Source organism: Ictidomys tridecemlineatus, chromosome 13 (assembly GCF_052094955.1).
Source record: "Ictidomys tridecemlineatus isolate mIctTri1 chromosome 13, mIctTri1.hap1, whole genome shotgun sequence".
Classification (NCBI taxonomy): Eukaryota; Metazoa; Chordata; class Mammalia; order Rodentia; family Sciuridae; genus Ictidomys; species Ictidomys tridecemlineatus.
Window position 1 is genome coordinate 85,863,203 of NC_135489.1, and position 72,089 is coordinate 85,935,291.

The following is a 72,089-nucleotide window of genomic DNA, read 5'->3' on the forward strand; positions in this document are numbered from 1 at the left end:
GGTGGTGGCCTTCTCAGATGCCACTCAACTGTCCCCTAGAGGTCTCTTGGGAGACATTCAGGAGAACCCAGAGGTCCCTGAGGCTACAGGGCCTTCAGCCAGGACAGTCTGCGAACCTCAGGTAGAAAAGATGGTGTCTCCCCTGGAGAGCTGGGGAAGGGGGCTCTTGGGGAGCCCAGGGGCAGATCTGACCCCGCCCTCCCGAGGTCAGAACCCAGAGCCACCAGGCATTCACGCCCCCAGGACACTCAAGTCCCTTCACCTGGTGAGTGTTCCATTGAGCAGCCCTGAGTGACCCGTGAGGAAGCCCACCCTCTTCACAACCGAGGTTCTGAAGGCTGGGGCTGTGGGCAGAGGCCACGTGACATCTTCCAAGTGTGTGTTTTATAAAACATGGGCCCAGAACCCAGCTCCCCGTGTCAAAGGAAGATGTCAATAGACGTGCACATCCTTGCTCTAATGATGCCTGTGGTTGATCCGGATCTCACAGAACCAAAGCTCCTCCATTATTCAGGAGACTCTCCAGACTTCCCAAGGGTTGGGAGTTTCCCTCTTTTCTCTTTTCCCCCTGTTTTCCACTCTCCTTTCATGCGGGCTGTCTGTCTGCCATGTCCCTGGTTGGTGACAGGCCCTCTGGGCGGGTGGGCAGGCTCATGGTCTGCAGACAGGCTCTGTGTCCCAGGAAAGGTCTCTCCTTCCTGGATGAGGGTGGCCTTGCTGTCCCCAGGCCGCTGCTTGGACGCCTCCTCTGCGTCCCTCCACTGGAGGTGCTGACCCGAGAGGCTGCCCCTGCCCCTGGCCCTGGCCCTGCCAGCAGAGACGGGCTCCAGGATTCCCAGACCCAGAGCCAGGATCCACCTTTGGGTGGTCTTACCCCAGGAGACACTCTCTGAGGCTGCCATGGGGGCGGTCAGGGTGCAACTGACGTCTGGCGGTGGAGACAGTAGCACTGCTGACCTCTAAGGAAGCCAGGAGCAACCCCATCGGGAATTCTTTGGCTCAAAATGTCAGCGGTGCCAAGGGGGAGGAGCCCTGCCCCAGTGGAGAGACTGAGAGGCGAGTAATGAAGCCCGTTGTTGCTGCGCTTGGTGGTGGCCATGGTCCCTTTCCTCTGGCGTGGGTGACTATACAGGGCTCCTATGAAGCTTGGGCATTCTGAGTGGGGCCGTCCCCAGGCCCTTTGCTAGGGTCTTCCTGTGCTCTCCCAGGGGGCAGATGCCATGGTTGTGCCTCAGATAAAAAAGTGGAAGACGTGAGTTCACCACGGGCCCAGGGCAGGCCCCACCCCTCTCCATGTCTGCTCCACTGTCCTTTAGTAACAGCCCCCAAGTGTTACAGCAGCAATGTGTCACGTTGCTCAGGGTTCCTTACAGCTCCAGTGGCCACGAGATAAAGTACCAGCCAATGAGCTGTCAGCAGGGCTGTGTCAGACCTCTAGGGTGGGCTGACTAAGCTGAGGAAGTGCCCTGGTGTTCTGGGCCTACCACAATTTTTTTTTTTTTTTTTTTTGCGGGGGAGTGCTGCCTGGAATGGGGAAATGATGGCTAGAACTCAAGTAGCCTCCTTGCTGTGCGAGGTAGCCAAAATAGTAGAAACCATGGAGAGTGTAGGATGAAAGATGAAAGAGACAGGGGTCAGTTGCCTGTGGGTTGCTGGGCCAGCCTGAACCACCTGCTATATCTTCTCACAAGATAATGAGACACTTAGGTCTTGTTTAACTCACTCTTACGGAGGCCTCTCTACCTTTGTAGCCAAATCTAGTCACTCTGACATATGACATATCCAGTGCCTCTCAACCCGTAAGCATCACCACCCAGACCGCCCCCCCCCTGCCCCGACTCTGAGCCCGACCTTTGAACCACTCTACTGTAAAATAGTGGACCCGCCCTCCTCCTGCCACCCACTGGAGGAGGAGATCAGAAAATCAAGTCTTAATGGAACAGAAAAGGTCTTCCTCTCTTCCTTCACCTTAGAGCTCTTTAGAGAACACTTTCCGAGGCCTCCTTGTCTTAGATGTGTAATTAGATCAGAAACACACTCGGAGCCTCGTGGTGGAAACATCTCAGCACAGCTATCTTGGTTCCCTCCACCCTGACCACCCGAGATGCCCCAGGGGTGCTCACCACCGTGTGGCTGCTTCTGTGTCACTGTGCTGGCCTCGTGTACCCTTGCAGAGGCTGGAGAGGGAGGGGGAGGGTCCTGTGGCTGCTAAGAGGGCAGCGGAAGGCTGCAGAGAGCATTATTGTTCTCTGAACAGCGATGCAGCTACAAAGGCATCAGAAGGACGTACCTGCCAGGTAGGTCATCAGGGAGACCCCATGTCCCACAGGAGTAAAGCAGGTGAGGCCCAGCCTGTCTCCAAAAGTCCTGGCTTTCAGTTGTGTCTCCATGACCAGTTGTGAGGCCTTGAGGAACGTGTTCTCCTGCCCCCTGAGCGTTAGATGGCTCCTCTGTAAAATCAGGGTGACAGAAAGGCCCCCAGGAGATGGCCAGAGCCTGGAAGGAGAGCACGTCAAGCTAGCACCATGCCTGACAAAGTCCACGTGAGCCACGAGTGGTGGAGCTACCAGCCACTAACTGCACCGACTGTTTTCAATGGTAATGGACTCTGGAGGGTCTCATGCTGTCCTCTGGCCACTTGCCAGGTCAGAAAAGCCCTGGGACCTTGGAAGCTGACTCAGTCCTCTCCTCTCTTCCACCAGCTGTGTCCACCTGTGCCTTTTCCTGGTACTGAGTGGGTGGGGAGCCTCCGTGGGAGCCTCCATGGGAGTTGGGATGATACAGAGTGGAAACGATGCCACAGAGCAATATTACTGAAGCCTCATTTGTGCAAAAATTTAGGGATGATATGTTTTAAGCACTTGTCAAAAATGACATTGCAAAGTGGCTGGCAGGGCACACCTGTGTGCACACTTCAGCCACTCGCTCTTCTTATTTATGCTTTAAAGAGATATTCACACACTGGGCCACTTACCACTGAATTTGTTTCAATGTATGATTCATAGCTCTCGGTGTATTCACAGAATTGTGCAACAGCACCACAGTCGATTCCAGAATCTTCCTATCATGCCAGAACACAGCCCTGCAGCCTTAGCAATTAGTCCTTGCTTCCCCGTCCTCGCAGGTCCTGCCACACCATAAGTCCACTTCCTGTCGCTGGCATTTCGTGCATCACACGAGAGGTGGCCTTCTGTGTCAGGCTTCCTTCGCTTGGTGGAATGTTCCGGGTTTTTCCTTCCTATGTAACACACCTGAACTTCACCCTTCTCTTTCCAGAGTCAAGGTTCATTTCTACACCAATCTCACCCTGGAGGAGGTGCCGGTGTGCCGGCGTGGTCAGGAGCAGCCGTGCTCGGTGCCAGTTGGGATGATGGGGCTGTGAGACCCCGTGCACAGAGGGCACCTGCGCCAGGCCCTGCTGCCAGGAGGGGAGCCACTGCTTGCTGGAGAGGCGGAACTGAGTGTCTCTGAGATGATGTTTGATAAAACCCTTTTCCACACAAGGGCAGCCCTGGGAAGGCCGCTGAGGCTCAGGGCAGCCCTCCGCAATCCCCACCAGGCCACTTACCCTAAGGTGCAGAGGCCTGGGCCTCGCTCTGCACCAGCCATTTCTGCTGCGGCAGTGAGGGTCAGCACCCGGGCCTCAGGACAGGACGCAGCTGAGGCTCCCGGCCAAGCTCTCACCTGCTTTCTGCGGGAAGCGAGGAGGGAAAGGCAGAGGCTTCCCCACCAGGTCTCTGCACCAAGGAGCCATGTCACACAGATGTCTCTGCAACCTCAACAGCCATCAGGCTGGCCTCAGGGTGAGAGACCCCAAGATGGGCACTTCCCAACCTGCCACCATCCCCTCCTGCCAGCTCTGCTTTTGGTTTCAGGACAAGGAAACACAGACAGTCAGAAGGGGGCGCCAGAGTCTGGGGCCCTGACCTCCTGCCCCATTTCCTTCCCCAACCCTGCACTCCCTCTGTCTGGGCATACCCGCCATCCCCCAGGGTAGGCCTCAGTGTTTCATTGCTGGGGAAGGTGCACAGGACAGTGGCAGGCCAAGCCAGCTCCAGGGTAGGCCTGTGCAGGGGGCTCCTCCTGGCCAGGACGGTCAACCACATTGGTCCTGAGTGCAGCTCAGAGGGCAAGGTCAAGCTGCGTGTTAAGAAGGGCAAACGTCACGGAAGAGAACATGCTAGAGCTAGGGAGACGTGACCAGGGCCTGGAGACTGAGCGTGCCTACGAAGCTTCCCTCCCACTGGAGTGCTGCTTCTGTGGCAGGTCACGGCCTGAGCCTGGGTGACCCCGGGGGTCCCTGTATGTCCAGCTCCGGGTGGGTGGGTGGGTGGAAGCTCACTCAACCCTCCTGCTCTACACGGGCCTTTGACTGATTGGACGAGGCCCACCCACATTAAGGAGTGGAATTTGCTTTATTCCACATAGATCAATTGTTAATATCACCCAGGAATGCCCCCAGCAACACACCCCAAATAGCATTGCTGAATATCTAGGCTCCTCGGAGCCCAGTCAAGTTGGTGTGTGAAGCTGATCACACTGTTGTGGACACGATCCTGGCCCCGTGATCTCCCTTCCCTACTATTACCCCTGTGGTAGGTCACCTCACATGGCAAGAGAGACTGCCAATGTAATTAAGGCCATTCATCACATCCTGAATATTCCTCACCAATGCCTCGTGATTCTCAACATACAAGTCTTGCCTGTTATATTCCTAAGTATTTTACTTTTTGATTCTATTATAAATTGAATCATTCCTAGTTTCATTTTATATCATTCATTGTCATTAAATAGAGATACAATTGATATTGTGTATTGATCTGGTACTCTGCAAACTCGTGGAAATGCTCTTTTAATATGGACCTTACTATGCTTATTTTATAAGCTCAGCAATTAGTCTCATCACAATGGCCTGAGCCTCAAGTGTCCTGTTTCCTGCACCCAAATAATTCCACATGCGCGTGTGAGACAAATATGAAGTGGATGTGTTGTGTGTTTAATGTATTATTGTCCCAAATCCTCATTCTGTTAGTTTTCCTTTCCTGCATGGTAACTAACTGTGGAGAAAATCAGATTGCTTGTTATAAGCCAAAATTCAGGATGTGTCTTCACTCCTCAGCTCTTTTATCTGAGCCACCTCAAACATTTCCAATTGTCTTTTTTCTTAAACATTTAAAAATTGACTCTCTTTCTGATGGTGGTGTATCTTCCCAGTAAAAAGGCCGCTGTGCCTTCCTGAATGTACCTTCCACTATACACAACAGGTCCAGATCTGCCTCCCCTTTCAGCGTGACCAGATCCCTGCTCATCTTGATGCCTCTCCTGTCCATCACAGACACCTTGTCTAAGGTCACTTTCTGTGACCCACACCAACATTCTTTCTCTAGAAACAATAGCCATTTGCCAAACTGTAACTCTTGGGTTTGTTTGTTGCACACACAAAATATCCGTCATGTAGCCAAAGTCAAGGTGAAACGTGAGCTCAACCACCGACTCCCCTAGACCCCTACCCTGCAGGTGTCCTTGAACTCCACTTTGATAAAGAGCCGAGACCCTCAGAAATGACTTCCCAGACCTAGCGCCCTCCTGTTCTCTGCATGCCCAGCCTCTCTTGCCTCTCCCCTACCTTGCTTTTAGAATTCCTGAATCATCAGCTCCATCCTCTCCATGTCGCCCATTAGCTGAGCCCGTAATTCTGCACCCCGACCCTCCGGGGCCCTTCTCTTTTAGCCATCACCCTCCTCTCCCTGCGTCTTTAGTTTCACCATCCACCGCTTCTTTCCCTCATCAGTGGTCCCTGTCCTCCCACCGCCCTCTTGTCCTCCCTTTGGCCTGCTGTGCCCCTTTGTCTCTCCTGACCTGGGAGCCTTATCTGCAAGAGCAGTCTCTTAACATAAGCCGCTTGTGTGCCTGCTGACATCAAAATCATCCAAGGTGGCCCAGCAATGACCTTTTGCTACTTTAATCTATTTATTTTGATAAATAACTAAGAAAGGCCTACAATATTCTTCCCATGATTATAACCACATCATTTCTTAGATCTAGGGTAGAGTTTTAAAGTCAATGTAAAATACACTGATAATAAATACACAGTGACACTGGACTTTCGTAGATTGCTGACATTCAGGCCAGAAAACAAAGTAGGCATAAGCAGGCATCTCCCAGCCCTGCTCGGCTCACTGCTGCAGTGCCCAGGAGGACTGGGAAGGCAGAAGGACCTGTCTGCAGTGGTCCAGACCCACCTGTGTGGGTGTCTAGGGCACCTTTGCTTGTGATGGTCGGATGCACCTTTGTTGCTGTGGGCTACACTGTGCGACAGTTTGCATACACACCGCTCACTCATTTCCACTTCTGCAACAGGCTTGGAAGGGAAGTTCAGTTCTTTATGAGTGTGGGCACTGAGTCTCAGGGCGGTGGGGTATTTACCCAGGGTCCCTTGACTAGGAGAGGGGAAGCTGAGATTCAAACCTCAGGAGTCTGGCCCCAGACTTGCTCCTTTCACCTGTGTGTCATATCAGACCAAGAAGTTCCAGATCTGTGCGTCAGGGTGCTTGGCACTGAACTCGAGCCCTGGGCCATATTTGCCCCAGATCCAGGGTAAAATTGGGGATGCAGATCTTTCATGGCTGGGTCTCCTCCCCTCGTTAGAGGACATGGAGAGACAATGCTGCTCTCTGTGAACCAACTTGCAGGTGGGTACACAGACAGGTCATGGCATTAACTGTGCTTGGGTGACAGCACAGAGCGCCCTCACTGCCCGTGAATGTGGGTCTAGGGAAGCCAAGCCGTAGACATTTTGTAGAACCAAATGGAATCTTTATGAAAATCTATATGATTTTAGAAATAAAGCACTAAGATTATTTCCCTAAATAGTTCATAGTCATATCGATAGAATCTATCTTCTTTATCACCAATTTTAAATTTAGCTCTGAAAACTTTTCCAAAGCCAGAGTGTGGAAGTGTTTGGTTATTTCCATGAGCAAATGTTTGACAAATGATATTGAGAACATTTTCTGTGTGTGTCAGCACCCCCCTAGGGACCAGATGGCATGGTTGGATTCGGGCAGTTGTAGGAGGGTCTGTTTACAAAGAGGAGCAAAGCATAGGCCCCTGTGTGGCCCAGGGCACAGGACAGGGTGCTGCTCAGGCTGTCAGGACAGAGCTGCTGCCATACCTGGTCCTGGGGAGGTCAGGGGAGGTTAAGGCCTGTGAGGAGAGGGTCACCTAGGCCCACTGGGGGAACTCGTCCCAGGTACGGCAGGACACAGTGCTCTGACCTCGGCCACCCCGTCCTCATCCCTAACCCCAACAGGGAGTCAAAGGGCCCAAATGCTCCTTCAGGCCAGCCTCCAGGAACAGAGGGAGCATGACTTGGCCTGCTGAGGGGCTAGCTAGTGACACACCCACACATTAGCCTGCAAGCTCTGCTGCTTTTTCCTAAAGCAAAGATGGGGTTCACATGATTCAAATGGAGGAAAAATAGACTGAGTCCAGCACTTTGACCCACAAATTCTGAAATTCTGGAAAAACCCACATTGCACCCCAGGCTTATTTAAATACACCTATATTGTATTCAAGGTGGAAGTGTTCTTGAATCCTTTTCACTACTGGGAGAAAAGAACTGTGTGACCTTCCAAAAGATTCCAAGCCATATTTCACTGGTTTCTAAGGTAGAAGAGGTGCTTGCTTATGGGAAAGTGGGGAGTGCATTTGTTCTTTATTCACGTCTCTAAAGAGGCCACATTTTCTTCTCTGACGAAGTTGGCCATTGGCGTACACACTGCAGGGCTCACTGACGTCTGACTTGGTGATGTAATATCCATGTCCAGAGCAGTCTCCAGACTGGGGTTCCCTGGGTTGTGCATTTGTCACTGTCAAGGTGTCAAGAACTTCAAGCTTGGACTCACAGCCCTTCAGGAGGCAGAGAGTACACCAGCGAGATGCGTGAAGGCAGAAGTCCATCAACAGGCTCTGGGCTCCTCTGCCTCTGAGGGCATCGGGCAGGTCTCACTCAGGAGTCCTGATAGCTGCCCACAAGGGGTGCACACTTGTGATCCCCACAGCCTGGAAGGCGAGGCTGAGCAACTAACCCAGGCCATGAGCAACTCCACAAGACCCTGTCTAAATAAAATGCAAAAACAGTGGGGATGTTCAGTGGTTAAGTGACTCTTAAATCCCCAGTACCAAAAAAAAAAATCAAATCTATGATACGTTGCCTCCTGTGTCCCTCAAGCTCCACCTTCTCCTAGTGCGAATTTGCTGCTTCCACGGGCACGTCTGCAAACCAGCCAGATCCTGTTCAGAACAGCCCCAGGCGGCCACATTGCCACATGAGCAGCATGTGTCTGTATGTATACATGGGGTCTGTGTGTGTGTATGCAGACATGCATGTGTGCCTGGGCTCGAAGAGCAAGAGCTTGAATCAACTCTTTCTCAGCTGTAGAGATTTGCATCTCCAGACATTCTGAAAGGCTGTAGTGATACAGGGTAGAGGGGACTTGATTGCTAGGTAGGGCTTGGGAGCTGATACACTCCCTCTCTGGTTCCTTTAATTCCACCCATGTAAGCCAGAGCCCAACCTCCCACCGTGGAGCTGCAGCCGGCTTCCAGGTCTTTCTCCCATGTGCATGATGAGCGGGGCAAAGCTGTTTAGTTACTTGGATCTGTTTACATTACATAGAAGTTTGGTTAATTAGAAATGAGCATGCTTCTTAATTAATGAACTAATTAATTTTTAAAGATGAGCTGAGCCCCCCCACTCCGGGTCCAGGCCATAGGGGGCTGGCACACAGCTGCGGTTGTCTCTGCAATTCTTGGCAAGGACAGTCAGAGTGTGGAGTGACACAACCACCAGCCTTGGTGAAACAGGATATGTGTGGATGGCAGATTGTCCTCATCCCACCGATGCCAGTGGAGTCTCTGTCGTGTGCAAGGAAATAAGTTGGGGGACCCTGGGACCTTGGAGGTGAGCAGACAGGCAGCTCTGGAACGGAACTCGGGGTGAATGGAGGAAGGGAGGTTTGTACGCTGTACACTCAGAAGAGTCCTCTGGGTGCTGAGAGTGGGGAGAGAGGTGAGTGAAATACCAAGATTTAGGGTGATCCTCTCTGGATAAGCAGGAAGTTTGCTGTGGGCAGAGGGAACATGGTACAAAGATGTGAAAGGTTAAGGCTTAATCTGAGAACACAGGAGAACGGCTGTGATGGGGACTAAAAAGGGGCTGGGAGGGCTCATGAGATCCAGGTGAGAGAGGCAAAATCAGGCACAGTGTTGTCAGGATTTCTTGGGAACCCAGCCTTAGTGAGTTAAGCAGGAAAAAGAATATAAGAACTCATTTATAATGCCAACATCAGCTTCAGGGATGGCTATATCTAGGTGCTCTTCCTGCATTGTCAAGAATCTTACCTCTATTCCTTTGCTCTATTTTCCTCTGCATTGGCTTTCCCCAGGTAGCAGACATAAAGGTCTTCCTGATATTTTCCTTAGCACCTTAGTGACCCCAGATATATATATATAATATAATATATTTAGTCCATTCATCTGTTGAAGGGTACCAAGGTTGGTTCCATAGTTTAGCTATATAAACATTGATGTGGCTGCATCACTGTTATATGCTGATTTTAAGTCCTTTGGGTATAAACCAAAAAGTGGGATAGCTGGGTCAAAAGGTGGTTCCATTCCAAGTTTTCTGAGGAATCTCCATACTGCTTTCCATAGTGGTTGCACCAATTAAAAGCAGATCAAAGACTTAGGCACTAGACCCTGTGCCTAATAGAAGAAAAAGTAGGTACAAATCTTCACTATGTTGGCCTAGGATCTGACTTCCTAACAAGAATCCTATAATGCAAGAAGTAAAATCAAGAATCAATAAATGAGACAAATTCAAACTAAAAAGCTTCTTCACAGCAAAGGAAACAATCAATAACATGAAGAGAGAGCCTACAGAATGGGAGAAAATCTTTACCACATGCACCTCAGATACTGCATTAATCTCCAGGATATAAAGAACTCAAAAAACTTAACACCAAAAAAACAAACAACCCAATCAATAAATGAGCCAAGGAACTGAACAGACCCTTCACAGAAGAAGAAATACAATCCATCAACAAATGTTTTAAAAAGCATTCAACATCTTTAGCAATTAGAGAAATGCAAATCAAAACTAAAATTCCCTCCTTGTCTTCCTCTTAACTCTTACACTTACAGGCAGCTCGCTGAATCTACCAAAGCATGAAGAGCTCTGTCTGATGTAGGAGGCAGCGATCACATCTCTCTCCAGTGTCAGCCAACACATGTTCCTCAGTTTCCAACTGTGTGTCAAGAGCTGTGCAGGTGCAGTGGACTCTGTGGGCCAGTGTCCACCATGGCTCTTGGTATCCAGGTGCTGGGAGACATTGGCTGGGTGGATGTTGACGTGAGTACAGTCACAGCTCTGCCACACCGTGAGACATCTCTGCCTAGAAACCCACTATGCAGGGGTGGGAGAAGTTGACCACCAGTTACAAGCCCCTGGGGGGCTGCTGGCCCAGCCCTCCTTCCCCAATGGCTGTACCACAAGATCCCAAGAGGATTTTTCAGATGCCTTTCTGAAATGACAAGACCACATATTTGCCATCTCCTGGCTTCTCAGTCTTCAGGAAGGATCATACGTGTACACAAGGTGACACTCATAGGTGGTCATTGCTGCATTGCTTAAAAAACGATAAATTAGAAGTTGCTTTGATGTGAGCTGGGAGAAAAATGGGCTAATGGAGTACAAAAAATCAACTATTAAAATATTAAAATTCAAAGAAATGAACCAAATATTTTGTTTATACATTAAGTCAGTTTATATAAATGTTGCAGAGAGAGTGCAAAAACTTTATATAATCATTATATATAATGTTTCTATATATAAGTAAAGTTAACAAAGAGCTCAAAAAGAGAAAGCCAAGTTTAAAGCATATTCCATGGGATATAATTAATTTTTAAAGTCATACATTGCACATATAAAAAACAATAAATACAATGTCCTTGGAAGTGAACATGCACCTCAGATGACATTAAACAGACGAAAACATGCACAGTGTGAAGGGATGGGACAGTGTGCGGTGGATAAAGGGACCAGGCTTGGTGTGCAATGTGTTATTTCTTTAATAAAATAACGACAGAGCAAGGTGGCCAGGCTAACAGCTGGTGATCCCAGATGGAGGGGCGCAGCCTCCCACTGTTGTTTTTTGTGCTTTCCTGTGTTTGTTTAAAATTCTCAAACAGCAGGAGGAGGAAGTTAACCCTCATGGGCCACCCTCCATCAGCCTGTCCCTTCTCCTCTTGTCCCCAGGTGTGTTTTAGGGTATGGGACATGACAGGTACAGTTGAAAGCCTCCCATCTACCTGCCTTAGGGTGAGGCTCAGCAGCATGGATCAGAAAACAATCTCAAATGACAGTGAGAAGTTCATTCTCTCACATGACAGACCCCAGAGCTTGTGATGTGGCACCTGCAGATGGCCACAGCCCCAAGGCTCAGCTGTCCTCAGCACACGCCCTCCACTGTCAGGGCTGCATGGCTGGAGGTGCCTGCTGGACCTCCAGCCTTCACATCTTTGCTTCAGACCTGCAGCACCTTCCCCTCCCAAGTGCACCTTAGCTTCAGCTCATTGGCCAGTATTCATTGTGTAGCCTCAGAGCAGCAAGACGGATGGTGAATGGAAAGTTTCATCAGGTGCATCACCCAAGGCCCGCCCTGTCCTTCTAGAGAGAGAGAGGAGAGAACTGTCCACTGGGAGGCAGCTACCAGCTGGAGCACAGAACTTCCCCCCCCCCCAGGCAGACACTCCATGGGGGGCTATATAACCCGCTGTCCGTGGTCCTCGTGTGAGATGACCACGTTCAGATTGATTAAGAATACCTAGTTTTGGTGTTAAAGTTTCCCTGGGTTCTTAGCTGCAGCCTCCTGTCCCTAGCTACACACTAAATCCATTTGTCCTTGGCAGATAGTAGAACTCCTGATTAGGTTTTCACTGAACACTGAGGCCAATGCGCCCTTCTCTGCTTTCTGAAGATCACGTCTCCTCTGTGGCATCCAGACCCAGCACGTCCCTCCAGCCTCTACTGGCTCCTCACTGCTGGATGCCCAGGGTGCGGGCCCTCCCCTTTCTGCTGCCCCACGCCCATCTTTCTGGACTCATGACACTGGGTGGCACCTGCCTGCCTCTGGGTGTTCCCAGGCCTCTCTGACTACAGCCGGCCGTGACCTGGAGAGTTGCACTCCTTCCCTTCACTTCTGCAGTTCTTTGAGCCAAGATCATATGAGCAAGACCCCTCCAAACCCTGCCATGCTGCTCTTCTAGATTTCGGGTCTTGAACCCTATAAGCTGTAAGCTCTTTACAGATTCTCCCTCTCCCCAGTCACCAGGCAGCCACCACCCTGCACATCACCCCGTCCCACGTCACCTCCGTAACTCCAACACTCACAGGAGCTCGCTTGTGTCCCTGATGGTCTATCTGGGCCAAATAACTCTGGGTAAAGGCTGCCCAGGTCTGGACCCAGGAAAAGGGAATAAGGCGGGAGAAGACGAGCTCCTCCCTCATGAGGTCACCCCACCTGTCTGTGGCTTCTACAGGCTAGAGGTGCTGCCAAGGAGTTTCTTACATTTGAATTCACAAGTGTGGAATGACAGAGACACCCGTGTGTCGGGCTGATTCGTGGCAACCCGGCTCCTGCATGCATATGGGCGCACGCGCGCGCGCACACACACACACATACACACACACACACACACACACACACACACACACACACGGAGTGGCTGCTTCATCCCGGGCCCTGTGTGGACAACAGAGGCTAAAACTTGCTCCTGCAACCTAATGACTTGGAATGCAGCCCAGGGACCTGTACACAGGGCTTCAACCCCACTGGGCAGGTCCTCACCGTGTGGCCATGCGTAAGTGGCTTGCCTTCTTAGAACCTCTGCTTCCTCCTCCCTGGGAGAATAGCAACTGCCCCACCCAGGGACACTGGAGAAGGAAGTGAATCCATGACCCAGTCCCATCTCACTCCACAGCTGACAGGCACCAGCTTCTCCCTTCTCCACCGTCCCCAACAACTAGCAGAGAGAGTCCTCAAGGCTGATGGTGTCGGGTACATTGGTGAAAGCAGGGTATTTTGAGATGATTTCAAATTTAGAGCAAAGTCTCAAGAACAGAACAAAGCACCCCCAGTGCCTGGCTCTCGATATCCACCTCAGCCTTGTGGACCATATGGAACTTGGAGAGGCCCCTCCCACTCAGGTCTCCACTGAGTATTCCCTGAAGAAGGACACTCTCCCACATCACCGCCATGCAAACCGGCAAGTCAGGCCGCTCCAAACTACAGGCCCAGGTCAAGCCACCCAGCCGTCCCAGCAATGTCCCTTTCCCATTCTGCTCCAGATACAGCAGTGGTTCTCAACTGGGGCTGATTCTGGCCGTGCCCCCTCCCCCTCCGAGGTCCAGGGTCCATTTGGTAATGTCTGTAGAGGGCTCTTATTGTCATAACTGGGGACTGCTATTGGCAACTAGAGCTTAGGGGCTGAGTTCCTGCCAAACATCCCCCATATGCAAGTCATCCCCCTGAGCCCTCCAACCCAGCACCTTGGCAGGCTGTTTTTCTATTTATTCTATAGTAGCCCCATGGGCAGGGTCGCTGTCTTAGTTACCATGGTATGGCCGCCCTGTAGGAAAGAGTCTGTCACATAGTATATGCTCAGTAAGTACTTTAATGAACCAATGTTTATTTTTATCCCCAATAAGCTCTTCAGGTTCATTGTTAAACCCAGGCAGCTGGCAAACACCATCCAACTCCCAGTGCAGCAGCCCCACTGCCTCCACACTGGTGTGGAGAGTGTAATGGGTCATGAAATTACATCCGTTAGCATGCACATGCTTATACATCTGTTTTGCAAACATTTCACCCTATGAAAATATCTAACGAAAGTACAAAATTCTTAAGAGACAGCAGCTGGAAGTATTAGTTGAAATTAGAGAGGATCATTGTCTCCATTAAGTAGTGCCAAATTTTGCAACACAAGTAACATCTTCTTGTTAATGCTCAGAAGTTGTCCGCCTCATTAGGCAGATAAGACACCCTGTGATTTGGATGCAGAGTGGCCCCAGTGATAAATGAAACCCTATTATGACAGCTTCCAGTCTGGAATCCCTACTTTTTCTTGATTGCTCCACATGAGGTAGCCTGAGCACCTCTCAGGATAAGCTCAGCTATGCCACAGTAACAAACAAACCCAGCCTCTGTACCTTCATGAGACAAAATGATTCCTTGATGATGTCTGATATGGCAGGACTGCCCCCCTCGATCTGGCAGCTAATGCCTACGGAACATGCGGTCTCTCTGGTCACTCATGCATGGGAAGAGGGATCAGAATGACTTCTGCTCTTACCTTGCTCAGCCCAGGAATGAAACGTGTCACATCTGTTCTCAGCCCCATAGCCAGGACTAGTCATGTGGCCTCACCTGACTGCAGAGAGGCTGGGGACAATGGGGCACACATGGAGCCTTGGTACCTAGCCATGGTTGCCGTTCCTAGCTGGCCCACCTTCACCTACGGGCTGAAGGAAGGAGAGGGGACTGGTAGACGTTATATGCCTCTCTCTAACGTGGACCCCTCCCACTTTGAGCGCCTTTAGGTGGTTATCAAGATGTAGCTTATCATAATCCTGTAGAACCTGACCTTCAGCTTCAGGCAACCCAGATTGTAGACCCAGCCTCTCTATGTGCAGCTGTGGATGCTTCGAAGTCACTGTGGTTTTCTCAACCAGTCACTCATCTGCATTTACAGTGGCGCCCACCTCCCAGTTTGGGAGGGCAAGCTAGTTGGAAACACGTACGTGTTGAGAAAATATCAGCTGTGCCGGGTTTGAAGTGGAGCTGGACTCAGGGTCCCAGATCCTTCACTGACAAGCCCTGATTAGCCTAGAGCAGCAGCAAGGGTCTCTTAATCAAATCCAAAAGCAACCACCCAATAAAACAAGCATCAGGACTTGGCCACAGAGGAGTGGGGTTCCCAGGGTACTGGACTGTTGGAGGCAGAGATACCTGATCAGGGACCTCAATGTCTTCCCACTTTTAAATGGGACTTGCTAGTGACGACTCCCTTAAGTGAAAGCAAATATATCTCTGGGTCAGTTCTCTGGGTGTGATACTGACACTCGGGCAACAGAGAGATACCTAGAAGCCACAGGAATAGGATTCTCAGAGCCATCTGCCCCATCCAGAGAGAGTTACCATAAAGCCCTCCATTGGGGATGCAGGCTCTACTGTGAAGTAGGGCCCCCTTGCTCTATGTGGTCACGTGCTTCTAGGAAAGAGTTTGTATTCTTATCTAATTTTATGAGGAGTTATATATTTCATGATGGTGTTTGGCTACAAGTAATGAAAATTCTGACCACGGTGGCGTAAATGATTTGGGAGTCATTTGAGGGCTGCAGATGTTGACGGATGACATCAGGGTGGCCTCGCTGCCACCCTCCTAAATGGGAAGAAGCATTGCCTGCTCCTTCATGGTCATTGAGCCTGGGAAGCCCAGGTCCCCTCTACTGTAAGAGACTTGGGCCGCACTGCACTTGGCCAGGGTTGAATCCCACGCCCACTCCTAGTTGCAAGGAAGGATGGGAAGACTAAGTCCCCATGTTCTTCAACTGTATCACAGGTCAGAAGAGGAGGGTCAGACACTGGCGGTTGGTCAGGCTCTCGTGTCCACAGCAGAAACTCACCCAGGTGAACCACAGCAGCTGTCCCTGGCTCACCTGTGACACTGTGGGCATCCTCGTTAGCTGTGTGATTCCTGAGGCTGAGAGCTGAGGCCCCTGCAGGAAGAGGCCCCCCAGGGTGGGCTGAGGTTTTCCACTGAGAGCTAATTACCTGTGGCAAGTGTCGGCACTCCCCGCCGGTCCCTGTTTCCCAAGTCGCTGTGACTCTGGAAGGTTGGGCCTTGGGGAGCTCTAGATGGATAATAGCTCTTGGGTGCATTTTCCTGTTTTAGCACAGGAGTGGCATGGTCCTGCGGGGGACTGTCACCCTGGTCAGTTAGAAACCTGAAGTAAATGAACAGAGCAGGCCTCCCCCCGAACAGTGCTCAGAAATCTGAGAGGTGAGCAATCAGAGAGGTGAGCAATGTAAACAGGATTCATGAGTCAGCTTGCCTGTGGAGCTTCCATAGGTTTTTCTTGCAAATCTCAAGAACTTTGACTCAGGGCAAGTCTCAGACGTGGTTGAGAATGTCCACCTGAGAGATGGTTAGTGGACAGAAGCTAAAGGGAAGAGGTGTCCAATACCTGGCCCTCTAAGGACACCCGCCGGCCCCTGCGATAGTCCCCCACCCTTCCCTCTGCGGTCCCCCTTCTCTGCCTTGAAACACAGAGTCTACCCAGCATGTCCAAGTACCAACTGGAGTTAATTCTCATCGTCTTCACTGTAATTCAAAGGAGTTTTCACAAATCTCTGTCATGTAGGCTTTTTGCTTTCAATGTCAGCAAGAGTGATTTTGGTTAAACCCCATCTTGGAGCTCACCTACTCTCAGTGAGATGGAGGGCACTTTCCTGGCCTGAGGCCTGGCTGGCAGGTTTATTTTGTTTGAACTGTGCCATGTTTTCAAAATGAGATTTCATTTAAGACTCTCAGCACTCAGCAGCAGCTGCCTATCTGGCTCAGGGCTGCTACAGTCCCCACCAGGCCCTATTGCCTTGCACTCTGCCTTTTCACAGTCTTTGGGAGGCTGTTGTGGACCCTTGCTTTGGTGTCCCTTGTCCAGATGTCTCCAGGGCAGCCCTGTTGAAAGGGCACGGCAGGCGTTTCTCTGGGAAGGCTCCAGGTGTCTTCCTGTCTGCCCACCACCTTGGCTCCCTAGTGTGGCAGGGGCAGCAGCGTACTGTCACTTGGGGATTATTAGGATTTGAGAATCAGGGGCTTGTCTCAAGGCCTGCCCAGGGGAACCCCATGATGTGACCTAGACCCCCAGAGCTGGACTAAGGGAGAGGTTCTCAACCTGGCTGCTGAGGAAGGACCCAGGTCCATCCGAAAGCCCCCCTCCCACACAGTCCCTGAGAAGTCCCTGGGACCCTGAGAAGCCAGGCTCGTGGGTGCCCCAGGTGATCCCACTTCCCCAGGAAGTTAAGAAACTGCTAGAAGGCTTACTTCTCACCCAGACTGGTCTTTGTTTTATTAATTTAAAAAATTTATTATTATGAAACATCACATGCGTTTGGTAGGAATTTAGATAAGTCATATAAGCAAAAGTAAAAACTTGGAGACCAGCAGTCTTAATGTGGTCCCTCCAGCTTCTTAGCAGAGTGTGTACGTGTGTGTATGCACATGTGTAAGCGTGTGTGTTATATATCTTTGAACAAAGTGAAAAGGCATCATGCATGCTATTTTCAAAACTGCTTTCCTTAGTTAAGTCTCTAGGACTGAGGACGTGGCTTGGTGGTGGAGTATTTGCCTGGTGTACACAGGCCCTGGTTCCATCCCCAGCACCGCGTGCGCGTGCGCGCACACACACACACACACACACACACACACATACTCACACACACACATGGATTGCTTTTTTCTATAGGAAAATAATTTGTTTCTTTCTATAAGAAAATCAGCTCAGTTGGCCCACAGGTATCCCTTACAATTAGTTGTTCCTTTAAAGCTAAAGACGCCCAGGCCCTAACCGGGCCTGTGCTAACTCCACCCATCCCCATAAACTCTGTGGCCTGAGCAAACCAGTGCCATAGCCCCCCTTCCCCCCCTCTGTCTCATCCTTTAATTTTTCATCCTTTACTTTTACATGAATCTGGATTGCTGGGGTCAGATCATTTATTTTGCTTAAGTTCCTACTTTCTGGACTTCTTATCTGGTCACTTCCTCATGGTGTAACTTAGCTTATCGCTGTATCCTAGTGAGAGATCTTTATCCACTGCAAATTCTAGAGTGCCCCTCAAACCCAGTGAATTAAAGTCTTCAGAAACTATGGCCTGGGAATCTTCAGTCCTTGCACTTCCTTGGGTACATCTGAGTTTGAGAACTAAGGTGTCCTGGCTCCTTCAGCTGAGAAAAATGAGTGGCCTTTTACTGTACAGAGAACATTGCCTTGTAGGTCTGCATTCAGATGGTGTTCGGTTACCTCAGAGCTTGGCATCCCTCTCCAATGCTGCACTAATGGGGCCCAGGCCCTGCCATTGGTTTACATTCATTCTGTGATTAGAGTCTCCCCTGGGCTGGAAGGAGCTTCCATCTGCAGCCAGCAGCTGGGGCTTTTGCTAGGGGCTGTGCTTGCAATTTTCCCAGCAAAATGCACGCTCTGAGTCCTGGCGGTGGGGTCTGGCCAGGTGTGGCTAAGTGGGGATAGGAAAAGCGTGGAATATTCCAGAAAGCCTCAGACACTGGTGTGAAGCTGAGACTCAGAAGTGCTCAGTCCTACTCTAGCCCCTTCCTGCCACATGGAGCAGGTTCATGAGAGGCCTGTGGCACTGCAGGACAGGGCAGGGCAGAGGCTGCTGGGAGCTCAGGCTCAGGGCTGATGCTTTTCTCCAGGGAACCAGAGGTAGTGCTTCAAATGCTGCTTCTCAAACTGGGGCACACATCTGGAATACGTAATCGCTCTTTATTTGTTTAATCAAAGAAAAATATCATCACACATATATTACCTAGGCACTGTAGAAGTTTAGGAAAGTCGGTATGGCAAAACCAAGAACCTAAAATTGCCCTGAGATTCCCACTCCTGATGCTACTGTGTATCCTTGCAGATGCTTTCTAGGCAGGCATGCATGCACCTTATGTGTCGACACATGTGTACGCATCTGCAGACAGGCCTCTTGCTTGGAGTTTCTTCTTGGTAGAGGTTTGGGTCTGTCTCAGTGAAGCACTCTCTGTCGAGGGGCTCCAGCCCTGGACGATCCCTCCAGGGTCTGGATAAACTGTTGGAAAGGTCAGGTTGATTCTGGTTCTTTGGAGCAGTGCCAAGCACACTCTAGCTAGTAGCTGGCCTCGGCAGCTCCTTCCGTGATCAACACGGTCCCCAAATTCAAGGGCATCTCACTCTCTATGCATGTGTTCTCTCCGATGCCTTCTGCCTGGGGTTTTTCCTCATCTCAATATTTCAGTGCCTGAAACAAACGAGGCAGTGAGGTTTGTCATGGTAGGACTGCCCACACCATCCTTCTTGGGCAGGCAGAGATTAGAGAGTCAGGAGCAAAGCTGTGCTCAGTGTCCAGCGTCCCCAGCCCAGGTGACCATCTCTCATGGTCCTCAGTTTCCAGGGAGTATCCCAACCAAGCTATGCCAACATTCACTTTGCTAATCTTAAGTAAACAAAGCCAGGGCACCAGTCCTTCTAGGGTCTGCCCCTGAGTGACAGCTGATTCATCCACTCTCCCCTCTCAGGGTCCCAGGGCTCTGAGCTCTGCTGCTTCCTGCTGGCTTCTCAAACTCTCAGAACATAGGGAATTTCAAAGATTGCATGGTATTAATCTAGTCATTTTTAAAGGATGAAGTTGGAGGCACTGTGGGTTTCCATTCATTCAGGAACCATTAAATGGTGAGAAAGATCATTTCAATGAAAGCTCTGGAGAACTCTCACAAACAAGGCTTCCCAAAGAGTGGCCAAAACGTCACAAGAAACCAGGCCCACTGAGGTCTACAATGTGAGGTCCTTGTGTGTTTTGACTCTCAACTATGGCTGCCAGGTCTTTAAGAATAAAATCATGTGATATCCTGGCTGAGATTACCAGTGTTCTGTGGAAAGTCACCCTGGGCTTTGATCTCAGTTTTCAACGGTGAATCTCATGCGTGGCCTCAGAAAATCCCAACACAATTCATGGCAATACTTCTCTGAAGTCAGTTCCAGTACTCAGTCTCGAAGGGGAATCACACCAGAGTTCAAGCCCAGGCGGACCCAGTCATGTCTTCCACAGCCACACAAATGACCACAATTCAAACCAAAACACTGCCAAAAGGCCCTCATCTTCTTCCATATAGACAATACTCATAACCTCTAGCTGGAGGTTTCCATGAGGGGCGCAGCCTAAGACAGTGTCCACAATAAGCTCCCTTGCCCCTCATTAGCCTAATATCAGGGTGGCCTGCACACCCTTCCTTTGAACCAGGAGTGATCAAATAGGCCTGCCTTTAATACTGCTCAGCTTCTCCACTTGGAGGCCTGCTGATGGTGGGGTATAGATTCTTTGTGTGAATTGGAGTCATGAGAAAACCCAAGCACATAATGGCTAGCCTCTGCAGGGCTTTGAAAAACTCATTTGACGCAAAGGATCCCTATTCTCACTTGATGGTGAAAGACCCCCAGATTCCCCAACCCGGAATGGACCACGCGAGACACTGGATGCAATCAGCAGGAGGATTTATTCTCACAGGCGCCCATGGGTGCACAGCAACACCTCAGCCGTAGGTTCGGTGGCTTGCACACCCGGGCTCGGGGGTACAGAGTTTTTATAGGCAGAGGGGGTCAGTTTTCAGCTTAGCACAGCAACAGCCATTCTATAGGTTCCTCGGAATTCAGTCCTGGGGTCACCTGGGGGGTAAACTTGTTTTTTTCCACTTTACATTCTCAAAAAAGAAACCCATAAATTACATCCCGTCCTTATTGTTCCCGTTTTTACCCTATTTCCTCAGGCTTGTCTTTCCCAGGATTATCTATATGGAACATCTGGCGGTGGTATTGTATAGCGTTTGGAGTGTTACATGCAGTCGGGGATTGCTACGTGCGGCTGGGGAGTGCTTGTGCATGGGGACTTTCTAGAGGGCGCCGGGGTCAGAATTCTTAACGTTGGGTCTGGGGCCCTGCAGTCGTTCATTCCTCTCTTTTCTATATCGTGGATATAATCTTATATCCATTGATCCTTCTGCTCAGATTCCAACACTAGCTCGGCTGACGGCTAAACATGTTGTTGGAGCAAATGGTATTGCTGCGTAAGGACCATAGTTTGGATTACGGACAGCCTTTCCTTTATAAACTGCATTAATCTGTTGAATATGCAGGGTCCAAATGTTAAAATCAACAGCAACACAATCAAGGGGCCGGCTATCGAGGATAGTATAGTAGTTAACCAAGGAGACTTATTAAACCAGCTTTCAAATCACCCTTGCTGGGCTTCAAAAATTTTTTTCCCTTGGCTAACTTCTCAGTAGTGGTCACATGGGGGCTTGCATTCAATAGGGGGAATAAAGAATACAAGGTAAAAAAAATCAACAGCGAGTGAGTCTTATCTTTAGCGGATTCTGGGTGCGTTGCAACTTCCATTCTGGATCCGGAGGGGTGTCTGCAGACTCCTGTGGATGTGCAGCCTTCACGTGGGAAGCGTGGATGCAAGTGGTGATGCCGTCCACCTTGATTGTAGTAGGAGTGGTCAGCAGAACAGAGTAGGGTCCTTTTCACCATGGTTCGAGGTTCTTGCTCTGGTGCCTGCGTACCTAGACGGTGTCTCCGACTTTGAAGGGATGTGGCAGTGATGGGGTTTTGAGTTCCTCTTTGTATGCTGCGGCTAGAGGCTTTCAGACCTCGTTCTGGACCAATTGCAAGGCACATAAATAAGTCTGCATAGATGGGGTGAGGGAGGTATAGGTTTCAGTTTCATAAAAGTTAATAGCGGGTGGTGGTGCACCGTACAGAATTTCAAATGGGGTTAGTCCCTGTGGGCCTGGGGTGTCCCTCCATTTTAGATTTCACTCAATATTAGACCCGATTTACCTAACTATATTAACTACCTAACTTTAAATTTGGCTTCATTTCCCCCTCTAATTTGGGAACTCCTTACTGCTGTAAGAAAAGGGGGCAAAGATCTTTTAGGCTTCTTCAGGCTGACAAAAAGAGGCAATGTTGGGGCAAGCAGTTTGGAGTCCCCTTTTTTTTTTAAAAAAAATCGGGTCTATCAAGTGGTCCATGATAGGCTGGAGGGCCATTTGAGTGATGGGTAGTCTATAAAAGAAACAAGAATTCATTAGTACTGGAACCATATTGACATAGCAATAAATGCCATAGTACAGGAATATGCCAATGAGTATGATGGCAAAGTCAAAGACAATGTTTTTCATCAGAAAGTTCCAAAAACCAGAAGCTAAGATATTGTTTCCATGATAAAGTTGCTGAGGACATGGCTTCTATCTGAGCATGTAAATCTTTAAGGATATTTGTCACATTGTCAGAAATGTCAGGGATGTCAACACAACAACTAACATTTAGGGTTACAGATGTCTTTTCCCTTAAGATATAGTCTAATAATTTAATGCCATCTGATCCTGCAAAATCCTATTACTGCCCTCTGTGTCTAATAGAGAAATCTTTAATTTTGCTACTCAGGGCTGGATAACAATACTGGCAAACATCAAGCCTACCTGCGTTGGTTAGAAATAAAGGCCTTAGACTAAAACTACTCTAACAGTCCCTTTGACAGTTATCAGGCATTTTTGTCTAAGAATCTCTTTTGTAGCCTCCAGTCTACTTAATTATGGAAGTTACATTTAACTATTATTATCATTTAAAATGTCCAGGAATAGCTATGTTTTGGCTTCGACCATCTTTGCTAAGTGTTTAAGATGAAGCAAGTCAAACTGACTTTGTTTCCATCTATTTATTAATAGTCAGTTGAATCTCCTGGGAGTCCTGGGGAACTTTATAGCAGCTTTTCAGTTCTGCTAGTGCCATTTGCGCTAGGATGGGTCCAGGCCTTGCTTGACCATGTGCCTTCCCTCGGAAGCATCAGGGATGTCTCCCTTCTCTGATGACCCTCCTCTTCACAGCAAATGCACTGATTGGCTTTCTGTCCTCCACTGGTCTCATTAATCTCCCTGATCAGGAGGTTATGTGGCCTAGAGTTGCAGAGCCCTTTGGAGAAGACCCTATCCCTGATTCAGACTGACTCAGAGGGCAAGAGCCAAATATTGGTTTTCTTGGCCCCTTTAATTTAACTTTAATTTTAAAACTTAATCTTAAACATCCAGCAAATAAACTTCAACAGCCTTATACTAAGTACTGGGCTTTAGTACCTATCTCTCTATTCTGTAGGTGATAACTCCTTATCTTAAGTTAAGCCAGGTTGTGAGTTCTTAAAGCAGTACCTCTTTAAAACATTAAAAGGCAATCCTTAGATCATCTAAAAGCAAACTACAAAACAAAACTAACTAGGATAAAAACATATTTAGTTTATGTAATAGCTACCTTGAATTCTGGCAGAGTTATACATTATAATCCCATTTGAGATCCTGGCAATCGTGACAAAAACCAACTTTTGGACACAACCTTAAATGCACTGAAATCTGACCTACTTCTTTCATAGTCACTTTCACATACAGTGAGATGGGACATAGAGCCTTATCTCAAGGTGGGGCTCTTCATGCAGTCTCTTTTGGCAGATACAGACACACTTGACAGAAACAGTCTTAAATACTATAGTTCTGAAGCTGATCTTTGCTTTTTAGACATCATTTTACAAAGCCTACATAAATTGTTGTGAACTTGAGCAAACACAACATAATATCACATCTAAAACAAGAATTAAAGAAAGGCCGAAAGCTTTTAACCTTTTGTAGAAAAGTAGCAAAGTACTTCTGTGTTTTACAATAAAACCTTTACCCAGATTAGGCTCTCATTAACTTAAAAATACATTTAAATTGTGTTTTAGTATAGAAAGCAACATAGAACTTTATATATCTTACTGATAACAAGTTCAGTTATAGAAGACAAATGATATAATTGAATCTCCAACATGTTTTTTTTTTCTTTCTTTGAACCTAAAATTACCATACAACTTTAGAACACCAGTTTGTAAAGCTTCTACTTTACAGACTTGTATACCTGGAAGGTATGAACATATTAGTAACATCACAATTGCATTGATGATTTTATGCTAACCAAGTTTGGCTTTTAAAGAAATAACATAGCACAATTTTCTAAAACAACAGCACTTGTTTAATCAGCTGTTTAATTTCTTAAAGATTACCTGTTCAAAAACTTACACTTGTAACCAACTTACACAGACTTTTTTATCACTTACTTAAACCCTCTTATTTACTTAAACTCTTATCCAGAAACACATTTTTCCTCTATTAAATCCATACCTAGAACCTTCTAGTTTCTCTTTTTCATCTGTTAACCTCCTTCTGTTCACATCTTGAAACAATACTTGTAAACTTTTGAATTTAAGCAGAGTTAACATTTTATTAGGGCCTTTTTGAACACCTAGAGGAACTTATAAGTTTAATCTTAAAGACATCTTTTCTTTTATCTGTTTACCCAATCTAAATTGAACCATTCGAATCACATGAATCAAAGATATTTGGATCCATTTTTAATTTTTCATGAGCGCTCCTCATCTGTCAATTGTTATATCACTGCAGGATATATGGACATACACACATACAGACATACCGACATACAACACATAACAGGAGTGTGCACACATAACAATGATAAAGGCCTCATAGTTTTTCGCAGATGAAATCTCCATTGCAATGTTCCAAAAAAAAAAAAAAAAACTCTACTGATCAGAAAAATATTAACCTAGGTCTGTAGAATCAGAATCACAAGCTCAAAAGAAATACAGAACTAAGAAAAAAAACAAGAATCCTAAAAAAAGATGACTGGCCAGTAGTTAGTAAATACCATACAATTTACTTCTTGGTTTGGTCTAGTTTGAGATCAGGTAAAAAGACACTTTTACTCCTTTTTTTTTTTTTTTTTCCCTTGGGCCTGAACTCCAAGCCGCTTCTGTTTGCATACCGGCTTAAGCCCTGGCTAAGATCTGGAAGGAGCAGGGAAAAACTGCTATTTTGAGCAGACACTTTAGGCCTAAGGCATTTTAACCTTAAGTTATATTTACAAATTTAAGAAGCAATTTTTAAAATTTTATATCCTTTTATACTAGAAAAACTTGTTCACATAAAACTAGAAATAGGATCTCTACCATCAGAAGAAATTTCTTTAGGACCTCTAAGCCACTTTGCTTTTTCTGAAGTTTTTAAAGTAGCATTAAGTTACATTAAATTTGCCCACACACTACCATATATATCTGAAATTAAGCTTTGAAAATTTCTAAGACTGTTGGTATTTAATTATCTAATGTTATTGTAATAAGCCAGACTAACGTTGTAATTTAACATCTTTTTTTTTCCTGAATCTTACACAATGAGGGGGACAGATATCATATCACAATTTACTATTTTTATCCCAGTTAATGCACTGGTACACCTTAGTGAAATCTTTTCAGGCTACCCCGTTCAAAATTGAAACCCTTTAATTTTTTTTTTTAATCCCAAGTATTTAAGTTTTTTTTAGCATGAACTTTCTGAAATCAAACTAAACAATTGCTTAAACCCAACTTTTAACTGCAAGATAGTGCAATGCCTTAGAAACCCATTCAGATGCCAGATTGTTACAATAAAAATTAATTTTTAGACACACATTTAACCTAGATTATCCCTAAGAAACAATCAGACAACCAGATAAGAAAATATCTCTCCAGGTTTTGAACTTTCATTTAATTATGACTCCCATCAGTGGCACCTTAGATTTTCCATGAGTGGACCAGATATTTTCACATAGAGGCAATTCTCAGTGTGACTGACTTACTGCATTTAGGTGGAGTAATCCTTACAGTGCAGGAAAAAATGAGGAAATTTCCCCAAAGCAAAAAAGGCTCTGGCAGCTGCTGGGAATTCCTCAGTTTTTCTCTTTCACTTGCAAGATTAGCTCTCCTCCAGTTTGGTTTGACCTTAGGCACTAGGCACATTTTTTCTTTTTTTTTTTCTTTTTTTTAACCAGCTCCCAAAAAGCTTATCCTCTGCTTGCAGTTGTTTCGAGTGCTAGGTTTAAAAACCCCTCCGGAGTGTCAAAATTTGTGACTGAAAATTTGGTTTCCATCCCCCAAAGCCAATTAACACCAATTTAATAATGAGGACCGGGTTTTGAGAAAAGTTAAAGGGAGATATCAAAGTTCTTAGATCCCCAGCAGGCATTTCTTAACAGCAGCGGGTGTACTCAGGCCAACTATGGGAAGAAAAGAAAACACTGCTTCCCTAATCTCGTTTACAATTTAGGTTAAAATCTAGCTAAAGTTATCTCCACACCTCTAAGGCAGATTAGAATTTGGGACGCTGCATCGGTTCAAAGTAAAACAATGCCATCACATTTAACAGAGACACAGACAAAAAGACACACAGAGACACACACAAAGACATAGATTCCCTTTTCAGATTGTCAAAAAAAAGGAAAATGGGTGCTGGCCCGAAGCTGACTGGGGTCTTCCCTTCAGACAAACGGATTGGGAGAGCATCCCCCTCAGATTGGGTCTGACAACCCCAGATTGGGAGATAGAATACAGAGATGGAAACAATAACACAATAATCACAATAACACTACAATCAGACCGAATAGAAAGAGCACTGCCCAACTTCAGATCAGATGGCTTAGGTGGAGCAGAAGCCCCACCATTGCCTACAAATACAGATGGCTTAGATGGAGCGGAAGCTCCACCGCCGCCTACAAAAATCCCTGGGACGTCTCCCGGGGTGGCAGGGGAGAAGTCCGAGTTCCTCAACTCCTTCTCAAGCTGCCCAGAATACTAGGTGACTACGCATAGTCTCAAAGACCTTACAGACGCTGCACAAGACATTAAACACAAGACAAGACAAAGAGCTCAAGCTGGCCGGCTTACCTCCCAGTGATGTCCAGTGTCCTCCGGATTTGGGACTGGGCTGAACTGGTGATCCTGGACGAGCCCCCAAATGAAAGACCCCCAGATTCCCCAACCCGGAATGGACCACGCGAGACACTGGATGCAATCAGCAGAAGGATTTATTCTCACAGGCGCCCATGGGTGCATAGCAACACCTCGGCCATAGCTTCGGTGGCTTGCACACCCGGGCTCGGGGGTACAGAGTTTTTATAGGCAGAGGGGGTCAGTTTTCAGCTTAGCACAGCAACAGCCATTCTATAGGTTCCTCGGAATTCAGTCCTGGGGTCACCTGGGGGGTAAACTTGTTTTTTTCCACTTTACATTCTCAAAAAAGAAACCCATAAATTACATCCCGTCCTTATTGTTCCCGTTTTTACCCTATTTCCTCAGGCTTGTCTTTCCCAGGATTATCTATATGGAACATCTGGCAGTGAAATTGTATAGCGTTTGGAGTGTTACATGCAGTCCGGGAGTGCTACATGCAGCTGGAGAGTGCTTGTGCATGGGGACTTTCTAGAGGGCGCAGGGGTTAGAATTCTTAACGTTGGGTCTGGGGCCCTGCAGTCTTTCAATGGAGGTCAGGAACCTTACAGAGGAAGGCAAGAAACTTCATCCACAATGACTGCTTTTTTGCCATATTGGCTTTGGATGCACATATAGGATCTTTCTTGAGATCCATCAGGGGCTGACTATCTAAGCCACAGCCTCACACAGGGCCAAGAGGCTGATTCAGACATATCCCTTTGTAAAGCAATTAAGCAAAGAGCCACAGGTGATGCCCATTCGTTTGCATTTGAAAACTGTTTTCTTCAGGCTTCACAAAAAGATGGCCTGAGGCAAAGACCTTGCTGACATCCAGAGAAACAGAACAATAGGTAAGCAAAAGGCCCAAAGCAGGGTTTCTCCACTGAGACTTTACTGGGCCCACTAATATCTGAGTTTTCTGAGATGCTGGCCATTCCTTTCAGCTATCCAGTACATGGCCATGTCACCAAGTTTGGAGATGGTACATATCTTGGACACAAAACCATGAGCCTATTCTGGAGAGTGGCCAGAATTCAGGAAAAAAAAAGAAATTAGGAAGATAGTAGGTGTTGCCCATGGATAAGGCAAGCCACAGTTTATTCATAAATTGGGCAGGATGAATGCTGGAAGCTTTCTACTAGACAGGACACATCCATTGATGAATTATCTTTTCTAATGTCTACAACCACGGACACAGTGCTATACACAGACATAGCAACACTTACCTGGTCAAAAGTCTTGCTAGAAACATTCCACTCCAAACCAAACAAACCACCTTTCCTAGCTCTTCTCAGAACATGAGACAAAATCACAAACAAACACCCACACCCACAAAGCCACCTCCTTTCCCCAAGGAGGTCTGTGACTACCGGCAGTGCCCTCTGACTTGTGGGCCATACTATGTTCCCCCAAAATGGCCTGTCCTGTCTCAGATCTGGCCTCCTTGGCCAATTCTGTGAAGTTGTCAGGAGCCAGGGGTGAGCCACTACCTGCTTTCTCAGGAAAGACCCCCTTCAGAGCTTTCCTGGCAATTGGCCATCCTCACATCTTTAGGTACCAAGAAAGACTGACTCTGTCCTTGGTAAATCAAAACAAGTGAGCCCACTGGGACTGGCACTGGGACTGCCTCTGGGTGCCTGGCTTCCTGGATCCCAAGTTCAGAGAGTTCCATCACCAAGGAAGTGTGGTGAGGTCACTTCCTTCAGGAACTGAATGAGGTCACTGCCTTGGAAACCACTGTGTCCTAACTGTTGCTTCCAAGGGTCCCATGAGATGGAGGCTGCCCCTGCTTCCTCTGACACTTAAAAAAATTAGAATGGTATATCAACCATAGGCACCCAGGAAAAGCTCTCCACACAGGCCTGGTTTGGTCCATCTTGTCTACATTAAGAAGAGAGAGGCTCATTCAGACACATCCCTAGATATTGACCACGTAGTTTGCCACAGAAGATGACCTTTCTCTCTCAGGTCCTTCCTAGCTGCCTACATCTTCTCCAGAAATGATTTCTGCATGGACCTTTGAGGTTCTCAGCAGGTGGAAGATGCCCTACATTCCTGTATTGTAAGACCAACTCTGTCCCTGCTCTTCTGTAACGTTAGATTGAGGGAATAGTGTATGCTTGGGGTTAAGAACATGTTCGATTTGGGTTAGGAATCATTCTGCTGAATGAAGAATGGTATTGGGAACCTGTGATATTTATAATAATATAGAGGTGAAATATATGTCTGAAATCTAAATAAGATTTGAAGGCCAGAAGGGCATTGGGCCCTTGATTGAAATACTTAGCTTTGAATTACATTGTGTACATATATCTCCCATAAATCCATATACAATGGCAAATGATCTTGTACCTTGGATGATTGAATGTAGAAGAGAAAATCCAGTCAAAAAGGGATAGTAGGTAGGATTAGGAAGGTAGTCAGTAGGTTTAGGAAGAAGAGTGAGTATAATATTTGGACCAAAAGTTCTTTAGCAATAGGGTGTCTGTTAAAGATTGAATGTAAATGTGAGCACATGTGAAGGGTCAGTCACAATTAAGAACTTGGGAAAATATGATGAAAGCAGATATGAATATAGACATTAGGAAATCAGACAAAGTATAAAGTGAGTGATAGGATTAGACATTTTCAACAGGGTTGAGATTGAATATATAATCTTAGGCAGAAACAAATGTGTAGTCACCAATAGGATTGACATTTGAGAGCATTAGGCAACCTGGACAAGGATGGTTTTAGTAATCCATACTCACATTCCAATTAGGCTTTGGTACAATCATAAGTGTGACCTTTGCATTTTGTGTCCAGAATATCACTGTGATAAAATGTATATGTAGATCAGGTGACATGAGTATTTCTTCCACCATTTTTTGGAGCAGTATGTTGAAGATGTATAAATTAGCATTCGGGGGTACAAATTGGTGTACCCTGAGTCTATGAGTATAGAGATAATGTATGAATAGACCATATTGTGAATAAAGGATATAAATGGTTCCAATATAAATAATACATTGAATTGTTATCTGAAAATATATAGGAAATCTTATACTGATACAGGATCATTCATTCCAACCAGTTATATATCTAATGGTAATATTGGGGTTATGATTAACACTGAATGGTGTGTGAGTTTTGCTTCAAAAGTTATTATGGAAATCCAAAATAATGTGTTTGAAAGGAGTCTCATGAAGAGACCATTCAAGAAACATGGAGGAATACATGTGTTCTGAAGCAGGATTTGATTGAAAGTGAACCAAATGCCTAGAAAATTGTGAACTTGAGAATGAAATATATATGCTATGATGTGCATCAACTGAAGAAATAATAATGTACCAGTGTTGATTAAAAATGAATGTCAAAATACATATCATGTCCCATAGGAGTCAACTTGCATGGATGTTAAACAGGGTCAGTTACTGAAGAAATGTTAGGATTTCTACGCACCATTCACTGAAGTTAGTTTTCAGTACTAGGAAACAAATATGTATTTCAGGTGGATGAATATTTCTGAGAATAATCTTGTGAAAAGTTGATTATAAATCCACATACATGAACATGAATTTAGGGAGTGTAAAATAAGACACATATATTTTATATTTTGAAAAATCTGGCGAGTGTGTGTGTATATATATACATATATATATACACAAAATACACACACAGACATTAAAAATTAGAAATATATATGCCAATTAAAATTCATCATGAAATATATATCATCCAAAGATCCAAAAATATTTATTTTACTCAACATGGATTTATGTATCATGTTGTTCAAGTAGGAAGCTCACCCATAGGTTGATTTTCAGTTCCACCAGCATTTCGAAGGAGTGATCTCTCTCACAGTTTGTATCTGCCAAGTCAGCCACCTCACAAGGATGTAGCTGGGAAACCAGGTAGGATTCTATATGTGCATGTAAAAATACATGTGCTGAATAGGCTGCAGAGAAAGGGAGACAGGAATTCACATATTTGTTAAGTTTAAAAAAACATGGAGAACTATTACATTGGACTGGATTCATAACATCTACCCTTTAGAATGCAAAAGGCCTGTCCAACTACACACCACGCCTCCTCGGAACTGCTTGTATTTCTATTCTGTTTGGGTTATTTTTCTCTATCATATTAGGATTCGTAGTCAGAGTCTAGTAGGGTATGGGTTAGTGTCAAGGATTCAGTATTTGAAATGGAAAAGAGGAAAATGAATCCAAGGTGTATGCAAATATGTGCTACACAAAATCTTCCCACTATCATCCAGAAAAATGCCTTGACAATACCCTTGCCCCATGTAATACGCAATTCGAGGAGAAGAGTTAGAAAATCTTTGAATACATATGTGGAATGAAAAATGCTCAGGAGTTCACAACTTTGGAGGTGGTAGAGGAGTTTCCAGAAGTAAGGGACAGGATAAACACTCCACACTCATGGAGCTCTGCTGGCCTAAAGACTTCTTGAGAAACTGCCTCTGAGGTTTGGCTCTTGTAATATATGTTGTTGTCAGGAGCTTTAGCTTCCTTTGTAGTGAGACCATCAAAGCTGGGTCTGCATCTATGTGACCTGGAGGACATGGATTCTGATTTTCCAATGAACATGAGGCAGAAGTGCTGAATTCTTTCTTTGTAGGTAAACTGTGGCCACTTTGGGCTAAGTGTCTCCCAGTGGGGACTCTGAAGCCATTTGGTCTTCCTCCACTTTTTGTCGTGTTTCTTGCTGCTGCACTAGGAGTTTGGTATTTGCTTCACGAAATACAAGGACATCAACTGGGACACAGTGCTTGAGGGAGTTCGGGCACGTGTGGTGGGTCAGGGTCCTAGGAGAATGCACCAACCATGCTTCGATCCAACAGAGCTTGGCCCCTTGACCATAGCAACCTGATTCCGAACATTGTTCTGAAACCTCTCCATATAACAAGATGCCTTTACATATAAGGGTCTGCTGGCTGCACCATGTCAGTCACAAGACATTTGGAAGCCCATGGCAGATCCACATGGCCCCACCACAGATGTTTTATCACACACATGCACACCACTGCTCTAGGCCCACTACTCAGCAGGCCCCACCTTACTGGCATCTCTGTTCTTCATCATTTTCATGAAACCCGTCAATCAAGGCACCTGTCTGGTACACTCATGATCAGCAACAGGACATCCAAAGGTTCTCCAGTGCCACCTGGTCATGGGAATTTCAAAGATTGCATGGTATTTATCTAGCCGTTTTGAAAGGATGAAGTTGGAGGCACTGTGGGTTTCCATTCATTCAGGAACCATTAAATGGTGAGAAAGATCATTTCCATGAAATCTCTGGAGAACTCTAACAAACAAGGCTTCCCAAAGAGTGGCCAAAACGTCACCTGAAACCAGGCCCACTGAGGTGTACAATGTGAGGTCCATGTGTGTTTTGACTCTCAACTATGGCTGCCAGGTCTTTAAGAATAAAATCATGTGATATCCTGGCTGAGATTCCCAGTGTTCTGTGGAAAGTCACCCTGGGCTTCGATCTCAGTTTCCAGGGGGGGCTCTCATGAGTGGCCTCGGAAAATCCCAACTCAATTCATGGCAATACTTCTCTGAGTTCAGTTCCAGAACTCAGTCTCCAAGGGAATCACACCAGAGTTCAAGCCCAGGCAGACCCAGTCCTCTCTTCCACCGCCACACAAATGACCACAATTCAAACCAAAACACTGCCAAAAGGCCCTCATCTTCTTCCATATAGACAATACTCATAACCTCTGGCTGGAGGTTTCCATGAGGGGCGCAGCCTAAGACAGTGTCCACAATAAGCTCTCTTGCCCATCATTTGCCTAATGTCAGGGTGGCCTGGACATCCTTCCTTTGAACCAGGAGTGATCAAATAGGCCTGCCTTTAATACTGCTCAGCTTCTCCGCTTGGAGGCCTGCTGATCTTGGGGTATAGATTCTTTGTGTGAATTGGAGTCATGAGAAAACCCAAGCACATAATGGCTAGCCTCTGCAGGGCTTTGAAAAACTCATTTGACCCAAAGGATCCCTATTCTCACTTGATGGAGGACAGGAACCTTACAGAGGAAGGCAAGAGACTTCATCCACATTGACTGCTTTTTTGCCATATTGGCTATGGATGCACATAAGGGATCTTTCTTGAGATCCATCAGGTGCTGACAATCTAAGCCACAGCCTTACACAGGGCCAAGAGGCTGATTCAGACACATCCTTTTGCAAAGCAATTAAGCAAAGAGCCACAAGTGATGCCCGTTCATTTGCATTTGAAAACTGTTTTCTTCAGGCTTCACAAAGGGGTGTCCTGAGTCAAAGACCTTGCTGACATCCAGGGAAAAAGAACAATAGGTAAGCAAAAGGCCCAAAGCATGGTTTCTCCACTGAGACTTTAATGGGCCCACTGATATCTGAGTTTTCTGAGATGCTCACTATTCATTTCAGCTATCTAGTACATGGCAATGTCACCAAGCTTGGAGGTGGTACATATCTTGGACACAAAACCATGAGCCTATTCTGAAGAGTGGCCAGAATTCAGGAAAAAACCAGAAATTTAGGAAAATAGTAAGTTTTGCCCATGGATAAGGCAAGCCCCAGTCCATTCATAAATTGGGCAGGATGAATGCTGGAAGCTTTCTACTAGACAGGACACATCCATTGATGCATTCTCTTTTCTAATGTCTACAACCACAGACACAGTGCGATACACAGACATAGCAACACTCGCCTTGTCAAAAGACTTGCTAGAAAGAGTCCACTCCAAACCAAACAAACCACCTTTCCTAACTCTTCTCAGAACATGAGACCAAACCACAGACTCACACCCACACCCACAAAGCCACCTCCTTCCCCAAAGTAGGTCTGTGACTACCCGCAGTGTCCTCTGACTGGTGGACCATACTATGTTCCCCCGAAATGGCCTGTCCTGTCTCAGATCTGGACTCCTTGGCCAATTCTGTGAAGTTATCAGGAGCCAGGGGTGAGCCACTACCTGCTTTCTCAGGAAAGACCCCCTTCAGAGCTTTCTTGGCAATTGGCCATCCTCACATCTGTAGGTACCAAGAAAGACTGACTCTGTCCTTGGTAAATCCAAACAAGTGAGCCCACTGGGATTGGCACTGGGACTGCCTCTGGGTGCCTGGCTTCCTGGATCCCAAGTTCAGAGAGTTCCATCACCAAGGAAGTGTGGTGAGGTCACTTCCTTCAGGAAATGAATGAGGTCACTGCCTTGGAAACCACTCTGTCCTAACTGTTGCTTCCAAGGGTCCCATGAGATGGAGGCTGCCCCTGCTTCCTGTGACACTTTCACAAGTTAGAATGGTATATCAACCATAGGCACCCAGGAAAAGCTCTCCACACAGGCCTGGTTTGGTCCATCTTGTCTACATTAAGAAGAGAGAGGCTCATTCAGACACATATTTTCATCCTGACCAGGTTGTTTGCCACAGAAGATGACTTCTGCTCTCTCAGGTCCTTCCTGGCTGCCTACATCTTCTCAAGGGATCATTTCTGCATGGAACTTTGAGGTTCTCAGCAGGTGGAAGATCCCCTACATTCCTGTATTGTAAGACCAACACTGTCCCTGCTCTTCTGTAAAGTTAGATTGAGGGAAAAGTAAATGCTTGGGGTTAAGAACATGTTCGATTTGGGTTAGCAATCATTCTGCTGGATGAAGAATGGTATTGGGAACCTGTGATATTTATAATAATATAGAGGTGAAATATATGTATGAAAACAGAAATCTAAGTAAGATTTGAAGGCCAGAAGGGCATTGGGCCCTTGATTGAAATACTTAGCTTTGAATTACATTCTGTACAGATGTCTCTGACAAATCCATATACAATGCCATAGGACCTTGTACCTTAGATGATTGAATGTAGAAGAGAAGATCCAGTCAAAAAGGTATAGTAGGTAGGATTAGGAAGATAGTCAGTATGTTTAGGAAGAAGAGTGGGTATAATATTTGGACCAAAAGTTCTTTAGCAATAGGGTGTCTGTTAGAGAGTGAATGTAAATGTCAGCACATGTGAAGAGTCAGTCACAATGATGAACTGTGGAAGATATGTAGGAAAGCAGATATGAATATAGACATTAGGGGGGGGGCTCTCATGAGTGGCCTCGGAAAATCCCAACTCAATTCATGGCAATACTTCTCTGAGTTCAGTTCCAGAACTCAGTCTCCAAGGGAATCACACCAGAGTTCAAGCCCAGGCGGACCCAGTCCTCTCGTCCACCGCCACACAAATGACCACAATTCAAACCAAAACACTGCCAAAAGGCCCTCATCTTCTTCCATATAGACAATACTCATAACCTCTGGCTGGAGGTTTCCATGAGGGGCGCAGCCTAAGACAGTGTCCACAATAAGCTCCCTTGCCCATCATTTGCCTAATGTCAGGGTGGCCTGGACACCCTTCCTTTCAACCAGGAGTGATCAAATAGGCCTGCCTTTAATACTGCTCAGCTTCTCCGCTTGGAGGCCTGCTGATCTTGGGGTATAGATTCTTTGTGTGAATTGGAGTCATGAGAAAACCCAAGCACATAATGGCTAGCCTCTGCAGGGCTTTGAAAAACTCATTTGACCCAAAGGATCCCTATTCTCACTTGATGGAGGACAGGAACCTTACAGAGGAAGGCAAGAGACTTCATCCACATTGACTGCTTTTTTGCCATATTGGCTATGGATGCACATATGGGATCTTTCTTGAGATCCATCAGGTGCTGACAATCTAAGCCACAGCCTTACACAGGGCCAAGAGGCTGATTCAGACACATCCCTTTGCAAAGCAATTAAGCAAAGAGCCACAAGTGATGCCCGTTCGTTTGCATTTGAAAACTGTTTTCCTCAGACTTCACAAAGGGGTGTCCTGAGGCAAAGACCTTGCTGACATCCAGGGAAACAGAACAATAGGTAAGCAAAAGGCCCAAAGCAGGGTTTCTCCACTGAGACTTTAATGGGCCCACTGATATCTGAGTTTTCTAAGATGCTCACTATTCATTTCAGCTATCTAGTACATGGCAATGTCACCAAGCTTGGAGGTGGTACATATCTTGGACACAAAACCATGAGCCTATTCTGAAGAGTGGCCAGAATTAAGGAAAAAACCAGACATATAGGAAGATAGTAGGTTTTGCCCATGGATAAGGCAAGCCCCAGTCCATTCATAAATTGGGCAGGATGAATGCTGGAAGCTTTCTACTAGACAGGACACATCCATTGATGCATTCTCTTTTCTAATGTCTACAACCACGGACACAGTGCGATACACAGACATAGCAACACTCGCCTTGTCAAAAGACTTGCTAGAAAGAGTCCACTCCAAACCAAACAAACCGCCTTTCCTAGCTCTTCTCAGAACATGAGACCAAACCACAGACTCACACCCACACCCACAAAGCCACCTCCTTCCCCCAAGAAGGTCTGTGACTACCCGCAGTGTCCTCTGACTAGTGGGCCATACTATGTTCCCCCGAAATGGCCTGTCCTGTCTCAGATCTGGACTCCTTGGCCAATTCTGTGAAGTTATCAGGATCCAGGGGTGAGCCACTACCTGCTTTCTCAGGAAAGACCCCCTTCAGAGCTTTCTTGGCAATTGGCCATTCTCACATCTGTAGGTACCAAGAAAGACTGACTCTGTCCTTGGTAAATCCAAACAAGTGAGCCCACTGGGACTGGCACTGGGACTGCCTCTGGGTGCCTGGCTTCCTGGATCCCAAGTTCAGAGAGTTCCATCACCAAGGAAGTGTGGTGAGGTCACTTCCTTCAGGAACTGAATGAGGTCACTGCCTTGGAAACCACTCTGTCCTAACTGTTGCTTCCAAGGGTCCCATGAGATGGAGGCTGCCCCTGCTTCCTGTGACACTTTCACAAGTTAGAATGGTATATCAACCATAGGCACCCAGGAAAAGCTCTCCACACTGGCCTGGTTTGGTCCATCTTGTCTACATTAAGAAGAGATAGGCTCATTCAGACACATCTTTTCATCCTGACCAGGTTGTTTGCCACAGAAGATGACTTCTGCTCTCTCAGGTCCTTCCTGGCTGCCTACATCTTCTCCAGGGATCATTTCTGCATGGACCTTTGAGGTTCTCAGCAGGTGGAAGATCCCCTACATTCCTGTATTGTAAGACCAACTCTGTCCCTGCTCTTCTGTAAAGTTAGATTGAGGGAAAAGTAAATGCTTGGGATTAAGAACATGTACGATTTGGGTTGGAAATCATTCTGCTGGATGAAGAATGGTATTGGGAACCTGTGATATTTATAATAATATAGAGGTGAAATATATGTATGAAAACAGAAATCTAAGTAAGATTTGAAGGCCAGAAGGGCATTGGGCCCTTGATTGAAATACTTAGCTTTGAATTACATTCTGTACAGATGTCTCTGACAAATCCATATACAATGGCATAGGACCTTGTACCTTGGATGATTGAATGTAGAAGAGAAGATCCAGTCAAAAAGGGATAGGAGGTAGGATTAGGAAGATAGTCAGTAGGTTTAGGAAGAAGAGTGGGTATAATATTTGGACCAAAAGTTCTTTAGCAATAGGGTGTCTGTTAGAGAGTGAATGTAAATGTCAGCACATGTGAAGAGTCAGTCACAATGATGAACTGGGGAAGATATGTAGGAAAGCAGATATGAATATCGACATTAGGAAATCAGGAAAAGTATAAAGTGAGTGATAGGATTTGACATTTTCAACAGGGTTGAGGTTGAATATATAATCTAAGGCAGAAACAAATGTGTAGTCACCAATAGGATTGACATTTGAGAGCATTAGGCAACCTGGACAAGGATGGTTTTAGTAATCCATGCTAACTTTCCAATTAGGCTTTGGTACAATCATAAGTGTGACCTTTGCATTTTGTGTCCAGAATATCACTGTGATAAAATATATATGTAGATCAGGTGACATGAGTATTTCTTCAACTATTTTGGGGAGCAATGTATTGAAGACGTATAAATTAGCATTCGGGGGTAAAAATAGGTATACCCAGTGTCTATGAGTATAGAGATAATGCATGAATAGACCACACTGTGAATAAAGAATATAACTGGTTTCAATTTAAATAATGGATTGAATTGATATCTAAAAATATATAGGAAATCTTATATTGATACAGGATCATTCATTCCAACCAGTTATACATCTAATGGTAATATTAGGGTGATGGTTTACCATGAGGGGTGTGTGAGTTTTGGTTCCAAAATGATTATGGAAATCCAAAATAATATGCTTGGAAAGAAGTCTCATGAAAAGACCAGTCAAGAAACGTGGAGGAATACATGTGTTCTGAAGCAGGATTTGATGGAAAGTGAACCAAATGCCTAGAAATTTGTGAACATGAGGATGAAATATATATCCTATGATGTGCATCAACTGAAGAAATAGTAATGTGCCAGTGTTGAATAAAAATAAATGTCCAAATACACATCATGTCCCATAGGAGTCTACTTGCATTGATGTTAAACAGGGTCAGGTACTGAAGAAATGTTAGGATTTCTATTCACCATTCACTGAAGTTCGTTTTCAGTACTAGGAAACAAATACGTATTTCAGGTGGATGAATATTTCTGAGAATAATCTTGTGAAAAGTTGATTATAAATCCACATACATGAACATGAATTTAGGGAGTGTAAAATAAGACACATATATTTTATATTTTGAAAAATCTGGAGAGTGTGTGTGTGTGTATATATACATAGATATATATACACAAACACAAACACAGAGACATTCAGAAGTAAAAATATATATGCCAATGGAAATCCATCATGAAATATAGATCATCCAAAGATCCAAAAATATTTATTTTACTGAACATGGATGTATGTATCATGTTGTTCAAGTAGGAAGCTCACCCATAGGTTGATTTTCAGTTCAAACAGCATTTAGGAGGAGTGATTTCTTGTCACAGATTGTATCTGCCAAGTCAGCCACCTCAAAAGAATGTAGCTGGGAAACCAGGTAGGATTCTGTATGTGCATGTAAAAAGACATGTGCTGAATAGGCTGCAAAGAAAGGGAGACAGGAATTCACATATTTGTTAAGTTTAAAAACACATGGAGATCTATTACATTGGACTAGATTCATAACATGTACCCTTTATAATTCAAAAGGCCTGTCCAACTACGCATCATGCCTCCTCTGAACTGCTAGTATTTTTATTCTGTTTGGGTTATTTTTCTCTATCATATTATGATTCGTAGTCAGAGTCTAGTAGGGTATGGGTTAGTGTCAGGGATTCAGTTTTTGGAATGGAAAATAGGAAAATAAATCCAATGTTTATGGAAATGTGTTCTACACAAAATCTTCCCACAATCATCCAGAAAAATGCCTTGACAATACCCTTGCCCCATGTAAGACGCAATTCGAGAAGAAGAGTTAGAAAATCATTGAATACATATGTGGAATGAAAAATGCTCAGGAGTTCACAACTTTGGAGGTGGTAGAGGAGTTTCCAGAAGTAAGGGACAGGATAAACACTCCACAAACATGGAGCTCTGCTGGCCTAAAGACTTCTTGAGAAACTGCCTCTGAGAATGGGCTTTTGAAATATATGTTGTTGTCAGGAGCTTTAGCTTCTTTTGTAGTGAGACCATCAAAGCTGGGTCTTCATCTATGTGACCTGGAGGATATGGTTTCTGATTTTCCAATGAACATGAGGCAGAAGTGCTGAATTCTCTCTTGGTAGGTAAACTGTGGCCATTGGGGGCTAAGTGTCTCCCTGTGGGGACTCTGAAGCCATTTGTTCATCCTCCACTTTTCGTGGTGTTTCTTGCTGCTGCACTAGGAGTTTGGTATTTGCTTCACGAAATACAAGGAGTTTAACTGGGACACAGTGCTGGAGGGAGTTTTGTCACGTGTGGTGGGTCAGGGTCCTAGGAGAATGCACCAACCATGATTCTATCTTACAGAGCGTGGCCCCTTGACCATAGCAACCTGATTCTGAACATTGTTCTGAAACCTCTTCATATAACAAGATGCCTTTACATATAAGGGTCTGCTGGGTGCACCATGTCAGTCACAAGCCATTTGGAAGCCCATCGCAGATCCACATGGCCCCACCACAGATGTTTTATCACACACCTGCACACCACTGCTCTAGGCCCACTACTCAGCAGGCCCCACCATACTGGCATCTCTGTTCTTCATCATTTTCATGAAACCCGTCAATCAAGGCACCTGTCTGGTACACTCATGATCAGCAACAGGACATCCAAAGGTTCTCCAGTGCCACCTGGTCATGGGAATTTCAAAGATTGCATGGTATTTATCTAGCCGTTTTGAAAGGATGAAGTTGGAGGCACTGTGGGTTTCCATTCATTCAGGAACCATTAAATGGTGAGAAAGATCATTTCAATGAAATCTCTGGAGAACTCTAACAAACAAGGCTTCCCAAAGAGTGGCCAAAACCTCACATGAAACCAGGCCCACTGAGGTGTACAATGTGAGGTCCATGTGTGTTTTGACTCTCAACTATGGCTGCCAGGTCTTTAAGAATAAAATCATGTGATATCCTGGCTGAGATTCCCAGTGTTCTGTAGAAAGTCACCATGGGCTTCGATCTCAGTTTCCAGGGGGGGCTCTCATGAGTGGCCTCGGAAAATCCCAACTCAATTCATGGCAATACTTCTCTGAGTTCAGTTCCAGAACTCAGTCTCCAAGGGAATCACACCAGAGTTCAAGCCCAGGCGGACCCAGTCCTCTCTTCCACCGCCACACAAATGACCACAATTCAAACCAAAACACTGCCAAAAGGCCCTCATCTTCTTCCATATAGACAATACTCATAACCTCTGGCTGGAGGTTTCCATGAGGGGCGCAGCCTAAGACAGTGTCCACAATAAGCTCCCTTGCCCATCATTTGCCTAATGTCAGGGTGGCCTGGACACCCTTCCTTTGAACCAGGAGTGATCAAATAGGCCTGCCTTTAATACTGCTCAGCTTCTCCGCTTGGAGGCCTGCTGATCTTGGGGTATAGATTCTTTGTGTGAATTGGAGTCATGAGAAAACCCAAGCACATAATGGCTAGCCTCTGCAGGGCTTTGAAAAACTCATTTGACCCAAAGGATCCCTATTCTCACTTGATGGAGGACAGGAACCTTACAGAGGAAGGCAAGAGACTTCATCCACATTGACTGCTTTTTTGCCATATTGGCTAGGGATGCACATATGGGATCTTTCTTGAGATCCATCAGGTGCTGACAATCTAAGCCACAGCCTTACACAGGGCCAAGAGGCTGATTCAGACACATCCCTTTGCAAAGCAATTAAGCAAAGAGCCACAAGTGTTGCCCGTTCGTTTGCATTTGAAAACTGTTTTCTTCAGGCTTCACAAAGGGGTGTCCTGAGGCAAAGACCTTGCTGACATCCAGGGAAACAGAACAATAGGTAAGCAAAAGGCCCAAAGCAGGGTTTCTCCACTGAGACTTTAATGGGCCCACTGATATCTGAGTTTTCTAAGATGCTCACTATTCATTTCAGCTATCTAGTACATGGCAATGTCACCAAGCTTGGAGGTGGTACATATCTTGGACACAAAACCATGAGCCTATTCTGAAGAGTGGCCAGAATTCAGGAAAAAACCAGAAATTTAGGAAGATAGTAGGTTTTGCCCATGGATAAGGCAAGCCCCAGTCCATTCATAAATTGGGCAGGATGAATGCTGGAAGCTTTCTACTAGACAGGACACATCCATTGATGCATTCTCTTTTCTAATGTCTACAACCACGGACACAGTGTGATACACAGACATAGCAACACTCGCCTTGTCAAAAGACTTGCTAGAAAGAGTCCACTCCAATCCAAACAAACCGCCTTTCCTAGCTCTTTTCAGAACATGAGACCAAACCACAGACTCACACCCACACCCACAAAGCCACCTCTTTCCCCCAAGTAGGTCTGTGACTACCCGCAGTGTCCTCTGACTGGTGGGCCATACTATGTTCCCCCGAAATGGCCTGTCCTGTCTCAGATCTGGACTCCTTGGCCAATTCTGTGAAGTGATCAGGAGCCAGGGGTGAGCCACTACCTGCTTTCTCAGGAAATACCCCCTTCAGAGCTTTCTTGGCAATTGGCCATCCTCACATCTGTAGGTACCAAGAAAGACTGACTCTGTCCTTGGTAAATCCAAACAAGTGAGCCCACTGGGACTGGCACTGGGACTGCCTCTGGGTGCCTGGCTTCCTGCATCCCAAGTTCAGAGAGTTCCATCACCAAGGAAGTGTGGTGAGGTCACTTCCTTCAGGAACTGAATGAGGTCACTGCCTTGGAAACCACTCTGTCCTAACTGTTGCTTCCAAGGGTCCCATGAGATGGAGGCTGCTCCTGCTTCCTATGACACTTTCACAAGTTAGAATGGTATATCAACCATAGGCACCCAGGAAAAGCTCTCCACACAGGCCTGGTTTGGTCCATCTTGTCTACATTAAGAAGAGAGAGGCTCATTCAGACACATCTTTTCATCCTGACCAGGTTGTTTGCCACAGAAGATGACTTCTGCTCTCTCAGGTCCTTACTGGCTGCCTACATCGTCTCCAGGGAACATTTCTGCATGGACCTTTGAGGTTCTCAGCAGGTGGAAGATCCCCTACATTCCTGTATTGTAAGACCAACTCTGTCCCTGCTCTTCTGTAAAGTTAGATTGAGGGAAAAATAAATGCTTGGGGTTAAGAACATGTTCGATTTGGGTTAGAAATCATTCTGCTGGATGAAGAATGGTATTGGGAACCTGTGATATTTATAATAATATAGAGGTGAAATATATGTATGAAAACAGAAATCTAAGTAAGATTTGAAGGCCAGAAGGGCATTGGGCCCTTGATTGAAATACTTAGCTTTGAATTACATTCTGTACAGATGTCTCTGACAAATCCATATACAATGGCATAGGACCTTGTACCTTGGATGATTGAATGTAGAAGAGAAGATCCAGTCAAAAAGGGATAGGAGGTAGGATTAGGAAGATAGTCAGTAGGTTTAGGAAGAAGAGTGGGTATAATATTTGGACCAAAAGTTCTTTAGCAATAGGGTGTCTGTTAGAGAGTGAATGTAAATGTCAGCACATGTGAAGAGTCAGTCACAATGATGAACTGGGGAAGATATGTAGGAAAGCAGATATGAATATAGACATTAGGAAATCAGGAAAAGTATAAAGTGAGTGATAGGATGTGACATTTTCAACAGGGTTGAGGTTGAATATATAATCTAAGGCAGAAACAAATGTGTAGTCACCAATAGGATTGACATTTGAGAGCATTAGGCAACCTGGACAAGGATGGTTTTAGTAATCCATGCTAACTTTCCAATTAGGCTTTGGTACAATCATAAGTGTGACCTTTGCATTTTGTGTCCAGAATATCACTGTGATAAAATATATATGTAGATCAGGTGACATGAGTATTTCTTCAACTATTTTTGGGAGCAATGTATTGAAGACGTATAAATTAGCATTCGGGGGTACAAATAGGTATACCCAGGGTCTATGAGTATAGAGATAATGCATGAATAGACCACACTGTGAATAAAGAATATAACTGGTTCCAATTTAAATAATGGATTGAATTGATATCTGAAAATATATAGGAAATCTTATATTGATACAGGATCATTCATTCCAACCAGTTATACATCTAATGGTAATATTAGGGTGATGGTTTACCATGAGGGGTGTGTGAGTTTTGGTTCCAAAGTGATTATGGAAATCCAAAATAATATGCTTGGAAAGAAGTCTCATGAAAAGACCAGTCAAGAAACATGGAGGAATACATGTGTTCTGAAGCAGGATTTGATGGAAAGTGAACCAGATGCCTAGAAATTTGTGAACATGAGGATGAAATATATATCCTATGATGTGCATCAACGGAAGAAATAGTAATGTGCCAGTGTTGAATAAAAATAAATGTCCAAATACACATCATTTCCCATAGGAGTCTACTTGCATTGATGTTAAACAGGGTCAGTTACTGAAGAAATGTTAGGATTTCTATTCACCATTCACTGAAGTTAGTTTTCAGTACTAGGAAACAAATACGTATTTCAGGTGGATGAATATTTCTGAGAATAATCTTGTGAAAACTTGATTTTAAATCCACAAACATGAACATGAATTTAGGGAGTGTAAAATAAGACACATATATTTTATATTTTGAAAAATCTGGAGAGTGTGTGTGTGTATATATACATAGATATATATACACAAACACAAACACAGAGACATTGAGAAGTAAAAATATATATGCCAATTGAAATTCATCATGAAATATAGATCATCCAAAGATCCAAAAATATTTATTTTACTGAACATGGATGTATGTATCATGTTGTTCAAGTAGGAAGCTCACCCATAGGTTGATTTTCAGTTCAAACAGCATTTAGGAGGAGTGATTTCTTGTCACAGATTGTATCTGCCAAGTCAGCCACCTCAAAAGAATGTAGCTGGGAAACCAGGTAGGATTCTGTATGTGCATGTAAAAAGACATGTGCTGAATAGGCTGCAAAGAAAGGGAGACAGGAATTCACATATTTGTTAAGTTTAAAAACACATGGAGATCTATTACATTGGACTAGATTCATAACATGTACCCTTTATAATTCAAAAGGCCTGTCCAACTACGCATCATGCCTCCTCTGAACTGCTAGTATTTTTATTCTGTTTGGGTTATTTTTCTCTATCATATTATGATTCGTAGTCAGAGTCTAGTAGGGTATGGGTTAGTGTCAGGGATTCAGTTTTTGGAATGGAAAATAGGAAAATAAATCCAATGTTTATGGAAATGTGTTCTACACAAAATCTTCCCACAATCATCCAGAAAAATGCCTTGACAATACCCTTGCCCCATGTAAGACGCAATTCGAGAAGAAGAGTTAGAAAATCATTGAATACATATGTGGAATGAAAAATGCTCAGGAGTTCACAACTTTGGAGGTGGTAGAGGAGTTTCCAGAAGTAAGGGACAGGATAAACACTCCACAAACATGGAGCTCTGCTGGCCTAAAGACTTCTTGAGAAACTGCCTCTGAGAATGGGCTTTTGAAATATATGTTGTTGTCAGGAGCTTTAGCTTCTTTTGTAGTGAGACCATCAAAGCTGGGTCTTCATCTATGTGACCTGGAGGATATGGTTTCTGATTTTCCAATGAACATGAGGCAGAAGTGCTGAATTCTCTCTTGGTAGGTAAACTGTGGCCATTGGGGGCTAAGTGTCTCCCCGTGGGGACTCTGAAGCCATTTGGTCATCCTCCACTTTTCGTGGTGTTTCTTGCTGCTGCACTAGGAGTTTGGTATTTGCTTCACGAAATACAAGGAGTTTAACTGGGACACAGTGCTGGAGGGAGTTCTGTCACGTGTGGTGGGTCAGGGTCCTAGGAGAATGCACCAACCATGATTCTATCTTACAGAGCGTGGCCCCTTGACCATAGCAACCTGATTCTGAACATTGTTCTGAAACCTCTTCATATAACAAGATGCCTTTACATATAAGGGTCTGCTGGGTGCACCATGTCAGTCACAAGCCATTTGGAAGCCCATCGCAGATCCACATGGCCCCACCACAGATGTTTTATCACACACCTGCACACCACTGCTCTAGGCCCACTACTCAGCAGGCCCCACCATACTGGCATCTCTGTTCTTCATCATTTTCATGAAACCCGTCAATCAAGGCACCTGTCTGGTACACTCATGATCAGCAACAGGACATCCAAAGGTTCTCCAGTGCCACCTGGTCATGGGAATTTCAAAGATTGCATGGTATTTATCTAGCCGTTTTTAAAGGATGAAGTTGGAGGCACTGTGGGTTTCCATTCATTCAGGAACCATTAAATGGTGAGAAAGATCATTTCAATGAAATCTCTGGAGAACTCTAACAAACAAGGCTTCCCAAAGAGTGGCCAAAACGTCACATGAAACCAGGCCCACTGAGGTGTACAATGTGAGGTCCATGTGTGTTTTGACTCTCAACTATGGCTGCCAGGTCTTTAAGAATAAAATCATGTGATATCCTGGCTGAGATTCCCAGTGTTCTGTGGAAAGTCACCCTGGGCTTCGATCTCAGTTTCCAGGGGGGGCTCTCATGAGTGGCCTCGGAAAATCCCAACTCAATTCATGGCAATACTTCTCTGAGTTCAGTTCCAGAACTCAGTCTCCAAGGGAATCACACCAGAGTTCAAGCCCAGGCGGACCCAGTCCTCTCTTCCACCGCCACACAAATGACCACAATTCAAACCAAAACACTGCCAAAAGGCCCTCATCTTCTTCCATATAGACAATACTCATAACCTCTGGCTGGAGGTTTCCATGAGGGGCGCAGCCTAAGACAGTGTCCACAATAAGCTCCCTTGCCCATCATTTGCCTAATGTCAGGGTGGCCTGGACACCCTTCCTTTGAACCAGGAGTGATCAAATAGGCCTGCCTTTAATACTGCTCAGCTTCTCCGCTTGGAGGCCTGCTGATCTTGGGGTATAGATTCTTTGTGTGAATTGGAGTCATGAGAAAACCCAAGCACATAATGGCTAGCCTCTGCAGGGCTTTGAAAAACTCATTTCACCCAAAGGATCCCTATTCTCACTTGATGGAGGACAGGAACCTTACAGAGGAAGGCAAGAGACTTCATCCACATTGACTGCTTTTTTGCCATATTGGCTATGGATGCACATATGGGATCTTTCTTGAGATCCATCAGGTGCTGACAATCTAAGCCACAGCCTTACACAGGGCCAAGAGGCTGATTCAGACACATCCCTTTGCAAAGCAATTAAGCAAAGAGCCACAAGTGATGCCCCTTCGTTTGCATTTGAAAACTGTTTTCTTCAGACTTCACAAAGGGGTGTCCTGAGGCAAAGACCTTGCTGACATCCAGGGAAACAGAACAATAGGTAAGCAAAAGGCCCAAAGCAGGGTTTCTCCACTGAGACTTTAATGGGCCCACTGATATCTGAGTTTTCTAAGATGCTCACTATTCATTTCAGCTATCTAGTACATGGCAATGTCACCAAGCTTGGAGGTGGTACATATCTTGGACACAAAACCATGAGCCTATTCTGAAGAGTGGCCAGAATTCAGGAAAAAACCAGAAATTTAGGAAGATAGTAGGTTTTGCCCATGGATAAGGCAAGCCCCAGTCCATTCATAAATTGGGCAGGATGAATGCTGGAAGCTTTCTACTAGACAGGACAAATCCATTGTGCATTCTCTTTTCTAATGTCTACAACCACGGACACAGTGCGATACACAGACATAGCAACACTCGCCTTGTCAAAAGACTTGCTAGAAACAGTCGACTCCAAACCAAACAAACCGCCTTTCCTAGCTCTTCTCAGAACATCAGACCAAACCACAGACTCACACCCACACCCACAAAGCCACCTCCTTCCCCCAAGTAGGTCTGTGACTACCCGCAGTGTCCTCTGACTGGTGGGCCATACTATGTTCCCCCTAAATGGCCTGTCTTGTCTCAGATCTGGACTCCTTGGCCAATTCTGTGAAGTTATCAGGAGCCAGGGGTGAGCCACTACCTGCTTTCTCAGGAAAGACCCCCTTCAGATCTTTCTTGGCAATTGGCCATCCTCACATCTGTAGGTACCAAGAAAGACTGACTCTGTCCTTGGTAAATCCAAACAAGTGAGCCCACTGGGACTGGCACTGGGACTGCCTCTGGGTGCCTGGCTTCCTGGATCCCAAGTTCAGAGAGTTCCATCACCAAGGAAGTGTGGTGAGGTCACTTCCTTCAGGAACTGAATGAGGTCACTGCCTTGGAAACCACTCTGTCCTAACTGTTGCTTCCAAGGGTCCCATGAGATGGAGGCTGCCCCTGCTTCCTGTGACACTTTCACAAGTTAGAATGGTATATCAACCATAGGCACCCAGGAAAAGCTCTCCACACAGGCCTGGTTTGGTCCATCTTGTCTACATTAAGAAGAGAGAGGCTCATTCAGACACATCTTTTCATCCTGACCAGGTTGTTTGCCACAGAAGATGACTTCTGCTCTCTCAGGTCCTTCCTGGCTGCCTACATCTTCTCCAGGGATCATTTCTGCATGGACCTTTGAGGTTCTCAGCAGGTGGAAGATCCCCTACATTCCTGTATTGTAAGACCAACTCTGTCCCTGCTCTTCTGTAAAGTTAGATTGAGGGAAAAGTAAATGCTTGGGGTTAAGAACATGTTCGATTTGGGTTAGAAATCATTCTGCTGGATGAAGAATGGTATTGGGAACCTGTGATATTTATAATAATATAGAGGTGAAATATATGTATGAAAACAGAAATCTAAGTAAGATTTGAAGGCCAGAAGGGCATTGGGCCCTTGATTGAAATACTTAGCTTTGAATTACATTCTGTACAGATGTCTCTGACAAATCCATATACAATGGCATAGGACCTTGTACCTTGGATGATTGAATGTAGAAGAGAAGATCCAGTCAAAAAGGGATAGGAGGTAGGATTAGGAAGATAGTCAGTAGGTTTAGGAAGAAGAGTGGGTATAATATTTGGACCAAAAGTTCTTTAGCAATAGGGTGTCTGTTAGAGAGTGAATGTAAATGTCAGCACATGTGAAGAGTCAGTCACAATGATGAACTGGGGAAGATATGTAGGAAAGCAGATATGAATATAGACATTAGGAAATCAGGAAAAGTATAAAGTGAGTGATAGGATTTGACATTTTCAACAGGGTTGAGGTTGAATATATAATCTAAGGCAGAAACAAATGTGTAGTCACCAATAGGATTGACATTTGAGAGCATTAGGCAACCTGGACAAGGATGGTTTTAGTAATCCATGCTAACTTTCCAATTAGGCTTTGGTACAATCATAAGTGTGACCTTTGCATTTTGTGTCCAGAATATCACTGTGATAAAATATATATGTAGATCAGGTGACATGAGTATTTCTTCAACTATTTTTGGGAGCAATGTATTGAAGACGTATAAATTAGCATTCGGGGGTACAAATAGGTATACCCAGGGTCTATGAGTATAGAGATAATGCATGAATAGACCACACTGTGAATAAAGAATATAACTGGTTCCAATTTAAATAATGGATTGAATTGATATCTGAAAATATACAGGAAATCTTATATTGATACAGGATCATTCATTCCAACCAGTTATACATCTAATGGTAATATTAGGGTGATGGTTTACCATGAGGGGTGTGTGAGTTTTGGTTCCAAAGTGATTATGGAAATCCAAAATAATATGCTTGGAAAGAAGTCTCATGAAAAGACCAGTCAAGAAACGTGGAGGAATACATGTGTTCTGAAGCAGGATTTGATGGAAAGTGAACCAAATGCCTAGAAATTTGTGAACATGAGGATGAAATATATATCCTATGATGTGCATCAACTGAAGAAATAGTAATGTGCCAGTGTTGAATAAAAATAAATGTCTAAATACACATCATGTCCCATAGGAGTCTACTTGCATTGATGTTAAACAGGGTCAGTTACTGAAGAAATGTTAGGATTTCTATTCACCATTCACTGAAGTTAGTTTTCAGTACTAGGAAACAAATACGTATTTCAGGTGGATGAATATTTCTGAGAATAATCTTGTGAAAACTTGATTATAAATCCACATACATGAACATGAATTTAGGGAGTGTAAAATAAGACACATATATTTTATATTTTGAAACATCTGGAGAGTGTGTGTGTGTATATATACATAGATATATATACACAAACACAAACACAGAGACATTAAGAAGTAAAAATATATATGCCAATTGAAATTCATCATGAAATATAGATCATCCAAAGATCCAAATATATTTATTTTACTGAACATGGATGTATGTATCATGTTGTTCAAGTAGGAAGCTCACCCATAGGTTGATTTTCAGTTCAAACAGCATTTAGGAGGAGTGATTTCTTGTCACAGATTTTATCTGCCAAGTCAGCCACCTCAAAAGAATGTAGCTGGGAAACCAGGTAGGATTCTGTATGTGCATGTAAAAAGACATGTGCTGAATAGGCTGCAAAGAAAGGGAGACAGGAATTCACATATTTGTTAAGTTTAAAAACACATGGAGATCTATTACATTGGACTAGATTCATAACATGTACCCTTTATAATGCAAAAGGCCTGTCCAACTACGCACCATGCCTCCTCTGAACTGCTAGTATTTTTATTCTGTTTGGGTTATTTTTCTCTATCATATTATGATTCGTAGTCAGAGTCTAGTAGGGTATGGGTTAGTGTCAGGGATTCAGTTTTTGGAATGGAAAATAGGAAAATAAATCCAATGTTTATGGAAATGTGTTCTACACAAAATCTTCCCACAATCATCCAGAAAAATGCCTTGACAATACCCTTGCCCCATGTAAGACGCAATTCGAGAAGAAGAGTTAGAAAATCATTGAATACATATGTGGAATGAAAAATGCTCAGGAGTTCACAACTTTGGAGGTGGTAGAGGAGTTTCCAGAAGTAAGGGACAGGATAAACACTCCACAAACATGGAGCTCTGCTGGCCTAAAGACTTCTTGAGAAACTGCCTCTGAGAATGGGCTTTTGAAATATATGTTGTTGTCAGGAGCTTTAGCTTCTTTTGTAGTGAGACCATCAAAGCTGGGTCTTCATCTATGTGACCTGGAGGATATGGTTTCTGATTTTCCAATGAACATGAGGCAGAAGTGCTGAATTCTCTCTTTGTAGGTAAACTGTGTCCATTGGGGGCTAAGTGTCTCCCCGTGGGGACTCTGAAGCCATTTGGTCATCCTCCACTTTTCGTGGTGTTTCTTGCTGCTGCACTAGAAGTTTGGTATTTGCTTCACGAAATACAAGGAGTTTAACTGGGACACAGTGCTGGAGGGAGTTCTGTCACGTGTGGTGGGTCAGGGTCCTAGGAGAATGCACCAACCATGTTTCTATCTTACAGAGCGTGGCCCCTTGACCATAGCAACCTGATTTTGAACATTGTTCTGAAACCTCTTCATATAACAAGATGCCTTTACATATAAGGGTCTGCTGGGTGCACCATGTCAGTCACAAGCCATTTGGAAGCCCATCGCAGATCCACATGGCCCCACCACAGATGTTTTATCACACACCTGCACACCACTGCTCTAGGCCCACTACTCAGCAGGCCCCACCATACTGGCATCTCTGTTCTTCATCATTTTCATGAAACCCGTCAATCAAGGCACCTGTCTGGTACACTCATGATCAGCAACAGGACATCCAAAGGTTCTCCAGTGCCACCTGGTCATGGGAATTTCAAAGATTGCATGGTATTTATCTAGCCGTTTTGAAAGGATGAAGTTGGAGGCACTATGGGTTTCCATTCATTCAGGAACCATTAAATGGTGAGAAAGATCATTTCAATGAAATCTCTGGAGAACTCTAACAAACAAGGCTTCCCAAAGAGTGGCCAAAACGTCACATGAAACCAGGCCCACTGAGGTGTACAATGTGAGGTCCATGTGTGTTTTGACTCTCAACTATGGCTGCCAGGTCTTTAAGAATAAAATCATGTGATATCCTGGCTGAGATTCCCAGTGTTCTGTGGAAAGTCACCCTGGGCTTCGATCTCAGTTTCCAGGGGGGGCTCTCATGAGTGGCCTCGGAAAATCCCAACTCAATTCATGGCAATACTTCTCTGAGTTCAGTTCCAGAACTCAGTCTCCAAGGGAATCACACCAGAGTTCAAGCCCAGGCGGACCCAGTCCTCTCTTCCACCGCCACACAAATGACCACAATTCAAACCAAAACACTGCCAAAAGGCCCTCATCTTCTTCCATATAGACAATACTCATAACCTCTGGCTGGAGGTTTCCATGAGGGGCGCAGCCTAAGACAGTGTCCACAATAAGCTCCCTTGCCCATCATTTTCCTAATGTCAGGGTGGCCTGGACACCCTTCCTTTGAACCAGGAGTGATCAAATAGGCCTGCCTTTAATACTGCTCAGCTTCTCCGCTTGGAGGCCTGCTGATCTTGGGGTATAGATTCTTTGTGTGAATTGGGTCATGAGAAAACCCAAGCACATAATGGCTAGCCTCTGCAGGGCTTTGAAAAACTCATTTGACCCAAAGGATCCCTATTCTCACTTGATGGAGGACAGGAACCTTACAGAGGAAGGCAAGAGACTTCATCCACATTGACTGCTTTTTTGCCATATTGGCTATGGATGCACATATGGGATCTTTCTTGAGATCCATCAGGTGCTGACAATCTAAGCCACAGCCTTACACAGGGCCAAGAGGCTGATTCAGACACATCCCTTTGCAAAGCAATTAAGCAAAGAGCCACAAGTGATGCCCGTTCGTTTGCATTTGAAAACTGTTTTCTTCAGGCTTCACAAAGGGGTGTCCTGAGGCAAAGACCTTGCTGACAACCAGGGAAACAGAACAATAGGTAAGCAAAAGGCCCAAACCAGGGTTTCTCCACTGAGACTTTAATGGGCCCACTGATATCTGAGTTTTCTAAGATGCTCACTATTCATTTCAGCTATCTAGTACATGGCAATGTCACCAAGCTTGGAGGTGGTACATATCTTGGACACAAAACCATGAGCCTATTCTGAAGAGTGGCCAGAATTCAGGAAAAAACCAGAAATTTAGGAAGATAGTAGGTTTTGCCCATGGATAAGGCAAGCCCCAGTCCATTCATAAATTGGGCAGGATGAATGCTGGAAGCTTTCTACTAGACAGGACACATCCATTGATGCATTCTCTTTTCTAATTTCTACAACCACGGACACAGTGCGATACACAGACATAGCAACACTCGCCTTGTCAAAAGACTTGCTAGAAAGAGTCCACTCCAAACCAAACAAACTGCCTTTCCTAGCTCTTCTCAGAACATGAGACCAAACCACAGACTCACACCCACACCCACAAAGCCACCTCCTTCCCCCAAGTAGGTCTGTGACTACCCGCAGTGTCCTCTGACTGGTGGGCCATACTATGTTCCCCCGAAATGGCCTGTCCTGTCTCAGATCTGGACTCCTTGGCCAATTCTGTGAAATTATCACGAGCCAGGGGTGAGCCACTACCTGCTTTCTCAGGAAAGACCCCCTTCAGAGCTTTCTTGGCAATTGGCCATCCTCACATCTGTAGGTACCAAGAAAGACTGACTCTGTCCTTGGTAAATCCAAACAAGTGAGCCCACTGGGACTGGCACTGGGACTGCCTCTGGGTGCCTGGCTTCCTGGATCCCAAGTTCAGAGAGTTCCATCACCAAGGAAGTGTGGTGAGGTCACTTCCTTCAGGAACTGAATGAGGTCACTGCCTTGGAAACCACTCTGTCCTAACTGTTGCTTCCAAGGGTCCCATGAGATGGAGGCTGCCCCTGCTTCCTGTGACACTTTCACAAGTTAGAATGGTATATCAACCATAGGCACCCAGGAAAAGCTCTCCACACAGGCCTGGTTTGGTCCATCTTGTCTACATTAAGAAGAGAGAGGCTCATTCAGACACATCTTTTCATCCTGACCAGGTTGTTTACCACAGAAGATGACTTCTGCTCTCTCAGTTCCTTCCTGGCTGCCTACATCTTCTCCAGGGATCATTTCTCCATGGACCTTTGAGGTTCTCAGCAGGTGGAAGATCCCCTACATTCCTGTATTGTAAGACCAACTCTGTCCCTGCTCTTCTGTAAAGTTAGATTGAGGGAAAAGTAAATGCTTGGGGTTAAGAACATGTTCGATTTGGGTTAGAAATCATTCTGCTGGATGAAGAATGATATTGGGAACCTGTGATATTTATAATAATATAGAGGTGAAATATATGTATGAAAACAGAAATCTAAGTAAGATTTGAAGGCCAGAAGGGCATTGGGCCCTTGATTGAAATACTTAGCTTTGAATTACATTCTGTACAGATGTCTCTGACAAATCCATATACAATGGCATAGGACCTTGTACCTTGGATGATTGAATGTAGAAGAGAAGATCCAGTCAAAAAGGGATAGGAGGTAGGATTAGGAAGATAGTCAGTAGGTTTAGGAAGAAGAGTGGGTATAATATTTGGACCAAAAGTTCTTTAGCAATAGGGTGTCTGGTAGAGAGTGAATGTCAGCACATGTGAAGAGTCAGTCACAATGATGAACTGGGGAAGATATGTAGGAAAGCAGATATGAATATAGACATTAGGAAATCAGGAAAAGTATAAAGTGAGTGATAGGATTTGACATTTTCAACAGGGTTGAAGTTGAATATATAATCTAAGGCAGAAACAAATGTGTAGTCACCAATAGGATTGACATTTGAGAGCATTAGGCAACCTGGACAAGGATGGTTTTAGTAATCCATGCTAACCTTCCAATTAGGCTTTGGTACAATCATAAGTGTGACCTTTGCATTTTGTGTCCAGAATATCACTGTGATAAAATATATATGTAGATCAGGTGACATGAGTATTTCTTCAACTATTTTTGGGAGCAATGTATTGAAGACGTATAAATTAGCATTCGGGGGTACAAATAGGTATACCCAGGGTCTATGAGTATACAGATAATGCATGAATAGACCACACTGTGAATAAAGAATATAACTGGTTCCAATTTAAATAATGGATTGAATTGATATCTGACAATATATAGGAAATCTTATATTGATACAGGATCATTCATTCCAACCAGTTATACATCTAATGGTAATATTAGGGTGATGGTTTACCATGAGGGGTGTGTGAGTTTTGGTTCCAAAGTGATTATGGAAATCCAAAATAATATGCTTGGAAAGAAGTCTCATGAAAAGACCAGCCAAGAAACATGGAGGAATACATGTGTTCTGAAGCAGGATTTCATGGAAAGTGAACCAAATGCCTAGAAATTTGTGAACATGAGGATGAAATATATATCCTATGATGTGCATCAACTGAAGAAATAGTAATGTGCCAGTGTTGAATAAAAATAAATGTCCAAATACACATCATGTCCCATAGGAGTCTACATGCATTGCTGTTAAACAGGGTCAGTTACTGAAGAAATGTTAGGATTTCTATTCACCATTCACTGAAGTTAGTTTTCAGTACTAGGAAACAAATACGTATTTCAGGTGGATGAATATTTCTGAGAATAATCTTGTGAAAACTTGATTATAAATCCACATACATGAACATGAATTTAGGGAGTGTAAAATAAGACACATATATTTTATACTTTGAAAAATCTGGAGAGTATTTGTGTGTATATATACATAGATATATATACACAAACACAAACACAGAGACATTAAGAAGTAAAAATATATATGCCAATTGAAATTCATCATGAAATATAGATCATCCAAAGATCCAAAAATATTTATTTTACTGAACATGGATGTATGTATCATGTTGTTCAAGTAGGAAGCTCACCCATAGGTTGATTTTCAGTTCAAACAGCATTTAGGAGGAGTGATTTCTTGTCACAGATTGTATCTGCCAAGTCAGCCACCTCAAAAGAATGTAGCTGGGAAACCAGGTAGGATTCTGTATGTGCATGTAAAAAGACATGTTCTGAATAGGCTGCAAAGAAAGGGGGACAGGAATTCACATATTTGTTAAGTTTAAAAACACATGGAGATCTATTACATTGGACTAGATTCATAACATGTACCCTTTATAATTCAAAAGGCCTGTCCAACTACGCATCATGCCTCCTCTGAACTGCTAGTATTTTTATTCTGTTTGGGTTATTTTTCTCTATCATATTATGATTCGTAGTCAGAGTCTAGTAGGGTATGGGTTAGTGTCAGGGATTCAGTTTTTGGAATGGAAAATAGGAAAATAAATCCAATGTTTATGCAAATGTGTTCTACACAAAATCTTCCCACAATCTTCCAGAAAAATGCCTTGACAATACCCTTGCCCCATGTAAGACGCAATTCGAGAAGAAAAGTTAGAAAATCATTGAATACATATGTGGAATGAAAAATGCTCAGGAGTTCACAACTTTGGAGGTGGTAGAGGAGTTTCCAGAAGTAAGGGACAGGATAAACACTCCACAAACATGGAGCTCTGCTGGCCTAAAGACTTCTTGAGAAACTGCCTCTGAGAATGGGCTTTTGAAATATATGTTGTTGTCAGGAGCTTTAGCTTCTTTTGTAGTGAGACCATCAAAGCTGGGTCTTCATCTATGTGACCTGGAGGATATGGTTTCTGATTTTCCAATGAACATGAGGCAGAAGTGCTGAATTCTCTCTTGGTAGGTAAACTGTGTCCATTGGGGGCTAAGTGTCTCCCCGTGGGGACTCTGAAGCCATTTGGTCATCCTCCACTTTTCGTGGTGTTTCTTGCTGCTGCACTAGGAGTTTGGTATTTGCTTCACGAAATACAAGGAGTTTAACTGGGACACAGTGCTGGAGGGAGTTCTGTCACGTGTGGTGGGTCAGGGTCCTAGGAGAATGCACCAACCATGATTCTATCTTACAGAGCGTGGCCCCTTGACCATAGCAACCTGATTCTGAACATTGTTCTGAAACCTCTTCATATAACAAGATGCCTTTACATATAAGGGTCTGCTGGGTGCACCATGTCAGTCACAAGCCATTTGGAAGCCCATCGCAGATCCACATGGCCCCACCACAGATGTTTTATCACACACCTGCACACCACTGCTCTAGGCCCACTACTCAGCAGGCCCCACCATACTGGCATCTCTGTTCTTCATCATTTTCATGAAACCCGTCAATCAAGGCACCTGTCTGGTACACTCATGATCAGCAACAGGACATCCAAAGGTTCTCCAGTGCCACCTGCTCATGGGAATTTCAAAGATTGCATGGTATTTATCTAGCCGTTTTTAAAGGATGAAGTTGGAGGCACTGTGGGTTTCCATTCATTCAGGAACCATTAAATGGTGAGAAAGATCATTTCAATGAAATCTCTGGAGAACACTAACAAACAAGGCTTCCCAAAGAGTGGCCAAAACGTCACCTGAAACCAGGCCCACTGAGGTGTACAATGTGAGGTCCATGTGTGTTTTGACTCTCAACTATGGCTGCCAGGTCTTTAAGAATAAAATCATGTGATATCCTGGCTGAGATTCCCAGTGTTCTGTGGAAAGTCACCCTGGGCTTCGATCTCAGTTTCCAGGGGGGGCTCTCATGAGTGGCCTCGGAAAATCCCAACTCAATTCATGGCAATACTTCTCTGAGTTCAGTTCCAGAACTCAGTCTCCAAGGGAATCACACCAGAGTTCAAGCCCAGGCGGACCCAGTCCTCTCTTCCACCGCCACACAAATGACCACAATTCAAACCAAAACACTGCCAAAAGGCCCTCATCTTCTTCCATATAGACAATACTCATAACCTCTGGCTGGAGGTTTCCATGAGGGGCGCAGCCTAAGACAGTGTCCACAATAAGCTCCCTTGCCCATCATTTGCCTAATGTCAGGGTGGCCTGGACACCCTTCCTTTCAACCAGGAGTGATCAAATAGGCCTGCCTTTAATACTGCTCAGCTTCTCCGCTTGGAGGCCTGCTGATCTTGGGGTATAGATTCTTTGTGTGAATTGGAGTCATGAGAAAACCCAAGCACATAATGGTTAGCCTCTGCAGGGCTTTGAAAAACTCATTTGACCCAAAGGATCCCTATTCTCACTTGGTGGAGGACAGGAACCTTACAGAAGAAGGCAAGAGACTTCATCCACATTGACTGCTTTTTTGCCATATTGGCTAGGGATGCACATATGGGATCTTTCTTGAGATCCATCAGGTGCTGACAATCTAAGCCACAGCCTTACACAGGGCCAAGAGGCTGATTCAGACACATCCCTTTGCAAAGCAATTAAGCAAAGAGCCACAAGTGATGCCCATTCGTTTGCATTTGAAAACTGTTTTCTTCAGGCTTCACAAAGGGGTGTCCTGATGCAAAGACCTTTCTGACATCCAGGGAAACAGAACAATAGGTAAGCAAAAGGCCCAAAGCAGGGTTCCTCCACTGAGACTTTAATGGGCCCACTGATATCTGAGTTTTCTGAGATGCTCACTATTCATTTCAGCTATCTAGTACATGGCAATGGCACCAGGCTTGGAGGTGGTACATATCTTGGACACAAAACCATGAGCCTATTCTGAAGAGTGGCCAGAATTAAGGAAAAAAACAGAAATTTAGGAAGATAGTAGGTTTTGCCCATCGATAAGACAAGCCCCAGTCCATTCATAAATTGGGAAGGATGAATTCTGGAAGCTTTCTACTAGACAGGACACATCCATTGATGCATTCTCTTTTCTAATGTCTACAACCACGGACACAGTGCGATACACAGACATAGCAACACTCGCCATGTCAAAAGACTTGCTAGAAAGAGTCCACTCCAAACCAAACAAACCGCCTTTCCTAGCTCTTCTCAGAACATGAGACCAAACCACAGACTCACACCCACACCCACAAAGCCACCTCCTTCCCCCAAGTAGGTCTGTTACTACCAGCAGTGTCCTCTGAGAGGTGGGCCATACTATGTTCCCCCGAAATGGCCTGTCCTGTCTCAGATCTGGACTCCTTGGCCTATTCTGTGAAGTTATCAGGAGCCAGGGGTGAGCCCCTACCTGCTTTCTCAGGAAAGACCCCCTTTAGAGCTTTCTTGGCAATTGGCCATCCTCACATCTGTAGGTACCAAGAAAGACTGACTCTGTCCTCTGTAAATCCAAACAAGTGAGCCCACTGGGACTGCCACTGGGACTGCCTCTGGGTGCCTGGCTTCCTGGATCCCAAGTTCAGAGAGTTCCATCACCAAGGAAGTGTGGTGAGGTCACTTCCTTCAGGAACTGAATGAGGTCACTGCCTTGGAAACCACTCTGTCCTAACTGTTGCTTCCAAGGGTCCCATGAGATGGAGGCTGCCCCTGCTTCCTGTGACACTTTCACAAGTTAGAATGGTATATCAACCATAGGCACCCAGGAAAAGCTCTCCACACAGGCCTGGTTTGGTCCATCTTGTCTACATTAAGAAGAGTGAGGCTCATTCACAAACATCTTTTCATCCTGACCAGGTTGTTTGCCACAGAAGATGACTTCTGCTCTCTCAGGTCCTTCCTGGCTGCCTACATCTTCTCCAGGGATCATTTCTGCATGGACCTTTGAGGTTCTCAGCAGGTGGAAGATCCCCTACATTCCTGTATTGTAAGACCAACTCTGTCCCTGCTCTTCTGTAAAGTTAGATTGAGGGAAAAGTAAATGCTTGGGGTTAAGAACATGTTCGATTTGGGTTAGAAATCATTCTGCTGGATGAAGAATGGTATTGGGAACCTGTGATATTTATAATAATATAGAGGTGAAATATATGTATGAAAACAGAAATCTAAGTAAGATTTGAAGGCCAGAAGGGCATTGGGCCCTTGATTGAAATACTTAGCTTTGAATTACATTCTGTACAGATGTCTCTGACAAATCCATATACAATGGCATAGGACCTTGTACCTTGGATGATTGAATGTAGAAGAGAAGATCCAGTCAAAAAGGGATAGGAGGTAGGATTAGGAAGATAGTCAGTAGGTTTAGGAAGAAGAGTGGGTATAATATTTGGACCAAAAGTTCTTTAGCAATAGGGTGTCTGGTAGAGAGTGAATGTCAGCACATGTGAAGAGTCAGTCACAATGATGAACTGGGGAAGATATGTAGGAAAGCAGATATGAATATAGACATTAGGAAATCAGGAAAAGTATAAAGTGAGTGATAGGATTTGACATTTTCAACAGGGTTGAAGTTGAATATATAATCTAAGGCAGAAACAAATGTGTAGTCACCAATAGGATTGACATTTGAGAGCATTAGGCAACCTGGACAAGGATGGTTTTAGTAATCCATGGTAACCTTCCAATTAGGCTTTGGTACAATCATAAGTGTGACCTTTGCATTTTGTGTCCAGAATATCACTGTGATAAAATATATATGTAGATCAGGTGACATGAGTATTTCTTCAACTATTTTTGGGAGCAATGTATTGAAGACGTATAAATTAGCATTTGGGGGTACAAATAGGTATACCCAGGGTCTATGAGTATAGAGATAATGCATGAATAGACCACACTGTGAATAAAGAATATAACTGGTTCCAATTTAAATAATGGATTGAATTGATATCTGAAAATATATAGGAAATCTTATATTGATACAGGATCATTCATTACAACCAGTTATACATCTAATGGTAATATTAGGGTGATGGTTTACCATGAGGGGTGTGTGAGTTTTGGTTCCAAAGTGATTATGGAAATCCAAAATAATATGCATGGAAAGAAGTCTCATGAAAAGACCAGTTAAGAAACATGGAGGAATACATGTGTTCTGAAGCAGGATTTGATGGAAAGTGAACCAAATGCCTAGAAATTTGTGAACATGAGGATGAAATATATATCCTATGATGTGCATCAACGGAAGAAATAGTAATGTGCCAGTGTTGAATAAAAATAAATGTCCAAATACACATCATTTCCCATAGGAGTCTACTTGCATTGATGTTAAACAGGGTCAGGTACTGAAGAAATGTTAGGATTTCTATTCACCATTCACTGAAGTTAGTTTTCAGTACTAGGAAACAAATACGTATTTCAGGTGGATGAATATTTCTGAGAATAATCTTGTGAAAACTTGATTATAAATCCACATAAATGAACATGAATTTAGGGAGTGTAAAATAAGACACATATATTTTATATTTTGAAACATCTGGAGAGTGTGTGTGTGTATATATACATAGATATATATACACAAACACAAACACAGAGACATTAAGAAGTAAAAATATATATGCCAATTGAAATTCATCATGAAATATATATCATTTAAAGATCCAAAAATATTTATTTTACTGAACATGGATGTATGTATCATGTTGTTCAAGTAGGAAGCTCACCCATAGGTTGATTTTCAGTTCAAACAGCATTTAGGAGGAGTGATTTCTTGTCACAGATTGTATCTGCCAAGTCAGCCACCTCAAAAGAATGTAGCTGGGAAACCAGGTAGGATTCTGTATGTGCATGTAAAAAGACATGTGCTGAATAGGCTGCAAAGAAAGGGAGACAGGAATTCACATATTTGTTAAGTTTAAAAACACATGGAGATCTATTACATTGGACTAGATTCATAACATGTACCCTTTATAATGCAAAAGGCCTGTCCAACTACACACCACGTCTTCTCTGAACTGCTAGTATTTCTATTCTGTTTGGGTTATTTTTCTCTATCATATTATGATTCGTAGTCAGAGTCTAGTAGGGTATGGGTTAGTGTCAGGGATTCAGTTTTTGGAATGGAAAATATGAAAATGAATCCAAGGTGTATGCAAATATGTTCTACACAAAATCTTCCCAAAATCATCCAGAAAAATGCCTTGACAATACCCTTGCCCCATGTAAGAAGCAATTCGAGAAGAAGAGTTAGAAAATCATTGAACATATGTGGAATGAAACATGCTCAGGAGTTCACAACTTTGGAGGTGGTAGAGGAGTTTCCAGAAGTAAGGGACAGGATAAACACTATAAGAACATGGAGCTCTGCTGGCCTAAAGACTTCTTGAGAAACTGCCTCTGAGAATGGGCTTTTGAAATATATGTTGTTGTCAGGAGCTTTAGCTTCTTTTGTAGTGAGACCATCAAAGCTGGGTCTTCATCTATGTGACCTGGAGGATATGGTTTCTGATTTTCCAATGAACATGAGGCAGAAGTGCTGAATTCTCTCTTTGTAGGTAAACTGTGGCCATTGGGGGCTAAGTGTCTCCCCGTGGGGTCTCTGAAGCCATTTGGTCATCCTCCACTTTTCGTGGTGCTTCTTGCTGCTGCACTAGGAGTTTGGTATTTGTTTCACGAAATACAAGGAGTTTAACTGGGACACAGTGCTGGAGGGAGTTCTGTCACGTGTGGTGGGTCAGGGTCCTAGGAGAATGCACCAACCATGATTCTATCTTACAGAGCGTGGCCCCTTGACCATAGCAACCTGATTCTGAACATTGTTCTGAAACCTCTTCATATAACAAGATGCCTTTACATATAAGGGTCTGCTGGGTGCACCATGTCTGTCACAAGCCATTTGGAAGCCCATCGCAGATCCACATGGCCCCACCACAGATGTTTTATCACACACCTGCACACCACTGCTCTAGGCCCACTACTCAGCAGGCCCCACCATACTGGCATCTCTGTTCTTCATCATTTTCATGAAACCCGTCAATCAAGGCACCTGTCTGGTACACTCATGATCAGCAACAGGACATCCAAAGGTTCTCCAGTGCCACCTGGTAATGGGAATTTCAAAGATTGCATGGTATTTATCTAGCCGTTTTGAAAGGATGAAGTTGGAGGCACTGTGGGTTTCCATTCATTCAGGAACCATTAAATGGTGAGAAAGATCATTTCAATGAAATCTCTGGAGAACTCTAACAAACAAGGCTTCCCAAAGAGTGGCCAAAACGTCACCTGAAACCAGGCCCACTGAGGTGTACAATGTGAGGTCCATGTGTGTTTTGACTCTCAACTATGGCTGCCAGGTCTTTAAGAATAAAATCATGTGATATCCTGGCTGAGATTCCCAGTGTTCTGTGGAAAGTCAACCTGGGCTTCGATCTCAGTTTCCAGGGGGGGCTCTCATGAGTGGCCTCGGAAAATCCCAACTCAATTCATGGCAATACTTCTCTGAGTTCAGTTCCAGAACTCAGTCTCCAAGGGAATCACACCAGAGTTCAAGCCCAGGCGGACCCAGTCCTCTCTTCCACCGCCACACAAATGACCACAATTCAAACCAAAACACTGCCAAAAGGCCCTCATCTTCTTCCATATAGACAATACTCATAACCTCTGTCTGGAGGTTTCCATGAGGGGCGCAGCCTAAGACAGTGTCCACAATAAGCTCCCTTGCCCATCATTTGCCTAATGTCAGGGTGGCCTGGACACCCTTCCTTTGAACCAGGAGTGATCAAATAGGCCTGCCTTTAATACTGCTCAGCTTCTCCGCTTGGAGGCCTGCTGATCTTGGGGTATAGATTCTTTGTGTGAATTGGAGTCATGAGAAAACCCAAGCACATAATGGTTAGCCTCTACAGGGCTTTGAAAAACTCATTTGACCCAAAGGATCCCTATTCTCACTTGGTGGAGGACAGGAACCTTACAGAAGAAGGCAAGAGACTTCATCCACATTGACTGCTTTTTTGCCATATTGGCTAGGGATGCACATATGGGATCTTTCTTGAGATCCATCAGGTGCTGACAATCTAAGCCACAGCCTTACACAGGGCCAAGAGGCTGATTCAGACACATCCCTTTGCAAAGCAATTAAGCAAAGAGCCACAAGTGATGCCCGTTCATTTGCATTTGAAAACTGTTTTCTTCAGGCTTCACAAAGGGGTGTCCTGAGGCAAAGACCTTGCTGACATCCAGGGAAACAGAACAATAGGTAAGCAAAAGGCCCAAAGCAGGGTTCCTCCACTGAGAACTTAATGGGCCCACTGATATCTGAGTTTTCTGAGATGCTCACTATTCATTTCAGCTATCTAGTACATGGCAATGGCACCAGGCTTGGAGGTGGTACATATCTTGGACACAAAACCATGAGCCTATTCTGAAGAGTGGCCAGAATTCAGGAAAAAACCAGAAATTTAGGAAGATAGTAGGTTTTGCCCATGGATAAGACAAGCCCCAGTCCATTCATAAATTGGGCAGGATGAATGCTGGAAGCTTTCTACTAGACAGGACACATCCATTGATGCATTCTCTTTTCTAATGTCTACAACCACGGACACAGTGCGATACACAGACATAGCAACACTCGCCATGTCAAAAGACTTGCTAGAAACAGTCCACTCCAAACCAAACCAACCTCCTTTCCTAGCTCTTCTCAGAACATGAGACCAAACCACAGACTCACACCCACACCCACAAAGCCACCTCCTTCCACCAAGTAGGTCTGTGACTACCCACAGTGTCCTCTGACAGGTGGGCCATACTATGTTCCCCCGAAATGGCCTGTCCTTTCTCAGATCTGGACTCCTTGGCCTATTCTGTTCAGTTATCAGGAGCCAGGGGTGAGCCCCTACCTGCTTTCTCAGGAAAGACCCCCTTTAGAGCTTTCTTGGCAATTGGCCATCCTCACATCTGTAGGTACCAAGAAAGACTGACTCTGTCTTTGGTAAATCCAAACAAGTGAGCCCACTGGGACTGGCACTGGGACTGCCTCTGGGTGCCTGGCTTCCTGGATCCCAAGTTCAGAGAGTTCCATCACCAAGGAAGTGTGGTGAGGTCACTTCCTTCAGGAACTGAATGAGGTCACTGCCTTGGAAACCACTCTGTTTTAACTGTTGCTTCCAAGGGTCCCATGAGATGGAGGCTGCTCCTGCTTCCTATGACACTTTCACAAGTTAGAATGGTATATCAACCATAGGCACCCAGGAAAAGCTCTCCACACAGGCCTGGTTTGGTCCATCTTGTCTACATTAAGAAGAGAGAGGCTCATTCAGACACATCTTTTCATCCTGACCAGGTTGTTTGCCACAGAAGATGACTTCTGCTCTCTCAGGTCCTTCCTGGCTGCCTACATCGTCTCCAGGGATCATTTCTGCATGGAACTTTGAGGTTCTCAGCAGGTGGAAGATCCCCTGCATTCCTGTATTGTAAGACCAACTCTGTCCCTGCTCTTCTGTAAAGTTAGATTGAGGGAAAAGTAAATGCTTGGGGTTAAGAACATGTTCGATTTGGGTTAGAAATCATTCTGCTGGATGAAGAATGGTATTGGGAACCTGTGATATTTATAATAATATAGAGGTGAAATATATGTATGAAAACAGAAATCTAAGTAAGATTTGAAGGCCAGAAGGGCATTGGGCCCTTGATTGAAATACTTAGCTTTGAATTACATTCTGTACAGATGTCTCTGACAAATCCATATACAATGGCATAGGACCTTGTACCTTGGATGATTGAATGTAGAAGAGAAGATCCAGTCAAAAAGGGATAGGAGGTAGGATTAGGAAGATAGTCAGTAGGTTTAGGAAGAAGAGTGGGTATAATATTTGGACCAAAAGTTCTTTAGCAATAGGGTGTCTGTTAGAGAGTGAATGTAAATGTCAGCACATGTGAAGAGTCAGTCACAATGATGAACTGGGGAAGATATGTAGGAAAGCAGATATGAATATAGACATTAGGAAATCAGGAACAGTATAAAGTGAGTGATAGGATTTGACATTTTCAACAGGGTTGAGGTTGAATATATAATCTAAGGCAGAAACAAATGTGTAGTCACCAATAGGATTGACATTTGAGAGCATTAGGCAACCTGGACAAGGATGGTTTTAGTAATCCATGCTAACTTTCCAATTAGGCTTTGGTACAATCATAAGTGTGACCTTTGCATTTTGTGTCCAGAATATCACTGTGATAAAATATATATGTAGATCAGGTGACATGAGTATTTCTTCAACTATTTTTGGGAGCAATGTATTGAAGACGTATAAATTAGCATTCGGGGGTACAAATAGGTATACCCAGGGTCTATGAGTATAGAGATAATGCATGAATAGACCACACTGTGAATAAAGAATATAACTGGTTCCAATTTAAATAATGGATTGAATTGATATCTGAAAATATATAGGAAATCTTATATTGATACAGGATCATTCATTCCAACCAGTTATACATCTAATGGTAATATTAGGGTGATGGTTTACCATGAGGGGTGTGTGAGTTTTGGTTCCAAAGTGATTATGGAAATCCAAAATAATATGCTTGGAAAGAAGTCTCATGAAAAGACCAGTCAAGAAACATGGAGGAATACATGTGTTCTGAAGCAGGATTTCATGGAAAGTGAACCAAATGCCTAGAAATTTGTGAACATGAGGATGAAATATATATCCTATGATGTGCATCAACTGAAGAAATAGTAATGTGCCAGTGTTGAATAAAAATAAATGTCTAAATACACATCATGTCCCATAGAAGTCTACTTGCATTGATGTTAAACAGGGTCAGTTACTGAAGGAATGTTAGGATTTCTATTCACCATTCACTGAAGTTAGTTTTCAGTACTAGGAAACAAATACGTATTTCAGGTGGATGAATATTTCTGAGAACAATCTTGTGAAAACTTGATTATAAATCCACATACATGAACATGAATTTAGGGAGTGTAAAATAAGACACATATATTTTATATTTTGAAAAATCTGGAGAGTGTGTGTGTGTATATATACATAGATATATATACACAAACACAAACACAGAGACATTCAGAAGTAAAAATATATATGCCAATTGAAATTCATCATGAAATATATATAATTTAAAGATCCAAAAATATTTATTTTACTGAACATGGATATATGTATCATGTTGTTCAAGTAAGAAGCTCACCCATAGGTTGATTTTCAGTTCAAACAGCATTTAGGAGGAGTGATTTCTTCTCACAGATTGTGTCTGCCAACTCAGCCACCTCAAAAGAATGTAGCTGGGAAACCAGGTAGGATTCTGTATGTGCATGTAAAAAGACATGTGCTGAATAGGCTGCAAAGAAAGGGAGACAGGAATTCACATATTTGTTAAGTTTAAAAACACATGGAGATCTATTACATTGGACTAGATTCATAACATGTACCCTTTATAATTCAAAAGGCCTGTCCAACTACACATCATGCCTCCTCTGAACTGCTAGTATTTTTATTCTGTTTGGGTTATTTTTCTCTATCATATTATGATTCGTAGTCAGAGTCTAGTAGGGTATGGGTTAGTGTCAGGGATTCAGTTTTTGGAATGGAAAATAGGAAAATAAATCCAATGTTTATGCAAATGTGTTCTACACAAAATCTTCCCACAATCATCCAGAAAAATGCCTTGACAATACCCTTGCCCCATGTAAGATGCAATTCGAGAAGAAGAGTTAGAAAATCATTGAATACATATGTGGAATGAAAAATGCTCAGGAGTTCACAACTTTGGAGGTGGTAGAGGTGTTTCCAGAAGTAAGGGACAGGATAAACACTCCACAAACATGGAGCTCTGCTGGCCTAAAGACTTCTTGAGAAACTGCCTCTGAGAATGGGCTTTTGAAATATATGTTGTTGTCAGGAGCTTTAGCTTCTTTTGTAGTGAGACCATCAAAGCTGGGTCTTCATCTATGTGACCTGGAGGATATGGTTTCTGATTTTCCAATGAACATGAGGCAGAAGTGCTGAATTCTCTCTTGGTAGGTAAACTGTGGCCATTGGGGGGTAAGTGTCTCCCCGTGGGGACTCTGAAGCCATTTGGTCATCCTCCACTTTTCGTGGTGTTTCTTGCTGCTGCACTAGGAGTTTGGTATTTGCTTCACGAAATACAAGGAGTTTAACTGGGACACAGTGCTGGAGGGAGTTCTGTCACGTGTGGTGGGTCAGGGTCCTAGGAGAATGCACCAACCATGATTCTATCTTACAGAGCGTGGCCCCTTGACCATAGCAACCTGATTCTGAACATTGTTCTGAAACCTCTTCATATAACAAGATGCCTTTACATATAAGGGTCTGCTGGGTGCACCATGTCAGTCACAAGCCATTTGGAAGCCCATCGCAGATCCACATTGCCCCACCACAGATGTTTTATCACACACCTGCACACCACTGCTCTAGGCCCACTACTCAGCAGGCCCCACCATACTGGCATCTCTGTTCTTCATCATTTTCATGAAACCCGTCAATCAAGGCACCTGTCTGGTACACTCATGATCAGCAACAGGACATCCAAAGGTTCTCCAGTGCCACCTGGTCATGGGAATTTCAAAGATTGCATGGTATTTATCTAGCCGTTTTGAAAGGATGAAGTTGGAGGCACTGTGGGTTTCCATTCATTCAGGAACCATTAAATGGTGAGAAAGATCATTTCAATGAAATCTCTGGAGAACTCTAACAAACAAGGCTTCCCAAAGAGTGGCCAAAACGTCACCTGAAACCAGGCTCACTGAGGTGTACAATGTGAGGTCCATGTGTGTTTTGACTCTCAACTATGGCTGCCAGGTCTTTAAGAATAAAATCATGTGATATCCTGGCTGAGATTCCCAGTGTTCTGTGGAAAGTCACCCTGGGCTTCGATCTCAGTTTCCAGGGGGGGCTCTCATGAGTGGCCTCGGAAAATCCCAACTCAATTCATGGCAATACTTCTCTGAGTTCAGTTCCAGAACTCAGTCTCCAAGGGAATCACACCAGAGTTCAAGCCCAGGCGGACCCAGTCCTCTCTTCCACCGCCACACAAATGACCACAATTCAAACCAAAACACTGCCAAAAGGCCCTCATCTTCTTCCATATAGACAATACTCATAACCTCTGTCTGGAGGTTTCCATGAGGGGCGCAGCCTAAGACAGTGTCCACAATAAGCTCCCTTGCCCATCATTTGCCTAATGTCAGGGTGGCCTGGACACCCTTCCTTTGAACCAGGAGTGATCAAATAGGCCTGCCTTTAATACTGCTCAGCTTCTCCGCTTGGAGGCCTGCTGATCTTGGGGTATAGATTCTTTGTGTGAATTGGAGTCATGAGAAAACCCAAGCACATAATGGCTAGCCTCTGCAGGGCTTTGAAAAACTCATTTGACCCAAAGGATCCCTATTCTCACTTGGTGGAGGACAGGAACCTTACAGAGGAAGGCAATAGACTTCATCCACATTGACTGCTTTTTTGCCATATTGGCTATGGATGCACATATGGGATCTTTCTTGAGATCCATCAGGTGCTGACAATCTAAGCCACAGCCTTACACAGGGCCAAGAGGCTGATCCAGACACATCCCTTTGCAAAGCAATTAAGCAAAGAGCCACAAGTGATGCCCGTTCGTTTGCATTTGAAAACTGTTTTCTTCAGACTTCACAAAGGGGTGTCCTGAGGCAAAGACCTTGCTGACATCCAGGGAAACAGAACAATAGGTAAGCAAAAGGCCCAAAGCAGGGTTTCTCCACTGAGACTTTAATGGGCCCACTGATATCTGAGTTTTCTAAGATGCTCACTATTCATTTCAGCTATCTAGTACATGGCAATGTCACCAAGCTTGGAGGTGGTACATATCTTGGACACAAAACCATGAGCCTATTCTGAAGAGTGGCCAGAATTCAGGAAAAAACCAGAAATTTAGGAAGATAGTAGGTTTTGCCCATGGATAAGGCAAGCCTCAGTCCATTCATAAATTGGGCAGGATGAATGCTGGAAGCTTTCTACTAGACAGGACACATCCATTGATGCATTCTCTTTTCTAATGTCTACAACCACGGACACAGTGCGATACACAGACATAGCAACACTCGCCTTGTCAAAAGACTTGCTAGAAAGAGTCCACTCCAAACCAAACCAACCGCCTTTCCTAGCTCTTCTCAGAACATGAGACCAAACCACAAACTCACACCCACACCCACAAAGCCACCTCCTTCCCCCAAGTAGGTCTGTGACTACCCGCAGTGTCCTCTGACTGGTGGGCCATACTATGTTCCCCCGGAATGGTTTGTCCTGTCTCAGATCTGGACTCCTTGGCCAATTCTGTGAAGTTATCAGGAGCCAGGGGTGAGCCACTACCTGCTTTCTCAGGAAAGACCCCCTTCAGAGCTTTCTTGGCAATTGGCCATCCTCACATCTGTAGGTACCAAGAAAGACTGACTCTGTCCTTGGTAAATCCAAACAAGTGAGCCCACTGGGACTAGCACTGGGACTGCCTCTGGGTGCCTGGCTTCCTGGATCCCAAGTTCAGAGAGTTCCATCACCAAGGAAGTGTGGTGAGGTCACTTCCTTCAGGAACTGAATGAGGTCACTGCCTTGGAAACCACTCTGTCTTAAGTGTTCCTTCCAAGGGTCCCATGAGATGGAGGCTGCCCCTGCTTCCTGTGACACTTTCACAAGTTAGAATGGTATATCAACCATAGGCACCCAGGAAAAGCTCTCCACACAGGCCTGGTTTGGTCCATCTTGTCTACATTAAGAAGAGAGAGACTCATTCAGACACATCTTTTCATCCTGACCAGGTTGTTTGCCACAGAAGATGACTTCTGCTCTCTCAGGTCCTTCCTGGCTGCCTACATCTTCTCCAGGGATCATTTCTGCATGGACCTTTGAGGTTCTCAGCAGGTGGAAGATCCCCTACATTCCTGTATTGTAAGACCAACTCTGTCCCTGCTCTTCTGTAAAGTTAGATTGAGGGAAAAGTAAATGCTTGGGGTTAAGAACATGTTCGATTTGGGTTAGAAATCATTCTGCTGGATGAAGAATGGTATTGGGAACCTGTGATATTTATAATAATATAGAGGTGAAATATATGTATGAAAACAGAAATCTAAGTAAGATTTGAAGGCCAGAAGGGCATTGGGCCCTTGATTGAAATACTTAGCTTTGAATTACATTCTGTACAGATGTCTCTGACAAATCCATATACAATGGCATAGGACCTTGTACCTTGGATGATTGAATGTAGAAGAGAAGATCCAGTCTAAAAGGGATAGGAGGTAGGATTAGGAAGATAGTCAGTAGGTTTAGGAAGAAGAGTGGGTATAATATTTGGACCAAAAGTTCTTTAGCAATAGGGTGTCTGTTAGAGAGTGAATGTAAATGTCAGCACATGTGAAGAGTCAGTCACAATGATGAACTGGGGAAGATATGTAGGAAAGCAGATATGAATATAGACATTAGGAAATCAGGAAAAGTATAAAGTGAGTGATAGGATTTGATATTTTCAACAGGGTTGAGGTTGAATATATAATCTCAGGCAGAAACAAATGTGTAGTCACCAATAGGATTGACATTTGAGAGCATTAGGCAACCTGGACAAGGATGGTTTTAGTAATCCATGCTAACTTTCCAATTAGGCTTTGGTACAATCATAAGTGTGACCTTTGCATTTTGTGTCCAGAATATCACTGTGATAAAATATATATGTAGATCAGGTGACATGAGTATTTCTTCAACTATTTTTGGAGCAATGTATTGAAGACGTATAAATTAGCATTCGGGGGTACAAATAGGTATACCCAGGGTCTATGAGTATAGAGATAATGCATGAATAGACCACACTGTGAATAAAGAATATAACTGGTTCCAATTTAAATAATGGATTGAATTGATATCTGAAAATATATAGGAAATCTTATATTGATACAGGATCATTCATTCCAACCAGTTATACATCTAATGGTAATATTAGGGTGATGGTTTACCATGAGGGGTGTGTGAGTTTTGGTTCCAAAGTGATTATGGAAATCCAAAATAATATGCTTGGAAAGAAGTCTCATGAAAAGACCAGTCAAGAAACATGGAGGAATACATGTGTTCTGAAGCAGGATTTCATGGAAAGTGAACCAAATGCCTAGAAATTTGTGAACATGAGGATGAAATATATATCCTATGATGTGCATCAACGGAAGAAATACTAATGTGCCAGTGTTGAATAAAAATAAATGTCTAAATACACATCATGTCCCATAGGAGTCTACTTGCATTGATGTTAAACAGGGTCAGTTACTGAAGAAATGTTAAGATTTCTATTCACCATTCACTGAGTTAGTTTTCAGTACTAGGAAACAAATACGTATTTCAGGTGGATGAATATTTCTGAGAATAATCTTGTGAAAACTTGATTATAAATCCACATACATGAACATGAATTTAGGGAGTGTAAAATAAGACACATATATTTTATATTTTGAAAAATCTGGAGAGTGTGTGTGTGTGTATATATACATAGATATATATATATACACAAACACAAACACAGAGACATTAAGAAGTAAAAATATATATGCCAATTGAAATTCATCATGAAATATAGATCATCCAAAGATCCAAAAATATTTATTTTACTGAACATGGATGTATGTATCATGTTGTTCAAGTAGGAAGCTCACCCATAGGTTGATTTTCAGTTCAAACAGCATTTAGGAGGAGTGATTTCTTGTCACAGATTGTATCTGCCAAGTCAGCCACCTCAAAAGAATGTAGCTGGGAAACCAGGTAGGATTCTGTATGTGCATGTAAAAAGACATGTGCTGAATAGGCTGCAAAGAAAGGGAGACAGGAATTCACATATTTGTTAAGTTTAAAAACACATGGAGATCTATTACATTGGACTAGATTCATAACATGTACCCTTTATAATTCAAAAGGCCTGTCCAACTACGCATCATGCCTCCTCTGAACTGCTAGTATTTTTATTCTGTTTGGGTTATTTTTCTCTATCATATTATGATTCGTAGTCAGAGTCTAGTAGGGTATGGGTTAGTGTCATGGATTCAGTTTTTGGAATGGAAAATAGGAAAATAAATCCAATGTTTATGCAAATGTGTTCTACACAAAATCTTCCCACAATCATCCAGAAAAATGCCTTGACAATACCCTTGCCCCATGTAAGACGCAATTCGAGAAGAAGAATTAGAAAATCATTGAATACATATGTGGAATGAAAAATGCTCAGGAGTTCACAACTTTGGAGGTGGTAGAGGAGTTTCCAGAAGTAAGGGACAGGATAAACACTCCACAAACA